General features: G+C 37.0%; 1 pseudogene; it reads left to right on the top strand.

The window, feature by feature from the left end:
* The first annotated feature begins 27,873 nt into the window (after positions 1 to 27,873).
* LOC101606150 lies at positions 27,874 to 64,767 on the top strand (annotated as a pseudogene).
* The last annotated feature ends 7,322 nt before the right edge of the window (positions 64,768 to 72,089 follow it).

The raw sequence follows: 72,089 nt of genomic DNA, 5'->3' as shown, positions 1-72,089 counted from the left end.
GCAGCTTCCCTCCCCGTGGCTCTTCCATCTTCCATTTTTTCAGGTGCATAGTCCACAATGTTCCCTGAGCCGTGAAGAGTCTTACCAGTCTCCTTTAGTGTTGAACTCTTGGTAGCCTCTGATTTTATGCTATGATGAGTTTTGAGTCTCCTAGGATTCTACCATCATCTCCCTGGAGAGGGTTTTAGAGTAGAAGAAGAATAGCTGTTGTGTTTAACCTCTGACCTTGTAATGACTCCACAAGACCCACACCAACCAAGCACAGAAGCAAAAGCTATCGTTCATTGGTGGGGAGTAAAGGAACAATATTCAGGAAAGCAAACTGTATTTTCCTCATGCCCATGAAGCAAAACATCTCCACATGCAGTGAGAAGATGTACAAATTCTGTCAAACACGTCATGCTAACATGACATCTTGGCTGAGCACATGAGAACAGTGCTTGACTCATTACATAAATCCTTCACCTTTGTTTTATAAGAGACATGCTTTACAGTACAAATGTCACTTGATTTCAATAACTTATTTTGGTACAGTGTTCATCACAGTAAAGTCTTAATCATAGGCAAATTTATGTGAGATGTTCTAGAACTGAGAATGGTGTAACTCAGAGGAAAGTACTTTGTAAAAAAAAGAAACATGAAATTGTGGAGTTCTGATGTAACACAATTTGACACATCTGATCTAGAAAAGCAAGGAGACTGACAGCTAACTAAGACTTCAGATAAAATCTCACAATACTTTCTTCTGTTTCACCTTCATTACTTGTAAATTATTCAACAAAAATTGACTTCAGAATTTAAATCACAAAATATGGTGTTTGATCAAAATTTTAATAAAATTAAAAAAAAATAACTCATGGAAGTGAATTTACCTTACCATTATTTGGATTTCTTAAGTTTTCTACATAATGAGTATGTAAAAAACACAAATTTAAACTTTAACTTTTGTACAGGAAGTAAAATGGTCCCTATTGTATGTCCTTGCCTTCATGTTTTATGCTCTGTACTTTCACCACAAGGGGACTTAAGGACACTGGAGACATTGTCTGGGAATTAGCTAGCATCAGGCCAAGCTAACCAATGGATAGTGCAGACTTCAGCTTTTCTGTTCACTTGGCTCTCAAATTCTGGGCCACCACCCATCTGTCTTAACCACTCAATGGCAGGAGCAAAACCACAATCCCATGAGGACAATCCCATGCCCTAGAACCCGTTCCTTCTCCTGAGATCACAGTATCTTTTTGTTTGTTTGTTTCTGCAGTCCAGTTTTGATGCTTAACCCTAATGCTTCCAAGTTTTGGTCCTGTATATCATAGCATACTTTTTCTATCCTATCTAGGGCAATGTGAATAAATGCCCTCCTTTATAGCAGTTTTATGTCTATATGTTCAAAAATATTTGAATTCTGAAATCCAAAGTACCATAAAATATTCATTTTCCTCCCATTTCTTAAAAGCAAATGATACTTTATTTTAGATATTCATATAAAACATTAAAATTAGTGTCCCTTCTATCATTGAACTAATTTTAATAGTAATTTGGATGTTAGAAATATTGGCATACAAATACTAAGTATTTTAGGATTTTATTGGGTTTTATTTTATTAGATAAGCAGCAATTTTTTGTACTAATGGCAATCTAGCATTGCATTGTATGCGTGTATGTGTGTATGTGTGTGTGTGAGAGAGAGAGAAAGAAAGAGAGATGCACATATATGTATATATTCACAGGGGTAAGCATGGGCCTGCATGTGTCATGGTGTTGATAGGGAGGCCAGAGGACAGTCTCTTGCCGGCCTTTAACCTTCCATGTTGTTTTGAGGCCGGGACGCTCTTTGTTCACTACTGTGTGTACCAGGCTAGCGTTCCAGTAGCTTCCAGGCAGTCCTCTTGGCTCCACCTCTCTTCTCACCTGAGGCACAATGGGATAGCAGATGATCAACTACAGTTTCCCACTCTGCATGGGTTCTAGTGATCGATCCCAATCCAGCCACTCACACTTGTGTGGTAAGTGCTTTATAACTGAGACATCTCTACAGCCCCAAGATCAACATCTTAAAATGACTTCATTATGATTTATCCACAGCCATTGCCAAAGGAATTAATTTCAAATTGTAGTTCATATCATTCCTTGATTTTGTGTGAGCTCATCTCCTGAGATTTATAAAGGGTGATTTTAAGTTATGCTTTCATTTATATGTATGGTAAGTACAATCATGATCGCTAGAATGACATATTTAAACATATTATTTTAATTTTTATATTTGATTATATTTAGAACTACTTCCAGTCATAGAATATTGATGTTTTAGTGGTTTAATGTTTTATGTTCAATACTTACCAGAAAAATTTATAATACTAATTATAAGTGCAACCTGACTATAATAGCAAGAAGGTCTTAAACTTCATTCTTATACTATCAAATTGTGCTGCAATGCTTTCTAGTGTTATCAATTGTGCTGCTCCAGATCCCAAGCATGCCCTGTAGCCTAGATTCTTAACATACCTTGTCTTTTTCTAAACTTATCAGCAATGGGCATACCAGCAAAAGATGCCTACATACTAACCTCACAGGCAGCACATGAGTCAGAGAAAAAGGGAATTAAGAAATACCTATAAATATGCACAATCCATGAGAACAACTTCTAAAATGACAGGGAATCTGAGGACTTGGCAGTAGTTTTTAAAAATTAAAATATAGGCATATCTTATCAGTTTTTCACAATAACGATAAACATGTAATATAAACCTCACTTAACTACAAGCTTCTTTAAACATGTTTTTCTTGGTAACTACCACTACAAATGTGTGTGTGTGTGTGTGTGTGTGTGTGTGTGTGTGTGTGTGTGTGTTTAAACAGTATATCAACCTTATAGGTGATAAAGAGAAACAGTCCCTGCTTTATCAAGGATTGCCATTGTCTTTGGGAGGCAAGGAGGTACAAGTACACTTTGGCTTAATCATGTTTTCTTTGTCTTGCAACAACCTGGCTTCTGTTTAAACAAGTAACCAATTGTGTGTTACAAAGGTTCATGAGGGTGGGGAGCTGGAGAGATGGCTCAGTGGTTAAGATGCATGGTTGCAAAGTAGAATGGCCCCTAGATTGATTCCCCAGTACCCATGCAGAGTCAGATGCACAAAGTGATTCATGCATCTGGAGTTGGTTTACAGCAGCTAGAGAACCTGGTGTACCCATTCAAGCTCACCCCGCTCTCCCCACCCCCCCAAATAAACAACCAAATATGTATTTAACAAAAGAAAGGAAGTTCATGGGGAAGGCATACAGCAGAGTCTGAAGAGTTAGGAGGGATGTGTTATGAGATCAGAGTCCACAAAAATAACCTATGGGAAGTAAGAACTGCTAGATTTACCATAACAAAGTACTAAGCCTGAAACTAAATGTTTAAACAATATATATCTTTTGAAATGATTCTACTGGCAAGAAATCCTCCAGATAACTGTGGTGGCGTGCTCGATTGATCAGAGAACCATGAGAAGGTTGGTTATCTCTCATCTGCTTATGACGGACTTCTCCCTGTGTCTTCACTGTATCTTCTTTTGCATCTGCTCACCATTAACCCTTCTTATATGTTGCAAGCCATATTAGATTTGGGTTGATTTTGCAGCCTTATTTAACTTCCTTATGTCTAGTTTCATGTGAAGTAATAAAATTCACGATGCTATCATACTTTGTAAAAAAAAAAAAAAAAAAAGTCAGGATTATTTCCAGAGCCGTGCTAAGCCTGGCAGAAGTGCAGATAGCAGCCGTGTCATGAGCCCCAGAATCAGTGATTGGGGCGCACCCATCAGAGGCAGTAGGTTCATGGTACTCTGGAACAGACATCCCAGGAAGAAGTTGTCCATCTCAGACTTCTTGGTTGACAAATGTCACTTTTCATTTGCATCCCACATACACTAAAGGATGTTGCAGTTCCTATTGTTCCTAATATTCAGTCTTCCCGTATGCCACAGTAACTGTCTTTACTTTGAAAACAAATATTCCTCATTCTTCAAGAGTGGTTTCAGTGCCTAATTGTTCACAGATGTCACTGTCTTTTCTCTTGTTATTTTTTCCTCTATAAGAGATAGACAGTAATTTTGTGCTTCACCATGAGGCTATTTTTTCCCTTTCTTAGTGCACTGTTAATAAATCACAGATCACATAGAAGATTCACAATTTCTGTCATGTTTGGCATGAACTATTTGGTGCCTGGGTTAGACCATTGTCTCACTCTCTACTCATTCATTCTTGTGCCTCAAGTTTGCCAAGCTCATCACCCCCAACACCCCTTCCAGCTGTTCTTACTTCCCATGGATTACTTTTGTGGCCTTTGGTCTCATCACACAGCCCTCCTGCCTCTTCAGACTCTGCTGTATATGCCTTTACCTCTGACACATAATTTGACTTTCAGCTTCAGTTGAATTGAACTCTCAGTCTCCTTAATACACTGCCTTTTTCATTTATTATTTTTTCTTTATGAGGAACTAGTAGTCATTTCTTAAAAATCATATACTGGTTTTCTGTCACACTAAGCTATATTTTAAAATTTGGGAGAGCAATATATTAATTAGGTTGGTGTATGTCTATTCCAACACACCCAAATCAATGCATATGGAAAAAAGTCGGATAAAAAAGAGATGAATGAAGCAATGTATGAGTAGATCTAAGTGATTACATATATATATATGTATGAACGTGCACAAGATACCATAATTTGTAATGGCCATAAAGTACAGGAAATGGGACTTATTTATAGATGTTACTATAATTGAAAGTAAACTGAAAAGTTATAATTTGAGAAGTCTTGGCTTTAATTTTCTTCTAAGTCATCTCCTAATATTGTTAACTTGGAATTGCAAATACATATGATTGTCTCCTCCAATACCAGTATTTTCTCTTATATGGTCGTATCTCTGTCCACTCTTCTACTTACATGCTATTTGTAGGAAATAGAAAAGGTATACAGCTGATCACTTCAGCAAGTTCGGGGCAAAATCATAAAGTCTTCTCTTCCTTATATAAGAGCTTCCATTTTAACTTTTTATTGACAACTATATATATATATATATATATATATATATATATATATATACATATTTTGATCATCATTTCTTCCCATTGCCTTCTTTTGTTTCATCAACCCATCTCTCCTCAAATGAACACCTTTATGAATATTGCTTTTCTATTTTTATGTCTTTCCTTCTGTTTTGTTGTATTCCTCCTTCATCTCTATTAAAATGTTGATGGTTCAATATTGTGAAGGTAATCTACACTTTATCTAAAGTGGCAATCTACCATGCAGCCCCTGTTCGCATATGGGTAACCACTAAGTACTTGAACTTTGGCTGGTATGACAGATAAATTAAATTTTTCATTCAATTTATGCATTATATGCTATAAAGAGATGGCTCAGGGTAAAAAAAAAAAAAGTCTTGCTTTCAAGGCCTGGTGATCTGTGTTTGATTTTCTAGTACTCATATAAATCCAGATTTACAAAGTAGTGCATGATTCTGTGGCTCATATGTAGTGGCAAAAGGCCATGGTGTATCCCCTCTCTCTCTCTCTCTCTCTCTCTCTCTCTCTCTCTCTCTCTCTCTCTCTCTCTCCCAAATGTGTGTGTGTGTGTGTGTGCGTATAACAGATTGGTTTTATCAAACTAAAATGTAGAATAGCCTGGAGTGGTGGCACATGCCTTTAATCCCAGGCGTAGGAGGACTGCCATTGAGTTCAATGCCAACTGGAGTCTATATAGTGAATTCCAGGTCATCCTGGGCTAGACCCTACCTCAAAAAACATATTTTTATAATTTTTATATTTAAATAACCACTATTGATAATGATTAATATGCTTCTTCTGATAAATCTTGATTATATTAATGTTATATATGTAATTTAAAAACATTTCACCTGGACTGGAGAGATGGCTTAGCGGTTAAACACTTGCCTGTGAAGCCTAAGGACCCCGGTTGGAGGCTCGGTTCCCCAGGTCTCACGTTAGCCAGATGCACAAGGGGGCGCACGCGTCTGGAGTTCGTTTGCAGAGGCTGGAAGCCCTGGCGTGCCCATTCTCTCTCTCTCCCTCTATCTATCTTTCTCTCTGTGTCTGTCGCTCTCAAATAAATAAATAAATAATAATAATAAAAATAAAAAAAATAAAAAAATAAAAAAAAAAAAACATTTCATCTTATGTACAAGCAAGGCCTAAAATTAGGGTCTGGTGCTACCTGGTCCTTGGCTTTTGGGGAGAACTGGAACAACCTGTAGTATACCAGCAGAAGGCTTTTCTACCCACTGTCTTTCCACAGATCAGGTTCCACATCTGTATGAGCATCCACATAGTGTGAACTGTACACCTAACCTGATAATTTTTTTTCCTTTATCTGTCTTTTATGTTCATGTATGAATGCATGTTTTCACTTGAGGGTGCATATTCCATGTATGGACAGGTATAAAAGCATGTACATGTATGTGGGGTCCAAAGGACGGCCTTGGGTGACATGAAGCTTGGTCGACTCTCATCTCAGATACACGCCATTTTGGAGACAGATTTTCTCACTGTCCTGGATAATGATGGGGAAGTTTAGGGTGGCTGGGCTCCCAGTAGTTAAAAAATAGGTATGTCTTTGGGCTTGCCCGTGCAGTCTTCATTTTGCTAGAGACCAGAGAAGGATTTGGCCTCTCATTATCTCTTGCCTGAAGTCGTTACCTAGATTTATCTTTTTGTAAACGACCAGAGTTCTTTCCTGATAAAGAGTTCCCCTTTCCTGAAATTCAGGAGGTTTAAATCAGATCCAGGCATTAATGTTGGTTAAGCTCAGGCAAAAAGCATGGTACCATGTCTGGTTAGCTCATCCCTCACTCACAATCTGCAAATTACCCCACTTTGAGTCACATGGTGGGTTTTATCCTCCCTACCTTCCAAGTGGCAGGATATATTTCTTTAAATTCATAAGATTAAAATCTACACATACTCCAAATGATTGGTATATATTGGTGTAAATGGCCAGCAACCCCAAAATTCCTGTTTCAATAACAAATAAATTAGGCTCTCTGGACTTCCAGACCCAGGGATCTGTCTCTATCTCCCCAGCACCAGGATTAAAAGTGTGTGCAACCATGCCAGCAGTCTTAAAACACTTGAGCTGTCTTTTCAGCCCTAATTATCTCTAAGGAGCAAATATGAAGTGCCTGTAAACCTCAGGATTATTCAAAAAAGCCAATTACCTCCTGCTAAGGAACCAGAAATACCTTCTTCACCTTGATTGGACAAAGCTTCCAGTATTGTTTTATTCATGCTCCTAAATGCCAAGTGTTGACTGTGCAGAGATTATTATGTCCCAAAGCATGTGCTGCTCTTTACCCTTACTTTAACCTTACTGCTGCCTAGGATCAAAGTCTTTCATCAGGTCATCAGGATCATATGCCTCTACTTGCCAGAGGTCTACCCCTTCTCCATCTAGCCTTGAAAGTACATATGTTTATCTATTTTAAAAATTGCTTCCTGATTAACATTGTGTTTTCTGTCATCTCCAAATGCAGGGTAGATCAACCATGCTTCATAAAAGTAAAAAACAAAACAAACAAAAAAAAAAAATGGCAGTGACATAACATATCGCCAGGCTAAAGGAGAAGATGCATTGCAGGTTATAATGAAGTAAATAGAGAGGAACCTAAAGCCCACAGTGAAGTTTTAGGAACTTTAGTGTGTCATTAGTGCTTGTGACAGAATTATGATGAGGTGGACCATGAGTGGGAATTGTTATTGTCATCAGTGATGTTCTCGCTTTGCTATGACGCAAAGGCAGATTTTGTACATTTGGTAGTTTTGTGTTCTTGTTTGTTTGTATTGGAGATATGGTCTGTCACTATAGCTCAGGCTGACCTGGAACTCACTCTGTAGTGCCAAGCTGGCGACCAACTCACAGTGGTCATTCTACTTCTGCCTCCTGAGTGCTGGGATTAACCATGCCCAGCTGAAATTGGTATTTTTAACCCCATATAATGTGTGATTGTCCGACTGGAGAGATGACTTAGAGGTTAAGGGACTTCCCTGCGATATCTAAGGACCTAGGTTAGATTCCTCATTACCTGTGTAAGATAGATGTACAAGGTGACACATGTATCTGGAGTTTTTCTTGCAGTGGCTAGAAGCCCTGGTATGCTTATTCTCTCTCTCTCTCTCTCTCTCTCTCTCTCTAATGAATAAATAAATGTTAATGTGTGATTGTCTCATGAACATATATTTAGTCATATCTAATTTTTCTGGGTCTCTAAATCACTGAAGATCACAGCCATTACAAAATGAAGGTACCATGCAATGCAACCATTATTTATAATTAGCTTTATGGTATCTAATTTAATCAATACAAAATGATAGTTTTCCTCTTGTTACTTGTTTTTTTCTTGAGAAATATCCATTGGGATTAAATTAAAGTATAAAAGAACCTTATAGGTTTACTGAAAAGAAAAATAAAACTCTAAGAAGTCTCAGGAATGGCAAACCAAAAGAAGACCAGTATGAAAGAAAGAAATTGTACTAAAATGGATCATTGAGCACAGTGGGAAAGCACTTGGGATCAGGATAGCAGACCTTGAAAGAAACCAACAATCTAACATAAAAGCTGCAAAGACATAATAAATAAACATAAAACAATCATTCAGTAAATGAAATGGTTCCAAAATCACCTGAATAAGGATATGGACATAATGGAAATGTTCAGAAGAGAAAGAGAACACAGGTGCTAGGAGTGTGGTCACTCAGGTAGAGGAAAAGAAGTCTAAGACACAGTGAGGAAAATCTTTGTGAATATGAAACCTGCACAAGACAGGACAGCTGCAGCCAAGAAACATAAAATGCTATAGAACATATAGTACTGCATGGATTTAAGTAGAGAAGATGAAATGTGGATCAAACCATAAATATACTTTTAATACATGGGAGGTCAGTATAAACTTACAACTAATTTTTTTTCCTATACATCACCAAGCACATATTACTCTGATAAGAGTAGAGTATGTGACTGAAAGCATAACTAATCCCTGGATACATAATGCTGTTTCAGTATTTAATACTTTCTAAACTACCTGTATTGTTTCAAAGAAAAATAATAATATGCCAATTTAACTAGAAGAAGGTCACTTATAATAGCTCTTACTATGGAATAAGTACTAGTGACAAGGAGAAAACTCCTTTCCACAGTTGAAGAAATAGTTATCCAGTATTTTATCACTTTTGTCAGACCCAAGGGGTATACCGGACAGATGCTTTTTATTTGGTTCTCAGTATGCTCTTACAAGGCAGGAATCCCTTGGGGCAGGAGGAAGAATGGATTTTTAACAACATAGTAAGAAACAGAATAAATACCATACTTAAGAAGTGAATTTTTCCATCTGCTGCACCAAACATAGCAAACTTTGAAATAAGCACATTGCTCTTTCTGGAAACATACCTTAGAAACTGTTCAGTGGAAGAATTTGAATATCAGTTATATTATCTGTCTACTCATGTGTGCAATAAGAATTACTGAGAGGGAGAAAATGATAAGAACTTTTAAAGAGATCAATTTAATTATAAGAAGAAGGAACTGAATCTATTCCTAGGAATGAGTTGTTATAGTCAAGTACTTTGTATGTGCCTGGTTTAAAGATAAGCTTCTATATGGGAGTGATACCTTATAATAAAGTATGAATATTAAAATATCTAGTGTCTACAGACATACACACACACACACACACACACACACACACACACATATATATATATATATATATATATATATATATATATCACAGTCAAATATGAATACACAAACATATATAACATGCATAATCATTTAAGACAGTTCATTAATAGAATAATTAAATAATTAGTATTATGATTTAAAGCAAATTTAGAAATTCAAGAATAGCCAATTAAAAGTATCCATATATTTAAACACACATTAGATACATATTTTTACTGGGAAACTTGTCTACAATTGGAGTAAGTTGCCTTTAAATGTAGTGAAACTCACAGTCTTAGAATTAGAGAAGGAAATAAAGGAAGACTTTTATTCCCTCCACATCCCAGAGGATAACAAAAATCATGACTTATTCTTTTACAATTCATGTGAACAGATTTATTATGGGACAGATATTATACTATTTAAACCTAGTAAATGAAAATATTACTTCAGACTATGCTTATTACTAACCTATATAATTCAAGCTGTCCATAATCCTACAGTATTCTTCACTGTAAATGAAGGAATAGAGGGACATTTTGTACCCCAAGTCATACCTCTGTTACCTGACTAAACTCATGTGGAATCTCTGAAATCCAACAGAAAATTTGTGCTGGTAATTAGTTGTACATGGACCACTCCTGACTACTTGAAAGTAAATTATCCAGATAATTATATAAGGGGCTTAGGTGGGCATTATGTTATTTTTAGTGAATTACATATATATTATTCATAATTTAATAATATATAAAGTCTCTAATTTGGAGACTTTATAGTACATTGATGAAACCTAATGAGAATGAGTTTTCATCTATGCCCCGTGGCTATGATCACATTGGAAATGTGCATTACAGTCCCTGTGTGTAAATTTTAGCCATAAGTCATAAGTATGCCACTACAGACTTTGAAATACCACAGACATTCCAGATCTCTCAGAATTTCCTCACAATTTTTTGTCTTGATATTAAAAATAGACCATTTTTATTTCCACAGCTCTCTCATCAAAACTTAGCTTACTAAAACACCAATAGTACTCTTGTTGCTTTAACCACCATGGTCAGTCAGTGGTCTTTTTCTGTCTTTGTCTCTTCATGTAAACAGCATTTGAGCCAACCAACACATTCTCGTCGATGAATTTCAGGTCACCCATCTTCTAGCTCCTTCTTGCTGAGCACTTTTCTGTTTTCTTCATGTCTTCAAACTTCTCCCTGTGATGTCCAAGAGACTTCTCTGCTATTGTTCCCTTTGTATCCAATCCTATGACAAGCTTTTTAGATCATTTTTTTGTTCCTAAGTCTGAATCTCTGCTCTGCCGCTTACCCACTGGGAGATCTTGTAAAATGTCCCTTTATCATTATACTCATTTTGTAGATGAAGGACATAGGACTAAAATGATAAAGGGTCATTTCTTGCCTCTGTCATGCCATTTTGAGGAGGATGAATGAAATGGGCTTTTCTATCCAAAAGGTGGCAGCAATCCTTAATACACACAGTGTACTATGTTTGTTTCCTCAATGAAATTAAATCAAAGCAAATAATTTCATACAAGTGTGCATATAACCCTGAAGTTTATATGAATATAACTAACTAACTACTCAGTGTGCCTTTAAAGGTTTTGACAGTAATGCAGTTTTGATACAGGGTGCCTGTGACAAACTGTCCAACTTCCTGTTCAGGCCACTGGAAAGGCCCAGCTCATTTCCATCACCAGATTGATCACCTTTGCCTCAGTCACATGGCTTCTTACCATGAGGCCCAGTGTACACCAGTGTCATTGTTCGCAAACACAGTTATGAATCTCTCAAGAAGGGTTGCATGCTTACACTCCTGTTTTTCTATAGTGTTTATCAAGAAAAAATTTAAGTCCTTTCAGGAAACAAAATGTAAAAGACCCTGGACTGCTCAAATCCATTGAGTGACTTCCACTCTAAATCAGGTGAAAAGGCACAATTTCTTCCATACCCTACAAGATCCTACAGTCCATAGGGATTTTACTCACAATTTTTCTCTCTTCCCAATTGAGGACCATTGTCTTACTGCTAGCTTCTGTTTGTATATAGCAGGGTATAAGTTGGTGACTTAGAAGTTGTGATATGATCTTGGAAAGCTTGTCTTTCCCCATATATCAGTGAGGTATTTACAAATTTATTTTACTAAGAAAATAATTTAGGGCTGGAGAAATGGTTTAGCAGTTAAGTACTTGCCTTTGAAGCCTAAGGACCCCAGTTCAAGGCTCGATTCCCCAGGACCCACGTTAGCCAGATGCACAAGGGGGCACATGCATTTGGAGTTCGTTTGCAGTGGTTGGAAGCCCTGGCACGCCCATTCTCTCTGTCTATCTGCGTCTTTCTCTCTCTGTCACTCTCAACAACAAAATAAAAATGAACAATTTTTTTTTTTAAAAAATCTCTAAATATGTTTCAAAATTTGTAATTCATCATACTCTTTGTCTTTTTCTGCTACACTTACATTAATATCCTAGAAATTTATTATTATTATTGTAAGAGTTTTTGAATTTGACCTATAAGTTAAGTAATGTATATTATTGGTATTCTATATCTTATAAAATATACACCAACATTATCAGTGTTATTGGCCATTTTTCATGAATTTATTCACAACCCAGAAAAGAAGAGATCAATACTAAAAGGTAGACTACAACCAAAAAGATTATTCCTAAGTAAGTCAGCCCTGAGTAAATAACCAATCCTGTATCTCCATAAAATCATGCTTTATGTAAACTAGAGAAAATATTAAGAAAGTTAATGTTTATCTGTTTAAAATGTCACTGACTTTATTGAAGTATTTGAAAAAATGAATGAATTATTTCAGAAGGCTAATAAACTACATATAACATACTTTATCTGACTATTCTATTCTCATTTTTAAAACTTTACAGGCCCCCTTTTTACTGTAAGCCCACTCCTTAACTCCTTACTTTAACTTTTCCTGACTTCCTGCATTCCATCAAAGCACTTTCAGGTTTCCTTAGACAGACACAATGTTTCCCCGCAGCGATACCCAACCATCCCACTCAACTTGAAGAAGTAATTCAGTAATCATCTTGATTCCCTAACAGCTTCTTCAGAGGGGGGATTGAGACAGGTAAGGGTGACTCAGCTTCCAAAGGAAAACACAGAAATGTTCTTCAGTCTGCACGTACAATCTCCACTTCACTAGAGATTGAAGAAAGATGTCTCTTTTCCTTATATCTTGACTAAAGGGGTCACCTTGGTTATGTTTTTCCATGAGCCCCTTCCTGAGAAAGAGTTCCTCTCTCCTAGAATTAAGCTTTAAATGTTACCCTGGCATTGAAGTTGGTTAAGCTCAACCCCCAACTTGTCCTCTTCCTGACCCATTCCTTGAGTCCACATCATTCAGATCTCTCTAAGACTCATCTTAGCCCCAAGGTACAGCAAAACACAATATCATTAAAAGTACATCCTCACTAGGTGGATAGCTCCCTGCAGTTTCATCTCTTTCCTTCTCTTAATCTAATAAAGTCTTTGTAAATCTTCCTCTCTGGTGTATAGATATAGAGTGTGTAGAATGGAGCGAGCAATTTGAGCTCTGGTGGTTCCTGCTTGCTTTTGGTGTTTGCTGGTGGTTTGGTGGGTTTATATCTGCTTGGATCTGTGAGATGAAGCCAGTTTCTTATGCCAATGATGGAACTTCTCCGTGATCTGTAAGCTGAATTAAACCCATTTTACCCGTAAACTGAGTCTGAAGGGATGTTCATCTCAGCACCATGGAGTTGAGTACAACAGAAACCTTTACAAAGACTTGTTGGTAAGGGTCTGATGTGAACCTGGGGTATATAAAAAAATAAATAAATAAAATCTCAACCAGGTGTGGTGGTGCACACCTTTAATCCCAGCACTAAGGAGGCAGAGATAGGAGGATCGCTGTGAGTTCGAAGCCACCCTGAGATTGCATAGTGAATTCCAAGTCAGCTTGGGCCAGTTAGACCCTACCTCTAAAAACAAAACAGAAAAATAAAACTAAACAAAAATACAATCTCTCTGTCTCTCCAGTCTTAAGATTCCTCTTCTATAAGCAAGTATGCTATTTTGCCCTGAATTCTAGTATTACATAAATAAAATTAGAAAATTTATATATAACAGGATCTTGATTTCAAAGAATACTGGGTAAGTGAACAAATTATTATTGTTTAAGTTAAAAACTTTTTTTTTAATTTTATTTATTTATTTATTTGAGAGCGACAGGCACAGAGAGAAAGACAGATAGAGGGAGAGAGAGAGAATGGGCGCGCCAGGGCTTCCAGCCTCTGCAAACGAACTCCAGACGCGTGCGCCCCCTTGTGTATCTGGCTAACATGGGACCTGGGGAACTGAGCCTCGAACCAGGGTCCTTAGGCTTCACAGGCAAGCGCTTAACCGCTAAGCTATCTCTCCAGCCCTATTTAAAAACTTTTTAAAGTTTGGTTAAAGTCCATACTTTTAGCACACAATGTGTATGATTTACTGATTTGCATCAACAGCCACCTGATTAAAAATTTTTTTTTTTCAAATACTAACAATTAACAACAGATTATTTACAAAATCTTGTAAGATCGAGCCAGATACCTGCATCTCTCTCAACTGAGTACTGTGAAGTTAGAATATTCTCAAGATGGTGAATAAATATGAGAATCTATACACTGTATTTTTGGTGAGGTAATTTTCTATATGCTATCCAGGAAGTAGTACATAAATAAATTATTAACATTTCCATGTGGCTTTGCTACCTACAAACAGCCAGAAATACACTTGCCATGACTCTTATTCAACTTAATTTGGAGCATAAAAGGCCTCCTTTTAGTCAACTTTAAAATTATGTTCTGCTGACTTGCAAATGGGAGGTCAGCAGTAATTGAGAGCAGCCTTAACATCTCTGACACTTTCCATGTCTGCACAGATTCTCTGGGCTGTATGTTTCGGTGCTGGCTTTCCCATATTGCCTCACAAGGTTAGGAAGATGGATGCTCATTGCTTTTAATCCTTACCATGATTTATGAGCCTCTTGGTATCCTTTCCCTAGAGCGGCTACAACTGTGTGACTGTTCTGCTTGCTGCTTAAATTATACAGACATCTGCAAAGTAAATTATGGATTGTTGTTCCACAGACCATAACCAAGCATTCTCTTCATCTTGCCTGAAGTTTTTTTTTTTTTTTTTTTTTTTTGTTAGAACAAAGAGTACGTATGTACTTATCACTCCTGTACTAAGAAAATTTTAAACTAACCTGAGTGACAGCTATTCTATATCCCGGACTGTGACATGCCACACAGTTTCAAAACAGTATGCCATATAAATAGTATTACTTTGAAAACATGAAGAAAAAACAAATTGTTATCATATATATATATATATATATATATGTATTATGTATGTATTATGTGTATGTGTGTGTGCATATATATATATATATATGAAAGGGATAGCATCTTCAGGCTTTCAGAAGGAAAGTGACCTTTAAAATTAATTGAAAATATGATCCTTGGAATGAAACACATGTAAATGACCCTTTGTTTCTGACTATAGGAGATTTTAATGTCATCTTGTGGCCTATGACTTTTGAAATTAAACACTGAACAAAGAAATAGAAAATAAAATTTATGCAAGGCGGGGTAGTGGTTTTTGAGTCCGCTCTCCATGCTCGTATTGCTTATAGTGAACTTGCTGTAACGACACTGGAGATATGCTACAGCCAGCGAGAGGAAATGGGACATCCCTCACTGAGTGAAAAGCCGGGCAGACCCCAAGTTGAAACAGTCAATTGCTTCTGAGTTTTCCTTTCTTCCCCATTCTTGTTGCTCTGAGTGGGTGATGAATCATAACTCCCCGTGACAAGTCCGTTGTGAAATTCTAATAGGCATGACTGAAGTTATTAACCTTTGAGGACAGCCAAAATTAGAAATTTCCGTCCACTTAGTTTTTTTTTTCAGATGTGCTAATTTCAGCCCTAACAATATCCTGTCTGGGAGAAACTGCACTAACAATTTGCAAGATGATTTCTGCTTATGTCTTATAAAGCACAATAAAAAATATGGCTCTGAAGTTCATTTTGGGGTCCTGCTGTTGACTGGGCATTGGGGCTGTGGGCGCTGAAACCCGAGGAGCTCCTGCCACGCCTGCCCAGCTCGCGGCGGCGCCCCCGTGCCTCCTTGCACAGCTTGCCTTGGCCAGGGACAGCCAGGATCTGCCATTCATGTCAACGCCACAGACTGTGTTCTAAAAGACGGAGTCTGTATCAGTGTGACTCCACAGCTTATTTCAAAACTTTTTCAGTGAAACACATTCCCTTCTCATCTACAAATGCAGTATTGGGCAGAAAAACGGCTCAGCAGGTAAGAGCAACGGAACTTGCTGAACCAGGATGTGGGCCTGAAAGGACGTGAAACTTAATGTGTCAGTTTCTAGAACTCATGTCAAAAACGAGGCATGGGGGCTGGAGAGATGGCTTAGCGGTTAAACGCTCGCCTGTGAAGCCTATGGACCCCGGTTCGAGGCTCGGTTCCCCAGGTCCCACGTTAGCCAGATGCACAAGGGGGCGCACGCGTCTGGAGTTCGTTTGCAGAGGCTGGAAGCCCTGGCGCGCCCATTCTCTCCCTCTCCCTCTATCTGTCTTTCTCTCTGTGTCTGTCGCTCTCAAATAAATAAATAAAAAATGAAAAAAAAAACAAAAAACGAGGCATGGACATGCACACCCACGACTCCGGTCTAGGAGTTGTGGAGACGGCACAGAGGATCGGTCTCAGCGGCCACCCAATGTGCCCACAAACAGCAGTTCCAGCTTCACTGACAGACTCTGTCTCAGGCAAACATGCAGAAGAATGAGAACGTAAAACCTCTGCAAGACTGCACACAGGTCAGGTGCATCTGACTTCACACTTGCAAACACTGTAAACTAAATCACAACACACGTCATGCCCACAACACGTACATATGCTGAGAAATATAGTATTGATGCAAAAGAATTATTTTCAGTTAAAACTGTTTATTATATAATTATATCTTCAGATAAAGAAGTATCTTAGTTACTTAATGAACACATGTCATGAAATTAAATTTGTTCCTCCAAAAGACCAGACACAGGTACTACCCTACAGTTCTCCCACTATCTTGCCAGATAATCACACACGCACGCACGCACGCACACACGCACACGTCATCATCATCACCACCGTAATAATCATCAAGTTATTTCTCTGCATTAAAAATGAAACAACAACAAAAACAAAAAAAATCTTGTGTCAAATATGTCTCACAAAAGCCAAAGTCTAGGCATGGTTCTAATCTGTTTCATTTTTCTTTTTTTCTTTCTGGTCATTTTTATTTTGGTGTTCTTGCATCTAAGTCTGCTCTTTCACATTTATCAGCCTTGTATTCTCACACATTAATTATATGAATATTTTTGTGGTTTAAAATTCAACAAATATAAAATGGCATTAGACAATTTCATACTTTTTCTATATACCTTCTTTGTAAATATTTTCTCCATTTCTATTTATAGGAAAGCTCAATTGTAACTTTTCTGTGTTCTTTTCTCTTTCCAACACCACAGATTTTAAAAAGGTGCCAATCTCAAAGGCGTTTTCCATATAAAAAATACAGGTTTTTTGTAATTGACTAGCAATGCAGTTTGTTTGAATATCCACCTGAGGTAACAGGTGAGGCCCTATTGCTGAAGATTCCACATTGCCCACACTGAACACTGAGAGATAGGGCTGTAGTCCGGAAGTGAGTCAGTTCCCAGATGGTTAGCCCAAATAGTGCTGGAAAGTGCTACATGAGCTGCTGGAGGAAAGTGGCCAAGAAGGTTGTAAGCAAACAGGAGATCCTGCTGTAAGAAATAAACCCTCCTGACAAGATGTACACACCTGTGTGCTACTGGCACACAGCCTAATTGAGTAACCAATGGCCTGTGGATTGTTCCTGAGATCTACTCAATGGAAAGGAGCCATACATAGCTGGAACTGGGAGCTGGGTCAAAACCTTATGGATACCAAGATTATGGTCTCCAGTGGCTAAGCCACCACTCGTCTTTGGCCAAAAGTGGGGCTGCATCCTTCAAAATGTCTCTAAATTAACAATGTTTATTTAGCGTATGCTGACCCCATCCTCCTTTGGAGAATCTGTTTTGCTACTTCATAAGCTATCAAGAACCTAGAAGATAAACAATCCTCCTCACACATCATCCAGGTGAAACCACAGAGGAACTGGTGATATAAACGAAAGTCCTGCTTCAATGGCAAGGCTGTCAACCAGTGCCAGGGTCATGGAGACAGATGCTGAGGATATTCAAAACTCAAGCAGAAACTGAGAACCTGTTGAGAGCACAACACTAAGTCGACTTAAAACACACCCAGCTGGGCTCAGGGAATTTTGCAGACGAGGGAGTGGAAAGAATGTAAGAGCCACAGACTGGGAGGGTATATCGAGAGGCACACCCCCACCCCCCATACACGCACAATGACTGAGGACTGCTCTCACAGTTCATAACCCACAACTCCATGATCAGTACAAGCAATTGCACTGAGAGAGACCTCAGTGGAATAGGGGCAGGGAGGAGGGAAATAATGGTATCAACACATGGTGTGTCCATACAAAGTATAGACTTTATGAAAAACAAAAAAGAACGAAAAAAGTTCAGTAAGATCATGTTTCTTTTTCATGTTGTCATGCTATGTAATAAACATAGGTGCCTTTAAGTTAATATGAATATAGATGTGAAGTCAAAAGTGTAATCAGTAAGTTCTATAAAATGTTACAGTGTATTTCATTTATCTTATTGTTCAATAAATGGTTTAGAAGAGATGAATGAATTTTAAATGGGCACAGAGAATTCTCTTTTTTAAGCTAAAATGATGAAAAAAAGTTAATAAAGAAGATTTAATACTGATTGCCATCACAACTATATGTTCAATGTTCTTGGAAATTATTCTATTAGGGTTTACCAGAGAGGTTATTTTCAGATTAATTTTAATACATTATTTCTATGTAAACCTTTACATTAAGAGAAAAGCAACTTCAAATCATTATCTCCAAACATCTTCTGAATTAATGTGAAATATACACTCATTGGAGAGAAATTAACAACTAATTTCTTTACCTATATCTGTAAATTATGAATTTCTAATTGTGAATATCTGTTTTATTTAATTTATTGGTACCATACAGTGAAGCAAAAGACACTGTGTTTATCTTCTTTAATTTTAGACTTTGCATGTCTTAATGTTTTATTAAGCTATAAAGAAGTATATTCATATTCAGAGTGAATCTGGGCATGTAGCCCACTTGCCCATCTGTGAGGCCCTGGTTCTGACCTCCCTTGCCATAAATAAATAATACTTATAGCAATTTAAACAAGTTAACATTATATTTATAAATGTAATTTAATTTTGTTTCATGCAAAATATTTAGGTAGATGCAGACATGGATTTTGTAATAAGCTTAACAACATTCACAGAAAATAAATTGTAAGTCTTCTCTTTCATTACATATATAATATATAATATATAATATATAATATATAATATATAATATATAATATATAATATATAATATATAATATATAATATATAATATATAATATATAATATATAATATATAATATATAATATATAATATATAATATATAAATGTAACTTGGAATAAAACTCTTATTACATAATTAATCCATGATCAAAGGCATAAGAATAAATTCATATTTTCTAGAATATAAAGACTTTACAATGTAAAGGTTTGTTATTTTGAGTATAATAAAATGAATAATGGTGAAAATCACTAATGGAAAATGTGGATGACCACAGAAGATAAATATCAATACTGGAAATAAAGACAGGTTCAAACTTATTGTTATCTTGGGAAAACAAAAAAGATTCTATGTAATTTCTATTCAAGCTCACACTTGAAATTACTTGACCATACTTTTGAAAAGTATGTTGGAAGCAACCACATTTTGAGTATATTAATCTTATGAAACGAACACATAGAAAGTTTTCAGTTTTGTATGTATTAAAGACACACGGGCATTTGAACAAACATCACAGCAAGATTCTTAAAGCCATCTTAGTTTTATTACTTGCCTATCTTGTTTCTACTTTTTCCTTTCTGCATTGTTACTTTGGTGCCTCATCTTAATTGATCGCTAATTTGGAACGAGAATATCAAGCTTATTTGGACTAGCACCTAAGCATAGATTCCTCTGTCACCAGATTGGGGGGTGGGGTGTCAGAGCAGCATGCTAATTACTGTGTCCACAAAGGTTAACAAGGAGTACTTAAATTCAGGTTGTAGCCATGTGTCACCCATGAAGGTAAAATAGCCAAAGATTGCCAGTGAGAGAGACAATTGAACTTCAGAGCTATATTAATATGAACAAAGACAGGAAAATGTGAGATTTTTCCTGGTTCCTTTGTGAAAGCTTCCTCTGATATTTGCTTTTAAAATGAGACACATTCAATTGAACAAAGTAATATCACTAATTATTAGACAGAAAGGAAAGTGCCATAAAACAAAATATAAAAGAGGAACACTGATCTCTGTTCTTTAGGCTTCACATAACCGATAAATCCTCTCAACTCTCCATGTCAATTGAAAAGTATGAGAAAAGTACAATAAACAAGAAAACATATGGACTAAATTAAAAAAAAAAGGTGAGTTTCATGAATTTATCCTGCTTATGACAACTTTCTACAAACATTTTCAATATTCCCATTTACAGTAAAATGTTTTAAAATAAAATAATTTAAATTAAATTTGTACTTTAGAATATTTATTGAGATCTTAAAAGCATGGATCTTAAAAAGACTTGTCACCTACCTTTGAAAAGACAACCATCCTTTAACAATAGAGACTGTCATTGATTTCCAACTTTATTATCCTCCCTGATAGAAGAGACCAGTCAGGTACCAAAGCTAGAAAGGAAAAAAAAAACAAAAAAAAAAAAAAAGGAAAATCTTAATGACACACATTATAAATATATAATTCTTTGAAAAATATTCTATTTAGTTAAATATGGCCAAGTAATACTGTACAAAATCCCTCCCACTGAGCCAAAACACTGGGTGTTTGACTCTCAGTGACAACTGACATTGTTAATCCTCTTCTTGACTCCTTTCTTTCCTTATGTCTTTTGCATTTTACAACTTCAGAGACTGTCTCAGTGTCACTTCTTCTTTCTTAAAGGGAAGTACTGGGTTAGGTTTTGTGGCATGTGTGTTATTTTTAAATATTATACACATGGCTTCTTTCTTTTCATTATATATCCAGCAGTTACACTATGAGATTCCATACATGTCTAGGCTCCATAAGCTTTAAATGTTCATATTTCTGTTTTCTATACATTATCTGGTATCATCCTGTGAATATTCCATGACCCATTAAAACTCAATGTGGGCTATTATGAACTCATTCTGCACAAAATTAAGGAGTCAATTTTTGTATTCGTCTATGTTCAGTCTTTCTCTTTTCCTTTTCACTCTGTATCGCCCAACTTATTTTTCCTAATATCAAAAACAATAGGCTGTAAACTTAGACTCTCACTTATGGTCAAGTCCTTCTTCCTGCATCAGACTTTTTCTTGTGCAGTTCAATCCTCATTGTATTAAAGACTTTGTTAGTATCTTTACTCATATATTTAAATTTTAATACAAATATATTTTTTCAGTTACAGATTACATCATATAAATTCTTTCAGTCATTGTCAACTCTTGGGAGGTCATTTACTTAAATATTCTTTAACCACTATGTAATCTACTTGTATGAAAATAGTCCTTGGACTAGAAAACCGATCATATTTTCAAGACATTAAATGCTGTCCTTGAATAACTTTGCATTAGACTGTGTGTCCAGCTGAGGTCAACCATACTTTTAACCTTAGTCTCAAGCTCCTTTATTATTTTAACTGTTCTATGCTAATTTTTACAACTTTAAGTATTTAAATTTTTACCCTTTATTCTAGTCTCAGATCTAATGTTAGTTCTTCAATATTACTTTTCTTTAATTTCTAAGTTAAATATAATTTTTTGCCTTTGGTAAGAACAGCTTGTACATATTTTCTCTTGGTTATTAATCACATGTGCAAAATTACATAGAGTAGCTTAGAACAGCAACTAAAATGGACAGCTACTAAAAATGTGCTTCAACATGGAAATATATTGTGTGCACATACTATATACGAACATTTTTTCTCTCTATTTGACATCATAGAGACAAGTTATTTGACATAATGCAGAACTGAGAGTATTGGATCACATAGGAGACATGGACATACACTGTTACATTGTTTTACATACTTTATAAAATATATACTTTATAAAGTATACTTTATACACTCTATATTTTATACATTGATATATATACATATGTATACACACACACACACACACACACACACACACACAAATATGATAGCAGTCAGAATCAGCCAGCTTTAATTGAAGCAACAGAGGCCTGCAGATGAGGACATACTATGACACAGTGCCATCATTTCCTGCTTACAGTGCATGGATACACATGGGCATATTTCACATGTCACAGGAAACCACATGGTCATAACTTAATCTAGGTACAGAGTGTCAAGTAATCCAGGAGAACTGTTAACCCACCCATATAAGCAAACAACAATATACCTTGAGAATAGTGTTACCAATTAATTTAATAGTCTAATATATGATGTCTTGATATATATATGCATATTATAATATATATTATATATATACCATAAATATATATATAAACATATAGTATATATACTATAAATATATACATAAACATATATATGTATTTATAGTATATATTTATAATATATATAGTATATATACTATAATTAATATATAATATTATAATATTAATATATAAAATATATATTAATATTATATATAATATTTATATATATATATATATGCTACTACCCTTCTATACTGTATTTTTTTTCTCTTCCTAGGTTTCTCTTTAAATCATTTCTTTTTCTTTCTTTCCCTTGCCTTTCCTTTCTCATCCCCTATTTACTTTTTACTATTTCCTGGCATAGCTTATCCTCAAAGAAACATGTAGAGGCTATATTTGTGTATTCTTGATAGAAAGGACTACACCACAGTCTATCTGGACTCCAGCACTGAAGGCACTGCCCAGATGGCACACATATAAATATATGAAGTGAATTGTAATTTCCCTGCAAACTGTGGACTTCATAAGATAATGACGGTCATGAATCAAATCTTACACTAGAAGATCAGTAGATAGAAAAATGTTAGATGGAAGAAAAGGAATATGATAAAGTTTCTATAAATTCAATTGTGCCATAGGCATAGGGGTTTTCCCCCGTCTCTGATAGAAGTCCAATTCCAGTCAAATTTTCAATCCTTGCCGTATATCACAAGCCTTCCCCGGCTCCTAGTCACGACCCTCATAGTGCTTGTTGCTCAAAGGTGAAAACGAATTTACTAAGTGCCTGTCACGTTTCAGTCTACTGGCAATCTGAAATTTACATTTGAACTTGTCTTCATATTAATGTGTTTTTTTTAAATTATTTATTTATTTATTTATTTGAGAGCGACAGACACAGAGAGAAAGACAGATAGAGGGGGAGAGAAAGAATGGGCGCGCCAGGGCTTCCAGCCACTGCAAACGAACTCCAGACGTGTGCGCCCCCTTGTGCATCTGGCTAATGTGGGATCTGGGGAACCGAGCCTTGAACCGGGGTCCTTAGGCTTCACAGGCAAGCACTTAACCGCTAAGCCATCTCTCCAGCCCTTAATGTGGGTTTTATCCACTGAAAAAATGCAAGTGTCACTTCATAATTAAAATGTCTGAAGGTTCATTGTTGATCTTATTATTCAATAAAATGACCAATCTAATGAGACAAAAAAAATGTCATTAAGATAATAAGCTATTCGTATTTTGTGTATAAGGGACAGGTAGCCAAGTTTCCTGAAACACAAATTATGACGTAGGCCTGGAAGTAGTTATCCAATTGAGATATAGTGGTTAATGGTCTGTTGCTGGTAATTCTAGCTAAAAGGGAACTACTTTGGATGGCCTATTTGGGAAATTATGAAGAAGAATAAGCCTAAGCCTAATCGATAACTAAATAACAGAATAAGTTAACTTTCTAAGCAGCAAAATACTTTGGGTTCAACCAGTATATTTGAAGCATCCCCCATGTTATGCTTATGCTAATCACCTATGAGTCTTCCAGGGGTATGTTGGCAAATTACATGAGATTACATTGGAAATTCTTAAACCCAGTCTTCCAAAGTCTTGCTTATGGCTATAATGTTTATAATTTCTCCAGAGTTGCCAAATTATCAATGATGTACTGTTTTCTGAGGCAAAGGTAGTTTTAGTGGCTCATACCAGCTCCCTTCTATCATAGTGAGCCCTTGTTCAAGAAACCGATGTGAATATTTCATTATCTACGGTGTATGTCTCCTATCGAGTTGTGCATTGCAAAACTATGGAAATAAGATTGCATGGGCTTCGTGGGCCTGCTTTTCTCACTGTGAAATGGCTTTAGTGAAAAACCCATAGATAACCTAATTTTCATAAGTCTCTCACTGGTGAGCAGCACTATTTTTATTTTTATTTTTATTTTTATTCATTTATTTATTTTTTTTTTTGTCTCTTAGAATTGGGGTCAGTCTTAAGCCTGTTGTTGGAGTCAGCTTCTAGTAACTGGTATATAAAACCTGTCCAAAGTCAGCTTACAGGAGGAAAGCTGTTTTTTGGCTTACAGACTCAAGAGTATGCTCCAGGAAGACAGGGAAAAGGTGGTGTGAACAAAGGATTGCCATCCCATCCTAGCCAACAATCACAGTTCTGTTCAAATATTCCCATAGTCCAAGGTCTTGTTAAACAATTACAACAACAGAACATAATGTCACAGAATAAACATTCACAGAGCAATAGATGTCATGGTGCATTGCAAAGAAAGATTGAATCAATATAACATTTAAAACAAACAGGGAGGCTGGATAGGTGGCTCAGTGGATAAGGCACTTGTCTGAAAACCCTGACAACTTGGGTTTGATTTCCCACTACCCACTTAAAGCCAGATGTAAAACAGTAGGACATGCATCTGGATTTTGTTTGCAGTGACTAGAGGCCCTGGATTGCCCGTTCTCTCTTCTTGCTCCTTCTTCTTGCAAATAAATAAATAAAAACATTTAAAACAAACAGGGTAAACATCAAACTCTAACTCCAAGTCCAACAACTCTAAGCAGAGACAAGTCTCCAAGTCTGATAATTGTAAGCAATAAGAGTCTCTGGAGTTCCAATTACATCCCTCCAGGTCAGCTGTGCATATTCTCCAACTGGTGCCAGGAGCTCTCTTTGGCAGTGATCTGATAATCCTGGAATATCCATTAGGTCTCCACGGCAACCACAATTCACCCCCATGGCTCTATCGGACCTCAACACAGGTAATATAACAAGCCTGCATCACATATCTCATGGCCATTTCAAAACACACACACACAAACAAACAAAAACATGTTGGAATTTCAATTACCCTCTGTTTTAAAATTTTTGTTTTTATAATTTATTTATTTATTTGAGAGGGAGAAAGAGGCAGATAAAGGGGGGGGGGAATGACCACACCAGGCTTCTAGCCACTGTAAACAAACTCCAGATGTATGTGCAACTTTGTGCATCTGGCTTTTAGTGGGTACTGGGGAATCAAATCTGGATCCTCAGGTTTTGTAGGCAAGCTCCTAAACCACTAAACCATCTCTCCAGTCTTCAATGATCCTCTCTTTCCTACATTTGTTAAACTCCATAGTACCAAGAGGGCTACTAATTCATTAAACTAGTGGAGTATAAAGCCAATTTTGAAGTACAGGACATTCATTTAGCATTTAGGCCCAGTACTTTAAAAGGATTAAACATTCTTCCTATTGTACCAATGCAGATTAGTTGGACCAATATCAGTAGTTGTAATGTCTCATACAACTTCAGGTGAACAGGCATCATTTTCAGGCCAAAGATTTAATTTCTTTCTATGCCATATCTCTCTGTACAACAATACCCAGCACAAGTCCTCAGTACATGGGCATAAGAGCAAGCCTCTCAGCTTGGACAAAGCTTTCTTTGCCTCTTAAGACAAAGCCCACAGTGCCTAGTTCTTACTGCATTCAGGTCCTTCAACCCTGAACAGAATGGTCCATAAAGCTTACAGCACTGCAAGGTGTCAGTTAGGTCAAGGTTTCAAGTTTCTCCACATCATCCTTCAAATCAGTTCCAAAAGGCCAAAAGCCACAGAATCAGAATTCTAGAAGCAACATCCCAATTCCTCTCTTACCAATTTACCCTTGCAGTCAGCTTCACATTGCTGGCACAAATAACAGTCTATAGCAGCTAATGGAAGGAAAGTTATTCATTATGTCTTACAGACTCTGGGGAAAACTCCGTGATGGCAGGGAAAACTCTGACATGAGCAGAGGGTGGGCATCACCCCTGAGCCAACATAGGGTGAATATCAGCAGCAGATTGTGCCCAACATTGGCAAGGGGAAGCTTTGTTATAACACCCATAAACCCACCCCCAGCAACACACCTCCAATAAGGTTCCAACTCCCAAATTGCCATTAGCTGGATCTCAAGGATTCAGAACATATAAGTTTATGAGGGACACCTGACTCACACTTTTATAGTGGTTCCTAAAAGCCCTGCTAATTCTCCTTCCTTAATGCACATTCATCTGCCCCAAGTGTTTAATGCTCTAGGGAGAATACCGGAAGACAAAGATAAGCATTCTTCAAGCCTCTACAGTCCTTCCTCAAGGGAAACTGGCCTCCTTTTCAATCAAAGGTCTTTTTTTTATAAACTGTTTTGCTTCATTTTGATGACCCCGTGTTTAGTCATTTATGATAGAAGTATTATCATTACATAGATGGATGTATATTCCACATATCAGAACACCATTATAGACAGTCCAATGGCTGAACTCTGTACAATAAGAAATATTTTATTTCTGCCTTTCTTATGTAAGCCACACCAACCATAAACTTGCTAGGCAAGAGAGAAGGTATTAAAGGGGGAATATATAAAATTCATCATAGTCCAATATGAAGATGACACAATGAAATTCAGACTTTTTTTTTTTTTTGAGAGAGAGATCTAGAGAAAGAGGCAGACAGAGTGAGAAAGAGAGACAGAGGGAGAGAGTGGGCATGCCAGGGCCTTCAGGTACTGTGAACAAACTGCCCTTGTATGCATGTGCACCATTGCTCTCTTGTATCACTGGGACTCTGTCTATGTGGGGCCTAGAGCGTCAAACATGAGCTCTTAGGTTTTGCAGGCAGTGTCTTAACCACTAAGCCATCTCTCCAGTCCCCAGTATATATATTTTTAACAATATATAATCATTAAAGAAAAATAAATGGTAACTGAATCCCCATATCCCTAAACATTTCACTGCCCTAATGTATGGTAAAGCAAGACAGTATTGACTTTGACAATTTGATTGCTCTAAGGGATCTTTTTGTTTATATTAAAGCCATTGTACTTTCCTGAACTGCAACAGTGAGTGATGGTTATTACAGGCATACTGTATTTCTAGATGGCCTGGAGCTCTGAAAACCAGGAGGACTCATGATGGAATTAAAGTGTGAGTAAATGTTCACAGGCTCAGCAGCATGGAAGAACTGGCATTTCACTTTCTTTTTTAATACTTTGCTTCTTTGTGAAGAGATAAAGAGAAACAGAGAGACAGAAGAAGAGAGAACAGGAGCATGCATGGGTACAGATAGGTAAAGAAAGGCAACGTCCCTAGTTAAGGCTGTCAGGAAGGAGGAATTCTGTCTTGCGGTGAGGGCAGGGATTTTTGTTATGTTCAGTAGTTCATCAGACAGGAAGAGTCATGCTGACATCAGGAAGAACATTTTGCTTTACTCAATCCATTGATATAAATATTATTTATCCAGACACAGCCTCACTATAGACACACAGAAAATAGTAATTTCAATTCCGGGAATCCACTTTCCTAGACATGTTAAAGCTATCACTGACCTTTAAACTTAGGCAGGGCATAAGAGAGACAGGGTATATTTATCACATTGTTATGAGAGAAAAAAAAAAAAATTGATGAGGGAGAGAACAAAAATGGTCTGTGTTTTGTAACAAAGTTAGCATTCTATTCCAGGAGGAAATGGCAGCGAAGTGTCAGCAAGAAATTTCCACTGTACTCCAAGTCTTCCGCCTGTCAGACCTACCACCCAGAGGACATCCTGAAAGCAGCACACCAGGACAACTAGAAAATAAAACGCAGCACTACAGGAGTGAATTTAAGCTGTTAGGATGCACATTTTTCCATCCATTGCAACAACTGACAGTTTTGCCTTACAATCTTTCATCTTTCACACTGTTAGCAATTAGTATAGAAGATGTAATTTAAAAGAGATTTAAGTAAAATGAAATCCGCAGATCAATAAGTAAAACCTTCTGAAGGGTAAGTATTGCAGGAATGAGGGTGTAATGAAGATATCATTTAGAAAGTAACATCATTATTCCAGGAAGTTGGATTGAAAAAAAAAAAAAAAGGTAACAGAAAAGATTTTATGTGAACATATATTATTTTGTCATTTTGTCTTAATTTTGGATTTTCGTATAGCTAGCATATATATCAACCTAGGTTTTATATAAACTAATTTGAAGGAGAAAAACGTGGGATTATCTTGGAGCATATTAAGTAAATATATTAGATCCAGATATTTTTGAAGGGCAGAGTTTTAAGATACCTAATGTTATATAGAAAGCACAGCAGGATACTATGAAGGAGTGTGGTCCACTAGAAATCTCTACTTAATTAAAGTGTTCACCTTGCTAAGTTTGATTTAAAGTGCAATTTAAATTCAAGTGAACAATAATAGCTATCTTTAATTTAAATTGAATTTTTCTTGAAATGGCTAAAAAATGAACAATGATGATGCCAAAAAATGCATTTAAAAAATGAAAGTGGTATGACAAACATACACACACACACACACACACACACAAGTACAAAGAAAAAAATGTAATAACTCTACTATTGTAATCTATTGTAATATATTTAGTGCTACAAATACATATTGAATTATTCCATTCAAATTTTAAAATAATTCTGTTATTTTACAGACATATTTATGCCTTCAAAAAGTCACATAACTCAGCACAGACCTCTAATCCCAGCAGTTGGGAGTTGGAGACAGTTTATAAATGCCACAGTTCATATATTAATAAGAATATTTTAATCAACAAATAAGCATATTAAACAACAATTTAATTAATTTTTGTAATTTTTAATTTTTTTCTTAAGTAAGACAAAATTATTCTCTGGACTCCTAAGTATAAACTCGTGCTAATATTATAAATAATATTAACTTAACATGGGAATCAGTTATTGTTGCAGTCACGTTCATATTGCTGGCAGAACTCACCCAGAAAGAGCAGCTTTTGGGAAAAAAAAAAAAAAGGTTTATTTTGGCTTATAAACATGATGGAAGGGGGAAATTGTGGCATGAGCAGAGGGTAGACACCACCCTCTGGTCACCATAAGGTGGACAACAGGAACAAGAGAATGTACCGAACACTGGCAAGGGGACACTGGCTATAATACCCATAAGCCTGCCCCCGAAAAAGCACTCTCTCCAGGAGGCATTAATTTGAAAATCTCCATCAGCTAGAAACCTAGCATTCATAATACTTAAATGTATGGGGGTCACCTAAATCAAACTATCACATTCTGCCCCTGGCTCCCATAAGCTGAAACCCATACATGATATAAAATTCCCCTATTTTTTTTTAATCAATCCTAAAGATGTTGTTGAAACATTCCAATACTCCAAGGTCTTTTAGATGAGATATGATTAAAAAAAAATCCACCCAAAAACCCATAATGACAAAGAACAAACATTTACACTGCAAAAGATGGCACTGGCTATAGAAAAGAAATATTCAACCAACATAAGATTTAAAAGAACCAGGGCAAACATCAAACTCTAGCTCCAAATACAACTAGTCTAATCAGTGAAAAACCTCCAAGTCCAATAATTCTAACCAGCAACAATTATCTGGATTTCCAATTCCGCCTCTCCAGCTAGACCACTCACGGTCCTGGAAAACTTCTTCTGGGCTCAGCAGCTTTCCTTAGCAGCCATCTCATAGTCTTGGCATCTCCGTCGTGTTTGTAGTGTAACCCAAGGTTCATCTTCACTGCTCCATCAGGATTCCATGCAGGCATCCAGCAAGCCCGTTCCACACTGCCCATGGCCATTTCCAAAACACAAGACTCCATGTTGCAAACTCAATGACTCTTTCCTGAATTTCTTATGCTCCACAATGCCAGGTGAGGTGCCAATTTGTTAATCCAGTGGTGGATAATGCAAACTTAAAAGAACAGGACACTCCTTGAGCACTCTGGCCCCTTCAAAAGAGTCAGCTGACCAAATCTCAAAGGTTTTAAACTTTCATATAATTGCATCTGAACAGTGAGAAGGTTCAGCCCAAAGATTTCATTTCTGTGCCCATATCCCTCTGCTCATATAAATTTTCATGGCACAGGCATAACAGCAATCCTCTCACATAAACTGTTTCTAGCCCAGTCCTGGCAAAGCTCTTTCTCACCTTCATAAGCTACACCTCACAGTCCATAGTTCTTACTGCTTTCAGGTCTTGCAACTCTGACCAGAAAAGTCCATCAAGCTGTACTTACAGCACTGCAAGGCGTCTCTTAGGCCTTCCACATTCCTCTTGAAAATCAGCCCCTAAATGCCAAAGCCACACACTCGGGTATCCAGAAGCAAATGACACCACTCCTCAGTATCAACATTACTGTTGTAGTCAGATTTGCTTTGCTGGAAGAAATCAACTGACTATGAGCAGCTTTTGGAGGGAGAAAGAAAGAAAGAAAGAAAGAAAGAAAGAAAGAAAGAAAGAAAGAAAGAAAGAAAGAAAGAAAGAAAGAAAGAAAGAAAGAAAGGAAGAAAAGCTGTGTTATTTTGGCTTACAAACTCAAGGGAATGCTCCATGATGGCAGAGGAAAACGATGGCATGAGCAGAGTGTGGCCATCACCCCTGGCCACCATAATAAGGAGGACAACAGGAACAGGAGAGTGTGCCAAACACTGGCAAGGAGACCCTAGCTATAATATCCGTAAGCCTACCCCCAAGAATGCACTGCCTCCAGGAGGCTTTAATTCCCAAATCTCCATCAGCTGGGAATCTAGCATTCAGAACACCTAAGTTTACGGGGGACACCTGAATCAAACCACCACAGCTATCTTTCAAATATTCTATTTTAAGTCATAGTGTTAGCAGTTTTCTCTGAATCAAAACATTCCCTCCTTGGCTGAGGAAGGCAACTCAGGAGACTCAGGACTTCACCAAGTCTGGAGAGTAGGCTGCAGGACCGCACCCTTGGGATACATCAGTGGAAAGTGGCTCTCGGAGCTGTCTGATTGAGCCGCCTGAAGTCATGTAGCATACTCCAGCCCTGCCGTTTCTGTGATTCTTAACCTATGCTGGCGTGAGCTTTGCAGTGAAGCAGCTGCCTTCTAGTCACCCATGGTCTCATAAACGATCACTAAACCTGCCCCGTGAGTGACCAAGACAGTCCTGTTGGTTCACCAAGATTGGTTCTGCAGCAGTTGTCCTTTGGTTGGTCCTCTGAGCTGCAGCTTGGGTGAATAGATTGCATGTATGCATTTCCACATGGGCGGGGGTGGGGGCGGGGAATTTACTATGACACATACTCAGATATCTCCAGTGAAAATCATGGACACGAGTTATTTTTTTTTTTATCTCTTATTCCATTCTGTAAAAAAACAATAGTAAATTAATAGATGAAGCTAAACCATGTATCAGGGGTCATACTGTACAGACTGGAAGGCAAGAACAAAATTTAGCCATTTAGAAAGCAGAGGGCATAGTTGTAAGAAGACTTAGGACATCTACAATGTTTGTGCTGTTTGCAGATGCTTAATTGAATCCAAATCACACCAATCAATCCAGAGGACACTTGGGGATGGAGGTGGAAGGTGACCTCCAATGTAAGGAAACAAAATTAGAAGAGACTATAATTCCCTATGGGAAGAAGCTAGACCCATGTCTCTATGTTCTCTTCCATGGTTACTCCAAAGACAAAAGGCTTTGCAATGGGTATCTCTGGAAATTGGGAACCCAGGCAGAGCTAAACTTCATATCATGTGTTGAGAATAGAAGCTATCAGGGGCATCTTTCCAGTACTTAATTGTGAAGGCTTATCTAAGTCACTTAATCACTATCTAAGGAGCTTTGAGAGACAATCTAAAGAGTTGCATAAAAATAAATAAATGATAAGCAGAAGAAAAAGAGGAAGACACATTTTGATATATTTGAAAATATTGAATTTAGCTTTTAGATTCCTCTGCTGTCACAATGACATATTCACTTTATTCAATTGTATATATCGAATGTGATCTCAAGGCTAAATCATGTTAAAATCATTGTTATGAGTTGTATTTGTTAAATATCTTTTCATTATTATTTATTTTTTTTAGCAAGAGAGAGACACAGAGAGAGAAGTAGACAGCTTCTGTTTGTTGGGATAAACTTTTCCAAACCAGGCAAAAGTTATAGGAGGAAGGGATTTATTGAAGCTTAAAGGCTCAGGGGAAGCTCCAAAATAGTAGAAGTTGGCTCTCATTCACAGACTCAAGCAGAGATAAAGACCACTACCAGCATTACAAGGAAGATCACTCCAGGAACTCCAGACAGAGGAAGCGCTTTACATCTGTTAGGCTGGAATTCAGATCTGCCCCCAGTGACATCTCCTCCATCCAGGCTTGTAAACTGCATGCTTTAATAAACTCCTGAAGGTACTGGGGACATCAATACAAACTACCACGAGAGAAAGAGAGAGAGAGAGAGAGAGAGAGAGAGAAAGAGAAAGAGAGAGAGAGAGAGAGAGAGAGAGAGGAGAATGGGCCTGTCAGGGCCTCCAGGTACTGCAAACTTCAGATGGATGAGCCAATTTGTACGCATGGCTTTCCATGTATACCATGGATTTGAACTGGGTCGTCAGCCTTCACAGGCAAGTGCCTTAACCACTAAGCAATCTTTCTAGCCTATTAGTTGTATTTTTTTTATATGTTATTCCAGTCTGCAAACCAATAGTAAGCTATTAGATGAAGCCAAACCATATATTGAAGGAAAATAATTTTCATCATCTAATTGATGTATACATCACATGGGTTCCCAATTGGTTATTTGAGCTCTTATTTTACTGATTTCTAATTCAGCTAGATTTCTGCTAAATGACACCTTCATTTAATTTCACCACTGGCAAGCACAGAACTCTGTGTTACACTCTGGCTTTTAGATCTATAGCCTGCTGCGTACACTAAGGGGGAGCGTTATTGACGAGAGAGTGGTGCTGCATGTAGCAATGCGGTACAGTTTCACTTGTGATAGATGGTTCTGATGATCAGAAGTAAACTGTTACATATTGTGGCCTTACACAGTGACCTATGAAAAATTCAGCACATTTGAAAAAATATTAGTTCAACTAAATTTTTGAGTAGGAAACATGAGATTCTTTTCTAAAACTTGCTTTCTAGAGACTTTTTTTTTAAGTGACTTTAACTCCTTTTTTTACTGATTTCTAATTCAGTTGAATTTATGTTGAATGAAGCCTTGATTTAATTTCACCATTGGGAAGCATAGAACTCACTCTGTGTTGAGCTCTGACTTTTAAATACATAGTATGCTTAGTTATTCTTGAACTTAACTTTTTGTTTGTTCATTTGTTTTTGCTGATTTCTGGTAAATAAAGCCTCACATGTGAGTTGATAGTAACAAGAAGTGATTAAAACCTGGAAATAAAAAAACATGAAAGTTTTATAATTAAAGAAGTTGCCAACGTTGTAATTAAAGAGCTAGAAAAGTTATGTATATGTTTATATGTTTATAGAGAGTGTGATCTCGTTGTACAAGTGAATAGTCAAATAGTTTAAATACTAAGCAATAGTCAAATCATATGTTGTATTTGGCTCTTACATCACTAATACATAGCAGTACATAGAGTAAAAAGAAATAATGTAAAAAAATTTCAAGTCCAAATATATACAAAATAAAATCACCATGTTAACTTCAAATTAGAATATCATGAAAACACATTTAATAGTTTTTAGTTATTTTTACTTTATTTATTTCATTGTAAGCACAAACAGAGAGATATAAAGAAGAAAGATAGTCAGAGAGAGAATAGGCACACAAGGGCCTCCAGCCACTGCAAACAAACTCTAGACTCATGTGTCCCTTGTGTATCTGTTTTATATGGGTCCTGGGAAATCAAACCTGGGTCCTTTGGCTTTGCAGGCAAATGCCTTAACTGCTAAGCTATCTCTCCATTCTTGTTTAATAAAATTTTAACAAAGAAAATAGTTGATTACAACTATTGTGCGCTCTCTCTCTCCCTCTCTCTCTTTCCTTTGTTTCATTCAAGTATAACTTTTGAAGATCTTCTCTTTGCACACAAATGATTTTGAATTGCTGGAGGTTTTGCTACCCAAGTAATAGTTGATAGATACTGCAGAGAGGAGCAGTAAATGCTCCTGACATGGAATCTTGTTACCCATGTCAAGGTGGGGGAACTCCTGCACAGAAAGTAGTTTCCTGGACCAGTTTAAACAAAACAAAACCAAACAAACAAGACCCAAAACAACAATAACAACAACAAAAACAGTTATGGAATGTCATTTTTTAACTTAACCAGTGATCTTGTTCTGTATATTGTTTTGATCACAAGAATGTATCAATCACAATGGGAAACTTATAAGGTTGAAAAGCAAAGGTCCAGACTTGAGGGACCTTTATTCTATGGGGTCTTTAAAAAATGTTTTATTTATCTATTTGCTAGAGGAGAAAGAGAGAAAGAGAAAGAGAAAGAGAAAGAGAAAGAGAAAGAGAAAGAGAAAGAGAAAGAGAAAGAGGGAGGGAGCATGTGTGTGACATGTCTTCTTGACATTGTAAGTGAACACCAAATGAATGCACCACTGTTTGCAGCTGGTTTTCAGTGGGTACTGTGATATCAAACCCAGGTCTTTAGGCTTTGCAGGTAAGTGTCTTAACCACTGAGCAATTTTTCCAGCCTTCTCAAAGATCTAAGAACTGCTATTTGACTTTGAAAGCATTATTCAATCCAACAAGACTTTTCTCCAACTAGATTTCATGTTAGTTTTCATGCATGCTTCTTAATCATTCCTTAAAGAAACTTTACACTGACAACTAATAAACAAAATGGGTGAAAAGCTAACCAGCCCCTCCGTCTACTGAGATACAGATTTGGTTTAGAATTCAGTGACAGACTAAGGAGTACCTCCATGAGAAACCCCAAGGGAAATATGCCTCTGGGATATGGTATAATTGATGATTTTTCAGAAGGAAAATATTAGCTAAATAAAAGATTTCATACTTAATGTTAGGGAAGTTTGAAGTCTTTCCTTAGATTAATTTATTATCCAGTTCAGCAGCATAACCTTACATTCAATGATTGACCACATACACAATAGTCTTCCCATGGGTGGGCAGTCAGTGTTGGCCGACATACACAATAGAACTCCTGTGGGTGGACAGTCGGTGATGGGTCACATACACAATAGAACTCCTGTGGATGGACAGTCGGTGATGGGTCACATACACAATAGAACTCCTGTGGGTGGACAGTCAGTGATGGGCCACATACACGATAGAACTCCTGTGGGTGGAGAGTCGGTGATGGGTCACATACACGATAGAACTCCTGTGGGTGGACAGTCGGTGATGGGTCACATACACGATAGAACTCCTGTGGGTGGACAGTCGGTGATGGGTCACATACACGATAGAACTCCTGTGGGTGGACAGTCGGTGATGGGTCACATACACAATAGAACTCCTGTGGGTGGACAGTCGGTGATGGGTCACATACACAATAGAACTCCTGTGGGTGGACAGTCGGTGATGGGTCACATACACAATAGAACTCCTGTGGGTGGACAGTCAGTCATGGGTCACATACACAATAGAACTCTTGTGGGTGGACAGTCGGTGATGGGTCACATACACAATAGAACTCCTGTGGGTGGACAGTCAGTCATGGGTCACATACACAATAGAACTCCTGTGGGTGGACAGTCAGTGATGGGCCACATACACAATACAACTCCTGTGGGTGGACAGTCGGTGATGGGTCACATACTCAATAGAACTCCTGTGGGTGTACAGTCAGTGATGGGCCACATACTCAATATAACTCCTGTGTGCAGACAAGGACAGGGACAAGAGCACAGAGCTGCACATAGACAAGGAAGGAGCAAGCTGCACGAGAAGTCATGTCGTGTCACAACCAAGAACTGAGGAGACCCCAAAGCACTCATTGAAAAGTTTTTTAAAAATGGACCCCAACACCCGGGTTTCCTTAACAGAAGAATATTCAGTCTTCGTCATGTATTTGCAAGCTAAAATATTAATAAATCAAACAAATAAATGAAGCAAATCGCCCTAGAAAACAGAGAGTACTGAAGAAGAGCCTATGGAGGGTCCTTCAGTACTGTTCCCAAGGGTATGTTACCACAGCGATGGCATTTCCATAATGCTATCCTTGAACTTCACAAGGGTCCAAAATTTGGAGTGAAAGACCAGGGTATTATGCATACTGACCCTGGATGTCCAAGGCTAGTACTATGTTTTCATAATTTTTAGCAAAAATGGTTAGAGTAAAAAAAATATAAATAGTAAAAATCTTGTAGAATTAGGGTGCAAATGAAGCATATTATCCATCTGTGCAGTCCATTTGTGTTTGAAGCAAAGTGTTAATAAAAGTGAAAAGTGTGTATTAGGGAAAATAACTTCTAATAAGTGTTGTTTAGCCTCAGTGCAGTGATAAGAGGCCTTATTTTTACCCACCACAGAGCCATGAAGAGCCCTATAGGCTCTGTTCATGGAAAATGACCTATATCAGCATAATAATATTTTTACCTTTTACCATACTTATAGTGTTTTATTGATTTAGATTTAAAATATTAAATCTTTTCAGAATATTTATTTGAAGGAAAGAGGGAGACTGACGAGAGAGAGAGAGAGAGAGAGAGAGAGAGAGAGAGACGAGTGTTCCTTGGCCTTCTTCCACTCCAAAGAACAGTAGATCCATACAGCACACTGTGAATTGGACTTATGTGAATACTGGGTAATCAAATCAGAACCATCAAGCTTTGCAAACAATGGCCTTTAATTACTGAAGCAGCCCCAAAGCCCCTGAAACATGAATCCTTGATTTACCTAGTCTGTATGTAGGAAAAGAGTTTGGAACACTGTGAATCATGAAGCTTTACTCTAGAATGAACGTGTGAATTTTCATTTATTTATTTATGAGAGAGAGATAGAAGGGGGGGGGGAGATAATGGGCACACCAGGACCTCAAGCCACTAAAAACAAACTCCAGGCACATTCACTACCATGGTCACCTGGCTCACAGGGGTTCTGGGGAGTCAAACCTTGGTCCTTAGGCTTTACAGACAAGTGCCTTAACCACGAAGCCATTTCTCCAGCCCAGAAAGTTTTTAAAGTTATGAACTCTTTAAATTAGAATGTAAAATTATTACTTGGCAAGCCTTTGAGTTCTAATGTTCTCTGGTTTTCCAGGAGAAAATTTATAAAATGAATGTTCTTTAGACTCGTTTGAGCGCTGCACCCCACTCTTACTAGTCCTCAAGAGACATGATAGCACCAGTGCATTAAGCACAGCCAGGGGTCACGGAAACACAAAGCTTCGTTCCAAACACCAGCTTCACGTTCTGTGCATTTTGGCTCCATTCCTTCACACTTGTCCTGACCTTGGATGAGAAAGCTCCTTATTCTTTATCTTATTTCCTTTACTTGTGCAAACTGGCTGTCAGTCTCCACTGCGTGGCCGCTGAGCATGTGAATAGAGTAAATGTAGAGGCTGGAGTAGTGGTTAAGATTCAGCATAGGTTCCACAGATGTTTGCATCTCCGGATGTGGGCCCCATGCTGTTGGTAGTTTTCATAGTAGTGGTGGTAGAAATTCCTGAAGACTTCTCTACTTGCCACACACTAGAAATTGCTACAATTTCAGTTCTCCTGACCTTTAGTTACCGAGAAGTGATGATGTATATAAGTGCATTGTATATGGATTTTCATTTATTACTTTGATAAAAGGTTACTGTTCTGATTCCCCACCCCAAATACTTCCACTTTCTCTGGAAACTTTACATAGCACATAATGTATCTGAATTTGGGTATGGTGAGTACCTAGCTAATAGCAAAGAGCTGACACCACTCATCCAATGGCCAAAAGCTAACTTGCATGGGAACATGAGCTATTTTTGTTTATTTATATTGCAGGTTAATTGTGTGAACTTTAAGCTACATATGCCCTTGCTTATCTCAGCTCTAAATCCACTTGACTGCACAAAGACCTCCTGTTAGATTTCTTTTTTTTTTAAATGGGTTGCCTGATGTAAATGGCCTCTTGTGTGACCTATAGCAATAACACTGAATTTTAAAAAGAATATTCAAATTTCATTAGAAAGATTAAAGACCATAGTCTTGGGCTTTGACCCCATCAGAGCTGACACACTAAGGGCTTTTGCTTCCGAATCCTGAAGACCAAATAGGCACCTTCTATTGTGACCTTGAGACATAGACATTTTCTTACTATGCTGTTAATAGAGAATGGGTATCAGAGACAGATGAAACTTTTAGCAATATGCTCATCAACCTCAAGCACACTTTAAAGGTAATAGGATTAGCTATTTGTAAAGAAATCTTTTTTTGTTGTTAAATTTTTATCCAACTACAAGTAAATAAGATGGATGTTGCAAAATTGTGATGATCCTAAATATTTTATTGGGGATGTCTTGAAGACATCTGATTCTACTGCTATAGAAGAAAAAATGATTGTAAAAATACATGATGTTTATTAAGTCTGAAAGGAATTTGACATGATGTTCTCACTGCTGTAGTCTTTAAGCAAAACCTAAGATGAATGCTGTGGTTAGTATTCTCTTTCTAGGAAAGTCAACCAGCATTAACACACCTGACTTCCTGGGCTGGATTCCTCCCAGTGAGCTGCCTTTGGCATACTCAGATACTTGGCAGCTTGTAATAGGTGGGGATCCAAACTCGAGATGGTCTTTCTCACTTTCTTCTTCCAAAGTACTGTCAGCAGCACACTCCACGGCTGCTGGGCATAACAAGTGGTATGCTGGGAGACATAAAGTTAATACTTTATGTCTATACCACTGAACATATCTATTTCTCTCTCTTCACTTATTGCCATCATTAACTATGTCTGAAATTCACTGCTTTACTCTTGAATAATTGCAAACTACTTTCAGCCTTTCCAGTGTGGTCTCCTGCTACTTTATATAAACTACTTTAAAAATTTTACCTAGCAAATTCTTCACTGGAGTCATCTGGGCTCACAAACCCATCTCATTCTTGTCAAGGTCCTTCCCTTTTTCCAAATTCACAATCCCCTGCATATGCTCAAAATCCTCATGTTGCACAAGGAATGAATTTTTCCAGGTCCCCATTGAGGTCTACAGCCATGAACAATTCTCTCATCATGTAGTAGTGTATATTGGAAGGTGTGATAGTTAGAACCACCTTGAAATACTGTGGAGTTTCTTAGGCAGTAGCCAGAGATGGCCTGTTAGATTTCTTCCCAGGGAATCTCATCATCTTTGTCTCTCTTGTAATTGTGCCAGACTTTAGCAATTCTATCATAGGCATATCTTTTGTGTGCCTGTTTGGTCAAAATTTTTAGCTCCTCAGTGGTGAAAAGGCTGTCCCCAACATTTCCTATTCAGTCAGCCATCTTCCCTAGTGTCTCCTTGTCTTCCCAGGTGACCTGATCAAAGGCCAAGAAAAGTAAATTGGGGATATGTTTTCCCATGATGACAGAGCAGGCTTTGTCTGAACAGCAGCAGTTCAGTGATTTCTAGGATCTGAACAAGGATGAGCAACTAAACCAGGATGAGACTACTCACTGGATCCTTATTCAAGACTATGACCATGTACAGGCTGAAGACAGGCATTTGGTGTATGAGTTAGGCCAAAACAAACATAGGAAGCTAAGTAAGGTGGGAATATTGGACAACTGGAACATGTTTGCTGGAAATCAAACTACCCATGATGGGCAACATCTTACAAAAAATTGTGATCAACTTTGACAGAAACACACCACAACGTGACAGCTTCCAGAAGCTTTCTTCTGTCATCTTGGCTAGTTGCTACAGTTGTCAAACTGACAACACTTATGTCCACCAAAATCGATAGTGCCTCACATTAGGTAAAACTTAGTTTTGAATCCATGTTTACTGGGAAATGGTCAATATTTTTCAGCATTTTTTAAACACATTACAAACATGGAAAATGAGACTTTCCTGTAGGGACATATTGCTGCAAAACAATGTTTCTAGGATTTATTTTTCCATTAAAATGTAAAGAAACAGGGAAAAAAAGTCGAAAGAGTTCTATTAATCAGATCAAGTAGGTTAGGAGTGAATGCTATTTATCTGAACCATCACATGTTTTAAAGTCGCCACTGTTAAACAGCCTGTGAAAGAAACTCCTGATGCGGTGAATGGAGTAGCGTCATTCTTATTATGGCACAACGGGTGTGATGTTTCAGTTTTTACTTCTTGACCTTCTATTTCAGCTGTTAATATATGTAGAATGCAAGCTACAGTGTGTTTTTCTGTACCAACTGGATAATGTTCCCAATTAATTTTCATCTTTGTTTTGTTTTTATAAGACAAAATCTAGAATTTTAATGTGAAAGAGAATGGAAATTTAGAGGGATGGAGAGGGTTAATTCCAGGTATTTGAAGGATAATATGTTGGTAACCACATAATGAAGATATGTGAGAAAAGTTTCCTGTCATTTAAGTGAGGTAAGTCTGATTTCTGAAATGGTAATAGAAATGCATCCCATTTCCTCAGTGTTCCTGCAAAACATTGTTGTGGCACTCCAGAGAATACAAATGTAGTAGAATTATCCTATCAGTTTTGGAACACTGGACCTGCCCCATTTGTGGGTTATTATTTAGAATCCATGCAAGGTTATATTTCTAGCCACTGACTGACCCGACAGAAGCAACAATTAAAGTTTGTACTTAAACCTGTACAGAGGACATGAAAGGCATAAAAAATGCCCTTGAGAATTTTCCACTGTGGATAAAAAAAAGAAAGAAAGAAAATAAAAGCTAACTTAAAAACTTTGCATAGCCAATTCTTTAAGACAATTGACTAGAATGTTCTACTTTTTTTTCCTGACATCAATTCTAAAGTTCTTGATTAACTTTAAGTCAGGATTATTAAACATCAGCACTATTTGAGTTTGAGTATGGACAATTCAAGTGGGAATATAACCTGTGCATTTTAAGATAGATAAAAGTAGCTAAGGCCTCTACCAACTACAAATCAATACCACAAACTAATTCAATGGGAGAAAAAAAAAATATCCAGCTATACCAGATGGAATCCCAAGAAAGAAGTAGGCATCCTACTGTGTACCGATTTCATCTGAATTGAAACATTTCTTCTTGGAAGAAGCAAAGGGCCCTGTGTCTCTTGGAGCGTAGGAGTCTCACCAAGACCTTTCCTGAGGCTACGTAAGTCCAAGCACTAAATAATTACCAAGAAACGAAAGACATTTTCCTTGAAGCTGCCTACAGTTGCACAGGGCGATCTGGGGAGATGCAGGTTTGTGAGTCATTATCCACGCTCAGGTAGGCTTGGGCATTCAGTAATAGGTTATCCATCTTCCTGTAAGTAACCCTACCCGGATCCTGCAAGGAATGGGTCAATTCATTGTTTCACCAAGCCAGACTTGTGGCAATTGATTCTCTGGTGTGCTATTGTTTCCTATCTGTTTTTATTTATTTATTTATTTATATTGTTGTTGTTGTTCAAATCTTACTAGGAATAGCCCTATAACATAGTCAGGTTTGAATCACTGGTCTGATTATATACATCTCAACATACCTTTGGTGAAGGCAGTTTATTATGCTTTATTCTTTGTTGGTTTTTTTTTCTTTTTTCTTATAAGAACATTTACAAAATATCTATGCTTAATGGATGTATTTATGAGATAGCTTTAGAACAGGAGATCTGAAAACAAATATAAGTAGAACTTGTAGACACAAAATGTCACTTTGTTGTAGAGAAGAGTAAATAATCGCTCTGACTATTGGGATTATTTGTGATAACTAAAATGTTCTTGTAAAACTCCTTGGTGTGTATTTTGAATGAATAGGTGAGCTACCATCCTTAAGTATGTCTGAAACTCACTGCTTTACTCTTGAATAATTGCAAACTACTTTCAGCCTTTCCAGTGTGTTCTCCTGCTACTTTTATATGAACTACTTTTCTGGGCTCATAAACCCATCCCATTCTTGTCAAGGTTCTTCCCTCTTTCCAAATTCATAGTCCCCTTCATATGCTCAAATTCCTCATGATGTGCAATGGCGTGAACTCTCCTAGGTCCCCACTGAAGTCTACGGCCATGAACAATTCTCTCATCATGTAGAAGCATCTATTTGAACAACAACAACACTTACAACAACACTTACAATATCCTTTTGAAGATGTGGCACAGGAGAGAGATGCTACATTGACTATGGTTCGACCAGAGCAGAGGCTGTGCCTGCTAATTAATAAGCCCAAAGATAATCTGGAAAGATAGCTCAATGGTTAAAGGGAATTACTTGTAAAGCATGCCAGCCTAGGTTTGATTGCCCAGTAACATAGTAAAGCCAGATGCACAAGATGGTACATGTGTTTGGAATGGATTGACAGTGGCACGAGTCCCTACTGTGCACATTCTCTCATTCTCATCATCTGTTTACTTGCTCTCTCTCTCTCTCTCGCTCATAAATAAATAAATAAAAATATTTTTAAATAAATTGTTTAATAGTGATCACTTATTGAGAAAAGACTATGCTATCCATCTCATTGTAGCTCCAGTTAATAAATGAATTGTGGAATGTATGAAGAGTGGATGGTGTAGATTTCCCTTAGAAGAGTGTTTAAAAAAAAGTCTCCCTTTGTAAGTCAGTACAGCAGATTAACACCTGTGCTTGTCCACAGGCATTACACTGTCAGCCTGATGTATGAAAACACATGGCAGAGCTTGGTAAATACGTTACGCTTATAAAACTAGATACAGATAAGTGGCTAAATAAATGAGGTAGTGTTAGAATTCAATTCCACAGGAAGTGTGTCCATTTGTCCTTGAGGTTATACGTCAAAGTATGTGTGGATAAACAGGTGACCTGTACCTATGCAATCTTAATAGATGCTCTGCTTGCCAAAACTTCATAGCTGTACCCTTTAATCAGAGGAGCCAGGTTATAAAAATTGTATCTCTGAAACAGAACTCATTCTTGGTTCCAAATGATTTTATGATGTCAGCTCAACAACTTGATCATATTGCTTGCCTTGTAAAATGTTAAGACTGCTATCATACCATTTAATTCACTCGCCTGGGCTGGATCCACTCCAGCTCCTGATACATACTGTCAGCACTGTTTCTCCTCTGAATGACAATGAGATGTTCTCCTGTGATTTATTGTTTTTAAGCCAATATTCCAAATGAGCTACAAAAGAGGTGTTGATTGACATACAAAAAGATGTGTTATTCCTATACACAGTAATTTTAAGTTACAGAAATAGAAATGCCCACTATCCATGAGAATATATATATATATATATATATATATATATATATATATATATATATCTCCATGTTTCTGATAATTATCTCAGATATCATTAAGCACAAGCAGAGAGTACAACCTCTATCACTTCATCAGTCACTATATCAGAAAACTACACAACATCACACACAACTATTGTGTTTAATTGTGAATAAAAAGCATTTTGACAATTAAAATTTATTCACACACATTATTATCTTTTAAGAATGGGAAATACGAAGTCAGCTGTCTTTGCTTTTGGTAGTACTGTGGTATAAAGTTCTTCTGAAGTTTTCTTTTAATATGAAAATCTATCCATTAAAGAAATAAATCCACTTATAAAATCCAAAATGAATAATTCTTTAGGAACAATTATATACATTCCAACAAAAATATCACCTATGATTGTTGTTAATTACTCCAGAACATTTAAATGTAAATGCCTATATAAAATAACCTATTTTTGAAAAAGAATTTATGTATACATGTGCATATTTGTGTGCTTGGGTGCCTGTGTGCACATGTTTGTGGAAGCCAGAGGACAACTTTTTATATTCTGTGTTTGATTCTGTCCATGGAACAGTGTCTTTCACAGGAAGTAGCCAATTAGATGCAACTTGCTGATCATCAGATACCAGTTATTCTTCTACCTCTGCCTCCCCAGCGCTGGGATTACAAGTGTGTGGCACCACATTTTGTACTCTTACATGGGTCCTGATGGTCAAATTTACACCCTTATGGTCACCTCTGCCTTTATCTCTTACACCCTAAAGAATAGCATTGTTGTGTAAAGCCAAAATCATGCATGGAGTTCCTGAAGGGCATCAAGAAAATTCTTTACTTATCAGAAAGACCTAAAAGTGGAAAATATAAACATCAAAAAATTTAAGTAAATATATCTTATGAAGAAATACATGGCAATGTTTCTTGGACACATGTGCATGCATTTATATACAAAATAATTACATGCAAAGCTTTAATTAAGTGCTTATACCTTTGTCTCAAGCTTTCCATTCTCCCATTCAAATATTCTTGGTTAAGGTATGAAACAGGATCTCATTTATTTTAGTAGGATTAGCATGTTAAAAGAAGGAACATATTCTGTCTCTGTCTCCAAGGGAAGTCATTTGTTTTCTAGTATTTAGGCTTGTATTTTTAGAAGTGACTAATAAGTCCTATGGAATAGTAGTTTCTGTCCAGTGGATTGATCTCTATGATCATAGTCACTGACCCATCCAAATCTCACCTCCCATGGTGAGAAGACAATGGTGTCAGGCACTTAAGCAACATTCCCCTGTCAAAGCCCGGATAAATTCCACCTGGACAGGCAGCAGCTGCAGGGCTTTGGCATTTTGCCATAGCTCTTCATTTCATGCTTCTCCCTCTTAACTTGCAGATGAAGTGTGAGATGAACTTGCACGTGAAGTGTGAGATGAAGTGCTCCGTGTTCTACAAAATGACACATAGCTCTTGACTCTAAAACTGATATACCGTTTTGCTCTGTTCAGTCTCTGTAATATGAGGCACTTTTTTTTTTTTTTTTTTTTGTCTAAAACCTCAATGTGCCAAATTTCCTTGAGTTAAAAAAGATTACATCTAAATTTGGTAAAATAAATAAATAAATAAATAAATAAAACTCTCTTGATGACAAGGCCTTATCATTTATGAATCAAAGTGAGTGGCATTGCCTGCTTAGCAAAATTATTCAAGATCCCCTCTAGTGAAACCCTTTGTGATGTCATGTATTTCTTGTTTTTGCTCTATGAGCATTTTAAATCTAAAAAAAGAGAGAGGAAGAGAGAGAGAGAAAAAAAAAAAAAAAAACAGGTGAATTTCAAAAATCCAGTTGTGTCCACAGGTTCATATACATGGCTAGAACCTATACCTCATGGATGTAATGAAGGCCTTTACAGTAACAATAGAAATCAAGGACCTTGTCTTTAGGCTTTTACAGATACACATAATAAACTAAGATTTTTTTTTTTTCTTCTAACCTATCAATCAAGGCTTGAACCCAATGTTAACACCCTATAGCTCTCTGAGATATTGCCTTTGAGTTGAGCAGTCAGGTTAGGGGGACGGCTTTGTGACTCAGTGAGACCACAGATTCACTAAAGATGATATTCACTGGCTCCCTGTGGCTTTGTTCCTTTTCCAGGTCACTTTACTGGGTTTTAACATGTTTTGAATCAGATACGCCCCATGGACTCATGTTGTTTGAAAGTTTGGTTCCCAGCTGAGGCTAGCTGGGGAGAAGAGCCTTGCGGGAGGAGGCGTGCCTTGCCAGTGGGCTTACGGTGTCACAGCCAGCACAACTTTGCTAGAGTTTGGTTCGCTCGCTTTCTGGGGTTTCGACCTGCTGTGTCGCAGGCTGGGTATCAGCTTTGCATGCCTCAGAAAAGTAACTAAAACATTTTTTAAAATATGTTATTTTATCAATAGTTTATCATTCAATAGAGGCTTTCATGCAGAAGAGATCTGAAGAACGAAACCCGAATCACAGATTGTAAAGCCTAAGCCATCTCTCCTGACCTCTATGCTTACTAACAGAAAAGCTTTGTAAACACTGTCTTTCATAATTTTCTTATAACGTTAGGAAATCCATAGTTGTAATTTATAACACTAATACAATTTTATTTTTGGTTTTTCTAGCCCAGGCTGACCCAGAATTCATTATGTATTCTCAGGCTGGCCACGATCCTCCTAGCTCTGCCTCCTGAGTGCTAGGATTAAAGGCGTGTACCACCACATCTGGCTGTTCAATATTAACAACTGGAAAACTATGTGGATTTGAAGAAGGAAAACATAAAGCTGCTTTTTCTACTAAAAGCTTTGATTTCTTCATATTGCTTGGACTGTACTTTGTTTATAAGAAGCAATGTTGACTTTGCTTTAAATTCCTGTCAATAGCTATAGGTTCAAAGCTGGGGGGGCGGTGGCTCAGTGGTTGGTTAAATGTACTTGGTTGCAAAGCCTGCTGGCCTGAGTTTTATTCCCCAGTACCCACATAAACCCAGACACACAAAGTGGCACATAGCTAAAGTTTGGCAGTGGCAAGAAGCCCAGTCACACCAGTATTCCCTCTCTCTCTTCCTCAAACACACACACGCGTGCATGCGCACTCACACACACACACATACACACACACACACACACACACACACACACACACATGTATATATGTAAACATATAGATTCTTGTACTGAAATCCAACAGATAATGTTGTTTTATGTAGTAACTAGGTAAAAATTATTGTGTTAAGGAGAAAATGACTTGTTTTGCCAAGCTATTCAACAATGATTTCTACTAAGTTATTTTTAAGAGTATAAGTGTAGCTATAAACCAATTTTAGCAATTTATAATCACTAAGGGGGTTCCCAAAAGTGGTCCTGAAATTAAAGATCAGTTTGTAGTTAACATAATAGCAATGGTTTTCTCTAAGTCTAACATCCTGAGGAGCTGCACACTGACTTAATTACAGTGACAGTCCGTGTTCATCACCCTTTGGCTGCAGTGGGGAATCTTAAAATGAATTGAGTAAGTGTGGTTCCTTTCTCTCTTGAGGAGCAAGAGCAATGAAGCAATGGATGGTGGTGAAGAAAAATTCTAAAAATAGTGGCGCTTGTCAACAGAAATGAGGACACTGGACTTAATTGCTTAAGTTAACGATGCTTATGATACTGATCACAGTCCTTGCAAGAGTGTGTGGAATTCCCAGATGCTATGCCTTGATCCTGTTCCCCAGCAGTTCAATTTACTAACACTAATACATACTGTGTGTTAACTTGGTATTTTCTTATGTGAACCTTCTGGGAGAAAAAAATATAAGTATATTTTTTAAAGGTATAGAAAAACTGAAAGTCCCCATAAATAAAGTGAGACAAAAATTAAACATTTTGATTCTCATCTTCCTATCTAGTTTACTATTACAATTCCACCTGTGTTTAAGCCTTTCTAGTTTATACACTAGAAAACACACAGTCTAAGAAAGAATCAAATTCGGTGTTTCCCACATTTTCCACTAGAGTTATGTGCCAGCAACCTCAAGCAATATTTAAAACTGCACATTGTACTGATAAGGACAAGGAGCAAGGTACCTTCTAGGGCCAGACTCATAGAAACACAGATTCTGCCTTGTCTGCACTGGCAGGACCAGAGCTCATTGATAGTTCAGTTTTATAAAAGATGTCTGTAGGGCAACAACTTCTCAACAACAACAACTTCCTGTTATTTTCTCCTCCTTAATTTCTCAGGTTTAGCCTTCCCTGGTTGGGACCTACCTAATTCAGTGTTCCTCCAGGGCCCATCAATCAATCAGTTTGGCCCATGTACACCTGAGCTTAGTGCTGAGGCTCATTCTTTTTTATTTATTTATTTATTTGAAAGTGACAGACAGAGACAGAGAGAGAGGGGGGGGGGTGGGAGAGAATGGGCATGCCAGGACCTCCTGCCAGTGCAAACAAACTCCAGATGCATGTGCCCCCTTGTGCATCTGGCTAATGTGGGGCCTGGGGAATCCAGCCTCAAACCAGGCTCCTTAGGCTTCACAGGCAAGTGCTTAACCACTAAGCCATCTCTCCAGCTGGTGAGGCTCAGTCTTATCAGATGTCTGGTCCATAGAAATGGACCTGTTAGACTTGTGGAAAGCTCTTTCTTCTCTTCCCCAGCAGTTTCCTTCCTGGACAGAGAGAGACCATCACCTATGTGGAGATGGTCTCGCTTTCCTCTCCCACTTCCCAGCCATGCATGCTGGGAAGGGGAGGACTCTTTTGGCTTTGTACTTTCATTATTTGCTTTCCCTCCTTCCTTCACTCTCTCTAAAATAAATCTCATAATTTCCTTTTTTTTAGGTTTTCATTTGTATATTTTCAATCAGTGTGTGTGAGAGAGAAAGAGAGAGCTAAGAGAGACTGGGTGTACCTGTGTTGTAGTCCGGTTCGCATTGCTGGTAGAAATCACCCAACAAGAGTAGCTTCTGGGAAAAAGAGATTTATTTTGGCTTACAGGCTGGAGGGGAAGCTTCACAATGGCAGGGAAAAACGATGGCATGAGCAGAAGGGGGACATCACCCTCTGGCCAGCATAAGATGGACCACAGCAACAGGAGGGTGTGCCAAACACTGGCACAGGGAAACTGGCTAAAAAGCCCATAAGCCCGCCCCCAACAATACACTCCCTCCAGGAGGTCTTAATTCCCAAATATCCATCAGCTGGGAACCTAGCATTCAGAACACCTAAGTTTATGGGGGACACCTGAATCAAACCACCACAACCTGGGTCCCCAGCCATTGCAAATCACCTCCAGATACATGCACGATGAAATGTATCTGGCTTTACCTGGTACTGGGGAATGGAACCCGGGGTTGTTAGGATCTACAGGGAAGTGCCTTAATAGCTGAGCCATCTCTCTAGCACTCATAATTGCCCTTCTTTGCCCAGGTTTTTCAGTTCTCCCTACTAATTGAAGAACTGCCATATACTGTACAAACATGAAAAAAAAAAATGTGCATGTTACTATATGTTTGAAGAAAAAAATAAAAAAATAAAAAAAACAGGAGAAAGTTAGCTTTTTATAGGCAGTCAGCCAGAGCCAAAGGCCCAGGAAAAAATCATGAACACCGCCATAAATGCCCTTGCAGGATTAGAACCTGCATCTAATCCAGTCTTATCAAAAAAGGCTGCAAGCAACACTCCCTGACAACCACTTCCTTTTTCTTCCTCTGCTTCCTCTTCTTAGCCTATTGTGTCCACCAACCAATCAGGTCTCTCTCTTACACACTGAGCCTGATGGCAAGGCTCCTCCTAACTGGATTTCTGACCCATGTAGTTAGGCCTGGCAAACATGTGCAGCTCTCTCTGTTGGCTATTCATGCTGTTGCTGACTCTTCTTCTCCCGGCTTTGGTAAACGAGCCCTCTTCCCAGCTAGGAACAAGGAGAATTTTTCTTTGTCCAGGCACTTCCCTATACTGTTTTGGGGCGCCTTCTCACTTGTTTACATGTATGATTTTTCTTTAAGCCCCAAGTAACTTAATATTCCATCCTCTTATCTTTCTTCTATATGAAGGTGAATGGAATCTTTTGGCTTGGAACTTATCTTTTGACTTCTGTGTGAGGGTGTTTGTATCCATCCCTTCCGCTGCGCCGAGACATCTTTGGATATTTATTTTGCATGTTTATATTTATTTATTTAAGAACATACTTTGTATAGACATATCATGTGTTGGTAGCATCTTTTCCCTCCTATCTTTCTCCGTTCCACTGAGGGCCCTCCTCAGCGGAGTTGCAGGTATCCCCCTGGAGGTTGTGGGTTACTTGTCTTCTGAGCAGCAGCAGTCAGTTTATTGGGTGGAGCAGCGCCTCTGGGCATGATATCCCAGCCTGTGGCTCTTACAATCTTTGCTCCCCCTACCACAAAATTCCCTGAGCCTAGGTGGGTGAGTTTGAAGTCTACTTCAGAGATGAGTTCTCGGGAGCCTCTGGATCTCTGCTTTGGCAGGTGTCGAGTATCCTCAGCATCTCTTTCCTTCACCCCTGTGCTCTTTGTCAGGCTCAGCCCTGGAAGCCACACTCTTAGTCGGCTCCCCACTTCCCCTGCGGTTCACTTATGTGAACGTCATTTCCCCATTTTCCCCTTTCTATGGGACAATGAGTTGGATTTCCTTCCAGACTGAGTCTTTAAGCTACTCTCTCTCCCTGAATCCCAATTCTCCCAGAAATAAACCACATAAACCATAATAATCTTGAGGCACTTTTTAAGTTTCTTAGCTAAATTAAATAAGGACCTCAAAATTGGGAGTCACATGCATAGGATCTCCTTCATCTTTATGGAATCATTCTATGACCCAAATATCCTGCATCAGCTTCAGTCTATCAAAGTATAAGTGATGTATAAAGGCCCTACAGTGTATAATAAAATTCACTCCTCCTGCCTTTGTACTGACAAGGATTCCACAAGTATAAAGAGAAAATGTACATGTAACAAACTAAGATAACCATTATATTTAAGCTTGATGATTCTATGTATAAACTATATTCATATAAGATCTAGTTTAAAGTATGCTAATCTAAATATGAGCATGCACACAGAAATCTATATACACAGGAGCTTATCTGCCTGCTTAAGGCATGATTCAGGAACAGGTTCTTATAAGACTTCACAGCTTCCTTTGAGGTGGATAGTATTTAAAGAAGGAGGGAAGATTTCTAACCCTAATTTATTAAGCCATTGTGTTGAGGCACTTTCAGCAATGTAGTTCAAAGGAATTAAAGAGACCATCTCCGGTGCTGGTTCAATACCCATCAATGCTGGGGACACTTTGCCTGTGAAGGATGTTCTTGGGTTAAAAGTAGACAGGAAGCCACTGCAGTGGGAGCATTTAAATCAGCTCAAACTATCTTTAGCTTCAATAACAGCAAGGCACGCTTGTGCCACTTTGAGGCATGAAATTGTTTAAAATTCTGTGACGAGAATTAATACACCAACAGACATGGAGGGCAAGGTAAACAGATAAAACTGCTAGTCCTAGATGATTTCAAGATATGCTTGAGAAATAAGAATAGAGAGGCCATAATAAATTCTATGCAATGACTGAAAGGATGGTAACAATATCTGTAAGTTTCTGTCTCTAAATATATATTTTAGACTCTTTGTTCAGTATGTCATAGAAATGAAGTTATAGTTTATAGTTTATAGTTTGTAGATGGCATATGAGTTGACACTGTTACATTTTAATCTGTAAGGATCTCCTTACTTTAAAATCAATTCTAAGTAAGTGGTGTGAAAAATAAATTTATGTTTATCATAGTGTGCTTACTTGTTTGATACCTATGGACATAAATATACCCACTAAATAGTAGGTAAAAATGATCTAAGAAGTTTATTGGTAGACATTATTATGAAAAATTATTTGTTTAATGCAGTATATATGTGAGGCAAATACCATCAACAAAACATTGTCCACATTTGTTTTCAGTAAATTATAAATCTACTACTTTGCTCACCATAAAAAATGTAACTTATCCTGCAACACTCAGAATGGACTGATCATAATTGCTATAAAATAAATCATATCACTATCACAAAATGAAAATTTTGTGAAACTCTATAGACTACTTGAAACATTTCATTGTATAAATATTTGACAAATCATTCAGCATTTATATATGCAATTTTGTGTAGATTATGGTAATGCCTTATGTATAAAATGTTGTATAGGACTGGAGTGATAGCTTAGTGGTTAAGGTCCTTGCCTGGGAAGCCTAAGGACCCAGGTTCAATTACCCAGTGTGGTGGTTTGAATAGATGGGCCCCAATATATTCAGTTCTTTATTGTTTGTAGTTTGCATCTGTAGCCACCTGGCTGGAGGTGGTGTCACTAGGTGGATCTTAAGGTGTGGTGGTGGGTTTCAGATTTCAATCTAAAGATATGAAAAGGTGCCTAGCTGGAGTTCCTGAGGAGTGCTGTGCTGTGTGGCTTTTTTGGCTCTTTGGCTTGTGCTTCTCTCTCTCCCCCTCTCTCTCTCTCTCTCTCTCTCTCTCTCTCTCTCTCTCTCTCTCTCTCTCTCTCTCCCTCCCTCCCTCCCTCCCTCCCCCCCCCCCCTCTCTCTCTCTCTCTCTCTCTGCTTTGTCCTGTGAAGGCAGGCCAGCTTCTGCAGTTATGGAACTTCCCCTGGATCTGTAAGCTTCAATAAATCCCTTCCTCCATAACTGTGCCTGGTCTAGAAGTTTATCTCAGTGAACCTGAATCTGTCTGTTACACCCAGTATCTATATAAGCTAGATGCACAGGTGACACATGCATCTGGAGTTTGTTTGCATTGGCTGGAGGCCTTGACATTCGCTTTCTCTCTCTCTCAAATAAATAAATAATTTTTAAAAGTTCTTATAATGACTGCATACATGGAATAAAGACCTTCCTGCTAGATTTAAGCACAATTTACACTGAGTTCCATCACAAACCATCAAGCACACAAATAACACTCATTGTTAGATAGCCATATTTAATTCAGAGGAGAAGAAATCTTTGCATCACCATTATCAAAGAAAACATAGTGTTCTTATGAAAGCAACATGTACACAGGTATAAGAGATTCATCAAGAGCCTTTTGCATAATATCAAAGTAAATTTGTTTCCTAGATTCCATCTATGTTCCTAATGTTTACATACTCCACATTGTAACAGCAAGCAAGTCTTTTGAATTTTTCTTCTACTCTTTTATAAGGACAATGAATATAAAATAAACAATCAATTTTTTTTGTTTGTTTGTTTGTTTTTGAGGTAGGGTCTCACTCTGGTCCAGGCTGACCTGGAATTAACTCTGTAGTCTCAGGGTGGCCTTGAACTCACAGCAATCCTCCTACCTCTGCCTCCCGAGTACTGGGATTAAAGGCGCGCGCCATCACACCTGGCTCGGATTTTTTTTTTTTTTTTTTTTGACAACGCATATCTAAAATGAAGCATAGGTCCATTTCCAAAAGGGGAATGCATAGTGCCTAGGAAGCTGGTGCATTGCAACAGATATTTTGTATTTTTGTTTTATTAGAGATATAGGGAGGGAGGGAAAGAGAAAGAGAGGGAGAGACAAAGGCAAGAGAGACTGATAGAACTGGCATGCCAAGGCCTCCATCCACAGCGATCAAACTCCAGATGCATGTGCCTCCTTGTGTCCATGCACTTTATGTGCAAGACTTACACTGCTTCTGCATAGTCAAACATGAGTCCTTGGGCTTTGCTGGCAAATGACTCAATTTCTGACCTATCTCTGTAGCCCACTATTTTTCACTTTAAATCATACTGACTCATTTATATGGTATATGTCCAACTTTGGGTTGCTGGGCAGAGTATTTCCAAAAGGAGAAAGTTTAAGAAAAGTTCATCTTAAAGAAGCTATTATATCCAGAAATTTAAACAAAATAAAGTCATCTAGCAAACTTGAGAAGTGTGAGCTACCATGAAAGTTACATTTAGAAGTTACCATGTGAATTTCTAGTCCATTATTTTGGGGTCTTTTATCATATGCAGCTGTTATGTGGTTACCTGGATGTTTCAAAATGGTAACACTGAGAGACATGAGCAAGTCTTTTTTGAATCTAGGTAAGTACTTTCTCTACGTCCAGCAGATTATTCCAGATAGTGAGAATATAAAAGAATCAACAATGCATCATTCCTTCTTGTCCCCATTCACAAATTTTGTTTTTCTTGAATATTGTCAGTTAAGGGACTATTGTATTCCCTTAACTAATTTTTTTTTCAAATTTTTATTAGTTATGGACATATTTAGTATGTAAATACCCTATGTTGGTACCAACTTTCCCTCATCCCTGCCCCTTTTCTGAAGGGGCCTTCCTTGTTGGGGATGCAGGTCATCCCCATAGGATAGTGGCGGGGGGGTCGTGTATTATGGTTGCAGCAGTCAATTATGGGGGAAAGACAATGTCTCTGTGCGTAATGTCCCAACTTGTGACTCCAACAATCTTTCTTCCTCCCTCTTCTGCCAAATTCCCTGAGCCATATTGGGTGTGTTTTAAGTCTACTTTTGTGATGGGCACTTAGAAGCTTTTGGATCTCTGGTTTGGTAGGTGGTGAGTGTCCTAAATGTCTATCTCTTCCACCTTTGTGCTGATATAAAGTTCACTGAGAAAGCATTACTCTTGCTCATTTCCCCAATTTCTCTGTGGTAATTTTCCTGATTAGATAAATTAGTAAGTAATACTTTCTTGTTTATATTCCTTTTGGGACTTGAGAGGAAATTAAAATGCATGGTAACATTTCATAGGCTGTTAATATACTTTGTCTTGGAGATATACATATATTTATTTATCCCCATATATATCCTATATCAAGATATCATATTGCTTTCAGTGTGTTTTGTTGTAAGTTAATTAGCTTCCTAGTTTATTTAGTATTTAAGCAGATAGCTTCTCTGAATGTATTATGAGAATTTACAGACACAAAGATCCAATGAATAAGAGTCATTGAGAGCAGGATTCTGAAACTGAATGAAACACTGATTGAAATTCAGTCAATTTTGTTACACTGGAAAAAAAAATCCCTTTTTCTATTATTAATCCCTTGTGGTGGCAAAAAACTCATTAGATTCAATGGTTTAAAATAATGTATTGTGATTATTCTGTACAACAATTTCCCAATTAATTTAACCTTAGTTTTGAACTGTTTTTTGAGCAGGTTTAATGAATATGAGAACACCTCTGATATCTATAACTTAACTTACCAAAAATTGTTTAAGATGGCTCCATTGATTATTTTCCTGTAACTTCAAATCCAACAAACATGTGCAAATGACTTCAGTTAATTTAAACTATGCTGATATGTAAAGTTTAGTTAACACACTGAAATAGCTCATCTGTTCATATCTGTTGTAACTTTGGCTCTTGTCACCACATCACCATAAATGCATGTGGAACATATGAGAACTATGGCTACAATGCATGTTCATTTGCTCTGACAACCTCATTACCTCCCCTTTTGTCTTACCCAAATCTTTATAGTAAATTATATATGTAGTTATTTATTTATATAATATACATCATTGTAATATGTTCCTCTACAAAGGTAGAGAAACAAATTTTGATTGTTTGGTATATCATTTCAATCCCATTGAAAAAATGAAAAACCATAAAAGGTCAATGAGTCAAGCATTTAAGGGCAAGCTGCATCGTCTCTCCATACTACTCTAGTTTACTTAAAACTAATGGTATCCTAGAACACAACTGGCCCACATGGAACAGGAAAACCAATGAGAGGCAAGAGAAGGTTAATCAATTAAAGATTCTTCATTCATCCATGAATAAGCCTGGAGGAAACTTTCACAGTGGATTGTGGGAGGTTGCCATTGAGGCTGGCCGGTATAATATAATTGTTATTTGTCTATGGGAGACTATTTCAGCATATTCCATAGACTCTTCTCAGTTTTCTCCTTTCTCACAATGTTTAAAACTTCTAACCCTCAAAAACTATTTGATTCTCAATATATGTTTTCATATTTTCTTTTTAAAAACCTAAACATTGTCATCTAGGAATTTGGTAATCATTGTAAGGCAAAATTACTTGTCTCATTTTGTTTTACTTTTATACTTGTTACTTTGATATAGTAAAAAAAAAAAAAAAATCCTACTCTTGGACCTTCTAATATTGTTATGTATAGTGTGTGAAGTCCCAACCAACTCCCATGCATCACAATAAGGACCCTTTCTATTGACCACTTGTTACAGTTTTTATTTATTTATTTATTTATTTATTTATTTATTTATTTTAAATTAATGAGGACCAAAACGTTATATTGGCGTCCTGTTGTATACAGTCAGACAGTAAGGAAGCATGTATGAACAAGCCAAAATAACTATGGTTCATATAAATTTTCCTGTATAGTTTTGAAAAAAAAATATTAGAACCTTCCACTGTTGGGGACATTTCAAAGTAACTACACTGTTCTTCTTGGTGCAATCCATTATGCAGGTAAGGAAAGTTGCTTGCATAATTAATGCTACACAATTTCACAAATTTAAAAAGCAGACAAATTTTAGCTTAAAGGTAAACACCTTTCATAACACTGTCTGCTGTAGGATTCATATGCAGGCTCCTTACACAGCAAAATTCTTGACAGCTCTAACTATATTTTCTGCCTCTACTTTCATGTCTCACTCAATTTCTATCGTAATTGAATTTTAAGCTAACTATTTCACAGAAATTACCTTCAAAATAATTCTCTCATAACTTTTTCTTCTCAAATGCAGACATTTCTCAGGCGGACTCAATCAGCATTCTCAGAGACATTTTACCCATGCTTCTGTCACACCTTATAAGTGGACTTCTCTGGGAATCCAACATTAACTTTCATGTTTCGTCCACATCTTAGGAGAAATTTATGTATTCTTTCCTGGAGGGTCTTTCCCTTTCATTGTCTGTCAAGAGGAATGCTCCGGAACATGGTTCTTAGCCCTTTATTCACATCTTGACTCTACTTTCAACAATGAATGATTCATTATATCTATACTATTTTCAATCTCATTTATGTTTAGGATGACTAATAAGCATTTAAATTACATATCTGATTCAGAAATCTACCCCTCATCTCAGGCTTTAGGATACAGAAAAGTCACTTAATTTCTCTCTGCACTTAGGTTACATAGAAGGTGTCATTTTCCCCTTGTGTTTGTGAAAGTGGTGCATGTTCATGTATGAATATGCATGTGAATATATGTGGCCACATGTGTGTGGCTGTACAGGTGTATATGCCCAGAGGTGTATATTGATTTTCTTCTGTGATCACTCTATTTATTTGTTGAGACAGAGTTTCTTGTTAAAAACTATAGCCCACCAGTTTAGCTAAATTAGCAAGCCAGCTTGTGCCTAGGATGTTCTGTCTGCCTCCTGAGCACTGACATTACAGGCAAGTCATCCATCATATCTGCTTGGCATTTCCAAGGGTGCTTGGGATCTGAACTCTAGTCCTCATATTTGATACATGCATATATTTAATCCACTGAGCCATCTCACTAACCCTCTTGTGAGCTATCACTTATAATTCTTTATTTTCCAATATTCCATATGAGAAGCTTCCCAGTATCCAGCTGATTCTAGCACAAAAGCATCTCCAAATTTACTACTAAATACCTATTGCTGCAAATTAATCCAAGTGATGGTTTAGTTCTGCCCACATGGTGCAATCTAATGGTACTCCCAGTGCAAGTTCAAGTTCTGCCCTTATCCGCCATTGGATACCCAGTGCTCAGAGGGCCCGCTTACCTGTTTAAGATAATTATAGCACGATAATGCTCAGAACCTTTTTCTATTCCTTCTTGATGGAAACAGTTGCCTCTTATTCACAATGGAACACAACATTCTCTGTTCCTATCTGATTTTGTACACAACATGATGCAATTTCCCTTCACTGTGTTTCAACCAGGAGTTTTTCTATTCTCACAAAAATCCAGAAATATTGAAAAGTAACAAAATCAGAGGACTGTCCATGACTGATTTATATACTTCTTGCAAATCCAGATTATCCAAAGAGTATATTATTAAGACAGGTGAATGCATGTAGTGTAAGGGAAGAATAAAGAGCAGGAAATGATCCAAGTAAGTATAGCCAACCAATCTTTGAAATAAAAGAGCAAAGGCACTAAAGCACAGAAAACACACACACACATCTATATATCTATATCTATCTTCCTATCTATCTATCTATCTATCTATCTATCTTCCTATCTATCTATCTATCTATCTATCTATCTATCTATCTATCTATCTATCTATCTATCTATCTATAAACTGATGGTGCTAGAACCACTTGATGTCCATATACAAAAACAAAACTAGTTCATAAACTACACACAGACCTGACATTTCTCACAAACATTAACCCAAATGGGTTAATCATAAACACAAATTAAAAGTGGAAAAGTATAGATATCTCACAAGATAACATAACAAACGTAGCATAAAACATGTGTTTTCTTTAGATTTATCACCAAAGGTATAGCCTATGTGACAAATAATTGGCAAATAGGCATTTTTCATATTTTATTTTATTTTTTAATGTTTTGAGGTAGAATCTCACTCTAGCTCAGGATGATCTGAAATTCACTATGTAGTCTGAGGGTGGCCTTGAACTCATGGTGATCCTCGTACCTCTGCCTCCCAAGTACTGGGATTAAAGGCATGCATCACCACGCCCAGCTTGGTCAGCTTTGCCATATTTTAATAAACACTTATGCTTTACAAAACACGCTTTCTAGAGAACATAAAAATAAGTCACAGATTTGAAGGAATTATTAACAAAAGAAACACTTGATCAAGGACAGTTCTTTACATTCTACAGAGAAAACTCACTTGAAACTCAATAGAAAAAAGAAAGAAAGAAAGAAAAAATAACAATGTAAAATGAACCAGAATTTGAAAAAGAACTTCATCAAAGAAAATATAAATTTGTCAAATAAATGTCTAAACTGTGCTGCATATCATATTTTATTAGGAAAATACAAATTAAAACAATGAAATACTATTATGTGTTCCTTAGATATTCAGAAACTCCGACTGCAAAATACATGGAGCAAGAGTAACCCATCCATTGCTCGTAGGAATGGCAATGCTACAGCCTTTAGAGAGGACAGTACTGCAGAATCCAATGGTCTTATCATACTTTCCATATCATGGACAATGATATTTACCCTGAAGAGTTAAAAACTTGAAACCACACAAAAAGCCATAAAGAGATATTGATAGCATCATTATGTTTACTTACCAAAATATGGCAGAGAAGCAGATGCCCTTCACTAGGGCAACAGATAAGTAAATGGTGGTACATATAGACAAGAGAGTGCTTGTTGAATGTGTGTGTGTGTGTGTGTGTGTGTGTGTGTGTGTGTGTGTGTGTTTATTAGTAAGTTATGAAAGACATGAGTAAATTCAAATACACATTAGTAGATGAAGGAAACAACATTATGGAGTAGAAAAGATATTGAAGAGATCAGTTTTTCTTTCCTAGGAGCTAGGATAGAGGGAAGGGTGAATAGATGAATTACAGAGGAATTTTAGAGTATTGCTTATGCATCAAACAGTATTTCGATGCTGAACACCTATTATACATATCTCTGTACATATACAATGCATAATGCCAGGATTGAAACCTAACTTCTGAAATGGACTTCAGGGAATAATATATCAGTATCAGTGCACAGATTATTAACAAATGCTACTTATTGGGGAAATAACTCAGTGATAGAGAACTTATTTTTCATGTCTGGGACCCAAGGTTAATGTCCCAGCAAAACAAAGAAAATCACACACACACAGACAAGAAAGTGGTTTTTGAATGTGTGTGTGTAAGTGTGTGTAAAAAGCAGTGAATATATATTTCATGTTTACCTGGTGCTCAGTTTATGAAATGAAACCTTCTGACTAGTATTTATTTATATACCACAAAACAAAATTAGCAATATATATTCAATAAATTGATTGTTTGCATGAAAATAATAATGGAGTAAAAGGAATTTCAGTGTCTAAAGGTATTAGATGGTAGAGATCTCATTAAATGCAGCATAGCATTCCTCTGTATATCTTGATATAAGAAAATGATGCTTACTACCACAACCTATTTAACTATGCAATGATGTTGGCTAGTGAGTTACTATCATCACTGGTTCCATTTAATTGACATAGATATTACCTTGTTTATGTGGCATGCCTTTGGAGTGACATTAGCCATATATTATAAGAATTAAAAAGAAATCAAACAAGAGCTTTAAAAAATCTGTTTAAATAATGTTCATTGTTGAGATAAGGGAATTACTCCTTATAGAGACTTAATCATGCAATTGAAAGGGATTATTTAATTTATAAAAAAAAGATCTGCTGATCCAACCTAAGCCTATTTTATTCATATTTATTTAAACCATATCATACTGAAGTTATGTGATGCATTTTAGCAGACAGTGAAGTGAAACAAAGGAGCTTACATAAAAATGTCACTTTATCTTTCCCTTGAAATCATGGATTCATCTTCCTTCATAACCACTCAGCTTAGTCTTAAATTTTCTTGTCTATTCTTCAAGAAGATTGAGCAAGAGAGCAGGGAGGTGGGGGACAGTATGTGGGAGAGAGACTTTGTATTTAAATTATTATAAAGGACAAAATTTATGTATCTTTTCATTAGTAAAATGTACATAAAGTAAATAAGACATGGACTTACTCAAGTGAAAACAGTAAAAGAGTGAAACAAGTATACATAGATAGAATCTTTCTGGACCTCATTTATGTCTTGTTTTCACATCCAAAATCAGCCAGGTGAGAAACAGTGCTATTGTCATGGAAAATATGAATTCTCTAAAAAATATCATGAAGATGAATAGGGGCAAGGCTGGAGAGAGTGCTCATTGGTCAAAGTGTTGCCTGATAAACCTAATGACCAAAGTTTGATTCCCCAGTACCCACATAAGCCAGATGCGCACATGGTGGCACATGTGTCTGGAGTTCATTCCCAGTGGCAAGAGGCCTGGGTGTGCTCACACTCTCCATCTTCCTCTCTGTCTGCTTGCAAATATATAAAGAATAACATTTTTTTTTAAGATGAATGGAGTGAAATGTAATATTTTTTTTTTATCTTTTAGTTTCATTTTTCTTTGGAAACCATTTGAAAATAGTGAGTCTTACGTATAAAATTCTTAAGTCACAAATCATATTTTCTTTAAATACTTCAAAATCCCTTCTCACCTAATGATCATTTTTGATAATTTAATTTATGGACATTACAGTAAATATGCATATTTTAATTTTTTTTATTTATTTGCAAGGTAAGAGAGTGAGACAATAAGAAAGAGAAAAAGAGAGCAAGAGAGAGAGAGAATTAATCCATTAGGGCCGCTTGCCACTGCAAACAAACTCCAGATGTATGCACTACTTTGTGCATATGGCTTTATGTAGGTACAGTGGAATTGAACCTGGGCCATAAGGCTCTGCAAGCACCATCTTTAACCCCTGATCCATCTCTCCAAGTCTCTTAAGTACGCATTTTACACCCATATCTCAATTTAAGATTTTCTCTAGAATTCACTAGTTTAGGTATCTGTGTATTAAAGCTTATTCATATTTATAATATGTATAATAGTATAAATATTTTAGAGAAGTTTATTAAAATATATAATAATATGATACAATAATAAAATAGAAACAAAATACAGTTTAATGCAAAAGCAAAAAATGGTTGTGGTTTAAGGCAACTGATACAAATGTATCTTTACAATCTTTGTAGGGGTAATTTCAATTTTATTAACTACATAATTGAGAAAAGGGGACAAAATCATCCACATTATCAATTTGGAAACTATGTCTTAACAGAGTGAATAAAGAAAAAAAAATACTTAAGGGTAAAATGTGCAACAAACATCCACACACAAAACTAAACAAAAAGAAGGAAGAATAAAACTTGATATTCGAGGAGATGATGATGACTAGGAAACAAAAGCACCTTGTGTCCCTTTAATATGCATATGCACAGATGAACCTATAAACCAGAACATGGAATTAAGGTGCTGATGTCTTATAACTGATGGTATAACTGATGGTATTGGGGATTCTGACATTTTCATGCAAAAGACAAAATAAGGGAATGAAACAATGTTGTATCATACAACATTAGCAGATAAGGTGTAAAGGTATTTAAATATTTGATGAAGTTAAGTTTGCTGGATGACTTATTGGTCAATTTGTACCATTCAAGTATTTTTTACCACACACCTTCCCTATCTCTCACCACCCCTTAAGGACCTTGTAAAGTCCTCAAATCACAAAAGCCAGGAAACTAGTTGTCGATTTGTTGTTCAAATAAAAACAAATAGCTTATTCTACTCCTGGCAGTGAAAGTGGCAGATACATAGCTTTAGTCCATAAAACAGCATAAAGGTCAAAGGAAACCCTGGCTAAATTGTTCAGGAATCTCAATAAAATGGAAACAAAATTACAAAAGCAAAAGCAACAGAAAGTAAAGGTTCCCATTGTTTTTTATGGCATAACCATTTAATGGAAACAAATGCAACAATATACATTTTTCCAATAAAAATAACATATTTAGAAATAAGAAGACAGTTATGTTGTCCACAAATACCAAGATAAGATAAAAAATACATAGAAACCAATACTCATGACTGAGAGACATTAGGTGATACAAGCTATTATTTCTAATGTGAAACAAATTTATATTTCAATGATTTCTTTAAGCATGTCTGCATATTTTCTCAGGTTAGAAAAGCAAGAAAAACTTTTACCAATGGTGCTTCATTTTATTGTTGGCTAAGACTTCTGATCAAGTGTGAAGGACAAAGGACGGAAACCATGAAGTAATGCTTGGTTTGAAACAAAAGCTTTCAATTTTTCTACAAGGCATCACTCAAGATGCAATTCTTAAAGTCCTTTTTAGCAAAGAAAATTTTAATTTTATTTTGTCTTCCTAACCAATGTATTGTAATCCTTTATCTTGCTTTAAATATATCTTTGTGACTCATAAACTTGAAATGGAAGAACTGATATATGATGGATTTGTTGTTACTCAAGCCAGTAACCATCTTTAGATATTATATTTATGGATCAGGCAATTTTTAAAGTTGATACTTGTTTCTGAAAAGAATATTTAGGCTGAGTGTGATGGCACACATTTTTAATCCCACCACTCAAGAGGCAAAGGTAGGAGGATTGCTGTGAGTTCTAGGTCAGCCTGAAACTACACAGTAAATTCCAAGTCAGCCTGGGCTAGCATGAGACCCTGCCTTAAAAATACCAAAAAAAAAAAAAAAAAAAAAAAAAAGGCCAGGTGATAGAGTTGTAATTGAAAATACATTTCTCCCCATCTACCTTGGGATTAGCAAAATGCAGAAACCTGAAAGAGAAAGTAATGGTAAATTTAAATGGTCTGAGTGCCTCACAGTGGCTCAGAGCACAAACACAATCACATCCACAAAGGATCGCATTAAAATGATGGTACTCCTCACACTGCAGCCAAGCCAGGGCAGAATTCACAGAGGATTGGGGGGAAGAGCCTGAGCACTGCCTCTATGCTAAACCTGACAATCAGCACCAGGATGTAGGAGACAGACCCCAGGATACTCACCACCTGCGAAAGCAGAGATCCAGAGGCTCCTAAGAGCTCATCACTGAAGTAGACTTAAAACTCACCCACCATGGCTCAGGGGATTTTGAGGAACAGGGGGTGGAAAGGTTGTAAAGAGCTGCAGGTTGAGACATCATGACCAGAAGCATTCTCTCCTTCCCAAAATAACTGACTGCTGCTCCCACAAGGCATACACTACAACCCCAGGGGGATAACTTGCAGCCCCCCCACTGAGGAGTGTCATCAGTGGAATGGGGGCAGGGACAAGGCCAAAGAGGTTCCCTAACGTATCCACACGAAACATGTTGTTAGTAATAACAAACAGTTAAAAAGAGAAAAAAAAAATGATGACAGTGTCAAAAAGATGAGATGAGTGGTAATCATCAGGTTTGTGCTATTTTCCTCAGACATATGCTTAATTTATATTAAATAAGTTCCTTAGAAAGTTGGCGATTTCTGTACCTTTTGTAACTTCATGGAATTTCTGCGAGTCAGCAAGTGGCTTTCGTAGGTTTCACCCAGCAAGGTGAACCGCACGCCTGCCGCAGCAGGATATTATGTGGGCGTAACTAGTAGTTTCCAACATGGTGCACAGAAGGTGCCGCTACTTGGTATTCCATGGCAGCGGGAGACAAAATGATGGCAACACTATATTCTGCTCTGTGACTCTTCTCAAATCATGTTTCGTTGCAATTAACAATATACTCTAAAACTGATGATTTCTGACTTTCTATTCTTAAGGAATTTATGTTGGAAAGTAACATTGTTGAACAATATAAATTTTCAGTATTTTAGCAATACTTCAGATTTTCAAAGTGACTTCAGTAATTGCTATTATATTTATAACTAGGATGAGTCGCAACAGGTGTGCAATTAAGAAAACATTCTTTCGTTCCCCATATATAGGGTAGACACCACTACCATTATTGAAGTAGCCCATTCCCCCTTTATTAAGAAAATAATGAGGTGGGAAGCAGCCATGGAGTGAGGCGGGCGCACCTGCGGGCCAGCGGGCCGGGCCTCGTCGGGCACCGTGGTGCATTTCATCTTGCTCTTCAGTAGACAAGGAAAATTGCGGCTGCAGAAGTGGTATGCCACTCTCCCTGACAAAGAGAGGACAAAGATCACCCGGGAAATCATTCAGATCATTCTGCCTCGTGGTCACAGGACAAGCAAGTTTGTTGACTGGAAGGAGCTAAAACTTGTTTATAAAAAGGTATGCTACTTTATATTTTTGCTGTGCAGTAGAAAATCAAGACAATGAGCTCTTGACACTACAGATTGTACACCGGTATGTGGAGTTGCTGGACAAGTATTTTGGAAACGTCTGCGGGCTGGATATTATCTTTAATTTTGAAAAGGCATACTTTATCCTGGATGAGTTTTTCATAGGTGGAGAAATTCAGGAAACATCCAAGAAATCTGCTGTCAAAGCCATTGAAAACTCTGACATGTTGCAGGAGCCGGTCAAGAGTCAAGAGGATCGCAAGACTTATACAGTACTTTTTTTTTTTTTTTTTTTTTTTTTTTTAATTGGTGGTAACGCCATTGTTCCCACTATTTGGATTAAGAGGCTGCTTAAGTTACTAAGACCTTAGGCATGATTCCCGAGCAATTGTCTTTGCACTTTACGCCTATTACTTACTCCATGGAGGGACTCCTCCTCAGACAATGGAAGAATACTTGAGCAAACCTACATTTTAACAGCTCATCTACTTGAAAAGCCATGGGCTCTGTGTTGTGAACCTCCGAAACAGCAACGCCTTACATCCAATCTCCACAGGGCCTCTGGCACCATGCCAAAAACAACATAAAGGGGTTCGTTATGAACTAGAAAGAACGCAAGTTGTTTAGGACGAGATATTTATGATTTCTACATGTCTGTATTACACTGTATCTGGGTACTTTTTGTGGGTTCAGTTGCTTGGAATAATTTCTGCATAACTCAAAAGACTGATCAGTGTTTTGCAGTATTTTAATTCCTTAGACCTTTAAGCTAATTAAAAAAAATTAGTTGCAATTTTTTTGTTGTTGTTGCCATTTGATGTACTTACAGGCTGGAAATTGCTTTGTGATAACCAACAATTTTGAATGTGAAGTAGATCTTATATCACTAATGCCTTTCCTAAATGTTCATTATTTATTTATTTATTTATTTAGTTAGTTAGTTAGTTATTTGAGAGCGACAGACACAGAAAGAAAGACAGATAGAGGGAGAGAGAGAGAATGGGAGAGAGAATGGGCGCGCCAGGGCTTCCAGCCTCTGCAAACGAACTCCAGACGCGTGCGCCCCCTTGTGCATCTGGACCTGGGGAACCGAGCCTTGAACCGGGGTCCTTAGGCTTCACAGGCAAGCGCTTAACCGCTAAGCCATCTCTCCAGCCCCCCAAATGTTCAGTTTTTAAAGATGTAAATGGATTCAAATTTATGTAACAAGTTCAGAGTTCATACATGATGCTAGGTATTTTTAATATCGTTAATAGTACTAAAATTTCAGATTAGATACAATGTATCTATCTGTCTTATTGTCCTGAATTTGATTTTTGTCAGGATTGTGGTTAAGGAAGATAACCAAAGATAGGGTAGAAATTAGTAAGTGATTTTGATGAATTAAATGCTGCTAGGTAGAGCTTTTAATTTTACTTTTAATTTTACCTTTTAATTTAATATAAGGGACATTTCAATAAGACTGTTTTCTACAAACTATATATTTATTATGATTTCAGGTGATCTAGAAATAAAATGTCCATGACATCTCATCACAGAAGTGTTATGTTAGGAATAACTCACAATAGCATTAATAATGATTTATATTTTATTTTTAAAATTTCCTTTTTCCAAGCACTCTTAATTGCTTGAGGAATTTTATTTCATTTTTTTTTCATATGAACGTAATATTTGAGGCTACTTTACTTAGGGCATTAATTACCATTGTATCCTATGTGGGAGGTGATCTTACGCCTTTGCCCACACTGGCTGCTGACTACTGTTATTGTGAATATGTCCCCTTCCTGCTTCCAAACTGAAAGCTGTACAACATAACCAGTTGCTCATGTGCTTGGACATAGTCGAGGAAATGGCATGGGGTGTCTGTTCTTGGGGTCTGGATCTGAAGAGTCACATGTACAGTTTCAGTGCCAGTGTCTGGGATTGGTGTCATATGGGAATGTCGAGTCCTCTGGGGGATTCCAGGTGATAGACCCTTAGGGAATACGATGGATCAGACAGATTTCAGGGAAAATGGCAAGACGAGAGCCGGAGAACAGATGGATACATTGGCCAGTTCCTGATAACCATTTATTTAAGCGAAATAATTCACATTAGTATATGAAGTCATCACTGGGTTTTTAATGTCTCTTTTGTCTTCAAATTGGTGATGGAATTATGGCATCAGATTGATGGTTTTCATCAATTTTGTTTAAGTACTTTTTAGTTTCTTGCTTTAACTTTAAATATATATTTATAAGGTAGAATGCTATATATATATATGTATATATATGTGTGTGTGTGCCATATATATATATATATATATACATATATATATATATGTATATATATATATATATATATGTGTGTGTGTGTGTGTGTGTGTGTGTGTGTATACATATATCTTGAAATTTGAAAACAATTTTATAAAAGTAGACTTCATATTAATCCATCACAATTTCTCTAATTCCTTTCTACTGGTTTTTTTAATGAAGGTGTCTCTCGCCCAAAGTTAGATGTAATACATATATTTTAGATAATTCCATATTTGACACTGTATAGCTTGTATAGGAATTCTCAGACTTCCTGTCAATGTCATACACAGAAAATGATCATATTTATCATATCATATATCATATTTATATGAACATACACTTGGGTTAATTCAAGGGATTTTTGGAAACATTTCACAGGAGACTTAGTGAAAATAATCACTGTGTGTATTTTTATAATTATTTATATAATTATAACAGAAGTACCAAGTAAAGTGAAAAACAATATTCAATTTGTTTAAAACTACTAAATAAAATGTTTATAAAATTAAAAAAAGGAAAATAATGAAATTTCCAACTTTATGAATCATTATACTTGACTATAACTTAGTTTAAATTATATATATCTTTTTTCTAACAAAAAAAAAACTAGATCTCTAAAAATGACCATAAAATATATGATGTTTACCCAAATAAGAGAGTTTGAAATAGTTCTTCTTTTCTTTTCTTTTTTTTCCTATATTTTTTGTTCATTTTTTATTTATTTATTTGAGAGTGACAGACACAGAGAGAAAGACAGATAGAGGGAGAGAGAGAGAATGGGTGAGCCAGGGCTTCCAGCCACTGCAAACAAACTCCAGATGCATGCGCCCCCTTATGCATCTGGCTAACATGGGACCTGGGGAACCGAGCCTCAAACCGGGGTCCTTAGGCTTCACAGGCAAGCGCTTAACCACTAAGCCATCTCTCCAGCCCTAGTTCTTCTTTTCTTATGTTCTCTGTCTCTCTATTTTTTTGACCTAGTAGGTATTTATCACTACAAAAGAAATTTTGTAGGATATGAAAGTTATCAATGATTTTCAAGCAAAAAGATTAGTTTCAAGTTCTATCTAAGTGAGTCACATAGAAAGAAGAGGGTAGAGACTTGTGTTAAATGGCAATTGAACTCCAGTGAGACTTAAGTAGAATTTTGAATTCAAAAAGCATAAATTGCATAAAGAGTACACATTTCAACATTTCAGTCTTGCAAGTATTTTGTGGGAATCACATATATGTGAGCCTTTCAAAAGAAAATCCAGATCCTCCCACCCTAGAATATGCTAGAATTAGCTGCAATAAGTAACCAATAAATGCAGATGTCTTTGAAGAAATTAAAACATATAGTAGATTAACTTATTACTGCGTAGCACAGAAAATGAACTATTCAACAATTAACATCATAAGCCTATAACGACATGTTTTCAACACAAATTAAATGTTCACAAGTAATAAAACCACATATGGGAATAAAAATAAAGTCCATCTAGTGAGTTTAACACGATAAATAAGAAATGCAAGTGTAAGTGAGATATTATAGTCTATGTCTTAAGATAGTGTCTGTCAGCAAGGGTGCTGTTTTCTTGGTGAACTGGGTACCAGCACAAGGGTGAAGGAGATCAAAACAGAAAACAATCAACTCCTACCATATCAAATATCCAGTGACACAAAGGCCCCCAACACCTCATCACTGAAGCAGACCAAACATGAATCCAACATGGCTCAGGGAAATTTTGTGGAAGAGTGAGAAGAAAGAATTTCAGAGCCACATGTTGGTTCATGATATGCAGACACATTTCTCCTACACATAACTGTGGGCTAACTCCACAATGCATGACCCATATACCTCAACAAGGAGGATCCAGCAGGAGGGGGTAGGTCATGGTTGAGCTAAACAATGGTACCAAATTGACTGTATTCACTGACTACAAAACTAATTAATAAAATAATAATAATAATAATAATAATAATAATAATAATGATAAATTAAAATTTAAAAGACACACAACTGTATTAAATCATATAAAAGGATAGTGTGTGTCTTTGTCATTTATAGCAGTCATTACAATAAATGCACATGTTTTGTAAAGGAAAATATCCAAGGGTTTGATTTCATTCTGGAAATTTGAAAATTGACATTGTTGAATAAAACCTGCAGGAATGGAGGAATGGCCTAGAAGTTAAGGTACTTGCCTTAAGTAAAGCCTAAGGACCCAGGTTTGATTCCCCAATACCCACGTGAGCCAGCTGTACAAGGTGGTGCATGAAATCGGAAGTTTATTTGCAGTGGCTAGAGGACCTGGTGTGCCCACTCTTTCTCACTGTCTCTCTCTCTTTCTCTTTCTCTGCGTCTCTCAAATAAATAAATAAATATTAAAAATAGCAGGTAAATGAAAGAACTCATAGAATGTAGGAATCCAACCAAAATATATGTGCTTTTACAGCAAAGGGTCCATGAGTCAGTTATGAAGTCCTTCCTTACTTAATACATAGTGAAGAAATATTACCTGATACAAAGATATGTAAATAAAGATCTTGACTCTAGAAAAGAGATAATATTCACACAGAAGATAATTATTAAAAATATATATTTATGTACTTGCAAAAAGAGAGTGAGAAAGAGGAAGAAAACAGATACAAAGGAAAGTAAAAGAAAGGAAAGGAAGAAAAAAGAGAGAAAAAAATAAAAAGACAAAGGAAGGAAGGAAGGAAGGAAGAAAGAAAGAAAACAAGGAAGGAATAGTGTCTTTGCCAGGGCCTCCTGATACTGCAAACAAACTCCAAATGCATGTGCAACTTTGTGCATCTGGCTTCACGTGGCTCAATAGGCTTTTGCAGGCATGCACTTTAATTGCTGAGCCATCTCTCCAGCCTGCTTCTTCATTTTTTTATAACACATACCACTAGGAAAGAGACATTAATGCCATTCAATTTTACATGCAAATTTAAAAATAGTGTAATAGAGTAATCTTTGATTTATTGCAAGGGCATTGAGAAAATAATAAAAGAAATACGTTTTCCTCTGCATTACCATCCCCATGCACTCTACATATGTTCCTTTAGACCTCACAGCACCCGAACACCTACACTAATGAGAGTTTAATGCCAGAATGTCAACAAAAGATTAAATAAATGCAATAAAATGCTCTGCATTTTAATTTCCCCTTTATGCATGGTTCACCTTCTTTGAGAATTCATTTAATTTATGAGAATGCATCTGCCTTTGGTAAGATCTCATGTAAACAAAGTGTGCATAAAGAGAAAGCCAGAGGCCAGCACAGATGCTATCACATACCTGCGCTTGAAGCTTTGTGCTTTTATACTTTGGCTGAACCCATTTAAAATACTTACAAGAATCATAGACCATTCCTCTCCACACTGGCATGGCATTGATATCAATGTGTGAAATAGTTAATGTTTCTGCATTCAAGTAAAGTAACTCCTAAATTAATAAGGTGAAAGAAATTTACTTAAAAGTATGTGAGGATAATATTTCCAGAGAAAGACTAAATATAAAAACATAGTGGTCCCAACATAAACTAATTAAGTAATAAAGACCGATTTCTACCAAGTTAAATATGTCTTGTAAAAATAACTCAAGACACTGTCATATCATATCCCCTCATAATGAAAATGGCCCAGCTTAAGAAAATCAAGTCACTGAATGTCACTGGTATAAACAAAATTTACCTTTACATATTCCTGCAATATTTGATACTAAAATGATCCCTTGAAAGTTCATTAGTCAGGAATATACCAACAGAGTGGTCTGACCCTAATTGTATAAATACAATGGACAAAAACATATTATATTTCTTACCTAAAGCAGTTGATGGATTTTTTTTTTTGCATATCAAATTCTCTACTTCCTTAATTCCTTTTCCCTCAGTATGAATTCCTCTTTCTTGTAGTAGCAAGAATGTAAATTCTAGCCAGGCATGGTGGCGCATGCCTTTAATACCAGCACTCAGGTGGCAGAGGTAGGACTGCCATGAGTTCAAGGCTACCCTGAGATGACAGAGTTAATTCCATGTCAGCCTGGACCAGAGTGAGACCCTACCTCGAAAAACAAACAAACAAAAAAAAAAGTAATTTTATTTTTTTTTATGGTGAGCTCATTTAACTGTCAAAGCAAAGCTTATTATATTGGAACTATATTGGAACTGTGAACATGAATTGTGTTTATATATTAATACAAAGTGAAATAAATGAACTTTCACATGAATACTGTGAAGGTTAAACATCATAATTTCCTTCTCATCTGATTTCTTTCTTTTGCAATGCTTGTGTATAAGGACACATTATGTCGGCATGTATGAATGTCTGCATGCCTGTGTGAGCTCACACTAGTGTGTGGATACATTTGCGTTTGTGTGTACATGCATATGGATGCCAGAAGTTGATACCAGGTGTGCTCCTCAGTTTATCTCTACTTTAAATATTTAAAAATATTTTATTTATTTGCAAGCAGAGAGAGAGAGAGAGAGAGAGAGAGAAAAGGAGAAGAGAGAGAGAAGGTGGGGGGGAGGAAATGAGTGTGTTAGGGCTTCCAGCCACGGTAAACTCCAGATGCATGCACCACTTTGTGCATCTAGCTTTATGTGGGTACTGGGGAATCAAACTAGGATTGTTAGGTTTTACAGGCAAGTGGTTTAACAACTAAGACATCTCTCCAGCTCCTCTCCCCTTTATTTTTGTGACATCTTTTGTCACTGAATATACAGCCAACTACTCCTAGACTAGCTTGCCAGTGTCCCCTAGACATCCAGCTATCTCTACCTCCCCAGCCCTGGGAATACAAGCTTGCACCACAATACTGGCATTTTTTCCCCCCTTTGGTGGTGAGGATTCAAACTTGCAGCCTTGTTGTGCAAGCATTTTGCCAACTAAGCCATGTCCCAATCAGTCAGCTGATTTCGTAGTAAGGATTTTCTCTTGCTTTCCTGCAAAAATAAACAATGGGAAGTTGTTATATTTCGTGTGAGGCTTTATGCAAGGGACATTTGTGCAAATCCATAAGTAGATATTAGATGTGAATGGTACCATGTTTATCTCTCAGAAACACAGCATGGGAAACAACTGCCTTCCATCCATAGCAGTCTATCTGCAAGCATCAATCTCTTTTATGCCACCCTCAAGTGACTGCACACAGTTTTTAGAACTGAAACATTTTGTATTTTTTAAACTGAGTAATGAAAACAGAGTACAAAATTGCAATAATCATTTTGCCTTAACATAAAATATCCTTCTCCAGGATTCATTAAAAGTTCTGTTTTGCTGAGGTATCAAATTGTTCAAATGTGCAGCAGTGTTTGAATACGTGCTAACAAGCACGTAGTCACTTTCAGCTTTTGTAGTGCAGATTGACAAAAAATTAGGAGTTATCTTCCAAACATCTGAAAAGTGTATTATAACGCTTCACTTTTTATTAAAGAATTTGTTCCTTTTAATTAAACATGCATCTTATATTTTAAAATATATTTTTTGAGTTTTCAAAGAATTCCTGGGGAT

Source organism: Jaculus jaculus, chromosome 13 (genome assembly GCF_020740685.1).
Source record: "Jaculus jaculus isolate mJacJac1 chromosome 13, mJacJac1.mat.Y.cur, whole genome shotgun sequence".
NCBI lineage: Eukaryota > Metazoa > Chordata > Mammalia > Rodentia > Dipodidae > Jaculus > Jaculus jaculus.
This window is presented reverse-complemented; position numbering and strand designations above follow the sequence as displayed.